This window comes from Rutidosis leptorrhynchoides, chromosome 2 (genome assembly GCF_046630445.1).
Source record: "Rutidosis leptorrhynchoides isolate AG116_Rl617_1_P2 chromosome 2, CSIRO_AGI_Rlap_v1, whole genome shotgun sequence".
In the NCBI taxonomy this organism is placed as follows: Eukaryota; Viridiplantae; Streptophyta; class Magnoliopsida; order Asterales; family Asteraceae; genus Rutidosis; species Rutidosis leptorrhynchoides.
In genome coordinates this window covers 56,360,415-56,432,503 of record NC_092334.1, presented here as the reverse complement: position 1 = coordinate 56,432,503, position 72,089 = coordinate 56,360,415, and positions in this window count along the sequence as shown.

Below are 72,089 nucleotides of genomic sequence, written 5' to 3'. Positions count from 1 at the left end.
CGTATAATTTTGTTCGTGAATCTTCAATTGTCTAGACGCATAAGCAATTACCTTCGTTCGTTGCATTAATACATAACCGAGACCTTGCTTTGATGCGTCACAATAAATCACAAAATCATCATTCCCTTCAGGCAATGACAATATAGGTGCCGTAGTTAGCTTTTTCTTCAATAACTGAAATGCTTTCTCTTGTTCATCATTCCATTCAAATTTCTTCCCTTTATGCGTTAATGCAGTCAAGGGTTTTGCTATTTTGGAAAAGTCTTGGATGAACCTTCTGTAGTAACCAGCTAGTCCTAAAAACTGGCGTATGTGTTTCGGAGTTTTCGGGGTTTCCCACTTTTCAACAGTTTCTATCTTTGCCGGATCCACCTTAATACCTTCTTTGTTCACTATGTGACCGAGGAATTGAACTTCTTCCAACCAAAATGCACATTTTGAAAACTTAGCGTACAATTCTTCCTTCCTCAATACTTCTAACACCTTTCTCAAATGTTCACCGTGTTCTTGGTCATTCTTTGAGTAAATAAGTATGTCATCAATGAAAACAATGACAAACTTGTCAAGGTATGGTCCACACACTCGGTTCATAAGGTCCATGAACACAGCTGGTGCATTAGTTAAACCAAACGGCATGACCATAAACTCGTAATGACCGTAACGTGTTCTGAAAGCAGTCTTTGGAATATCATCTTCTTTCACCCGCATTTGATAATACCCGGAACGTCAGTTAATCTTTGAATAAATAGACGAGCCTTGTAGTTGATCAAATAAGTTGTCGATTCTCGGTAGTGGGTAGCGGTTCTTGATGGTAAGTTTGTTCAACTCTCGGTAGTCGATACACAACCTGAATGTACCATCTTTCTTCTTGACAAACAAAACAGGAGCTCCCCACAGTGATGTGCTTGGTCGAATGAAACCACGCTCTAAAAGTTCTTGTAATTGGCTTTGCAGTTCTTTCATCTCCCTGGGTGCGAGTCTATAAGGAGCACGAGCTATTGGTGCAGCTCCTGGTACAAGATCTATTTGAAATTCAACGGATCGATGTGGGGGTAATCCCGGTAATTCTTTCAGAAATACATCGGGAAATTCTTTTGCAATGGGAACATCATTGATGCTCTTTTCTTCAGTTTGTACTTTCTCGACGTGTGCTAGAACAGCATAGCAACTTTTTCTTATTAGTTTTTGTGCCTTCAAATTACTAATAAGATGTAGCTTCGTGTTGCCCTTTTCTCCGTACACCATTAAGGGTTTTCCTTTTTCTCGTATAATGCGAATTGCATTTTTGTAACAAACGATCTCTGCTTTCACTTCTTTCAACCAGTCCATACCGATTATTACATCAAAACTCCCTAACTCTACTGGTATCAAATCAATCTTAAATGTTTCGCTAACCAGTTTAATTTCTCGATTCCGACAAATATTATCTGCTGAAATTAATTTACCATTTGCTAATTCGAGTAAAAATTTACTATCCAAAGGCGTCAATGGACAACTTAATTTAGCACAAAAATCTCTACTCATATAGCTTCTATCCGCACCCGAATCAAATAAAACGTAAGCAGATTTATTGTCAATAAGAAACGTACCCGTAACAAGCTCCGGGTCTTCCTGTGCCTCTGCCGCATTAATATTGAAAACTCTTCCGCGGCCTTGTCCATTCGTGTTCTCCTGGTTTGGGCAATTTCTAATAATGTGGCCCGGTTTTCCACATTTATAACAAACTACATTGGCATAACTTGCTCCGACACTACTTGCTCCGCCATTACTCGTTTCGACACCATTTGTTCCTTTCGTTCTGTTAACCCCTGGTCCGTAGACATCACACTTCGCCGCGCTATGACCATTTCTTTTACACTTGTTGCAAAATTTGGTGCAGAACCCCGAGTGATACTTTTCACACCTTTGGCATAGCTGCTTCTGATTGTTGTTGTTGTTGCATTATTATTGTTGTTAAGATGATTGTTGTGGTTGCTGTTGTTGTTGTTGTTGTTGTTGTTGGACCGTTTGTTGTAGTTGCGATTGATGTTGCGATTGTTAGGATAGTTGTTGCGATTATTGTTATAATTGCTGTTGTTGTTGTATTGGTGATTCTTATCACCGTTTTCCTCCCACTTTCTTTTGACTTGCTTCACATTGGCCTCTTCAGCAGTCTGTTCTTTAATTCTTTCTTCAATCTGGTTCACTAGTTTGTGAGCCATTCTGCATGCCTGTTGTATGGAGGCGGGCTCGTGTGAACTTATATCTTCTTGGATTCTTTCCGGTAATCCTTTCACAAACGCGTCGATCTTCTCTTCCTCATCTTCGAATGCTCCCGGACACAATAGGCACAATTCTGTGAATCGTCTTTCGTACGTGGTAATATCAAATCCTTGGGTTCGTAACCCTCTAAGTTCTGTCTTGAGCTTATTGACCTCGGTTCTGGGACGATACTTCTCGTTCATCAAGTGCTTGAATGCTGACCACGGTAGTACGTACGCATCGTCTTGTCCCACTTGCTCTAGATAGGTATTCCACCATGTTAACGCAGAACCTGTGAAGGTATGCGTAGCGTACTTCACTTTGTCCTCTTCAGTACACTTACTTATGGCAAACACCGATTCAACCTTCTCGGTCCACCATTTCAATCCGATCGGTCCTTCAGTTCCATCAAATTCCAAAGGTTTGCAGGCAGTAAATTCTTTGTAGGTGCATCCTACACGATTTCCTGTACTGCTAGATCCAAGGTTATTGTTGGTATGTAGCGCAGCCTGTACTGCGGCTATGTTTGAAGCTAGAAAAGTACGGAATTCCTCTTCATTCATATTCACGGTGTGTCGAGTAGTCGGTGCCATTTCCTTCAAAATTATCAAATGGAACAAGTTAATCATACAGAATATTAAGAGTAGTTAATATTATTTCGTAGCATAATATGAACTCATTTATAAAAGCTTTTTCTTCATATTAGCGTTTTATAAGTTTAAATTCGGGTAGTACCTACCCGTTAAGTTCATACTTAGTAGCTAATATACAATTCAACTACTACAATTCTATATGAAAAACTGATTATAATAATATTTTGCGTTCAAACTTTTATACAATATTTTACAAACTTACAATACCGCTTATTTTACATAAAGCATGAAATATAGCACACAATAACTTTGATACAAGATAGTTGTGAAGATAATTCTAGCTAGTACACAAGTCGTTCAGCAAAGGCAATAAAGACACGTAATTCATACGTCCAGAAACAAGTCATGCATTCTGGTTTTACTAGGACTACTTCCCATCCTTGGTCTTGTGGAACATAACTGTTATCGCCGTTGATAAGACAGCGTGTTGTAATGTTGTCAAAGGGACGAGGGTTACGTAATGTCCAACAGTCCCGTAACAATCTAAAAACCTCATTTCTTACCCCAATTACCGACTCCGTCACTTGTGGGAACGTTTTGTTTAATAGTTGTAGTCTGATGTTCTTGTTCTCACTTTGGTGAGAAGCGAACATTACTAATCCGTAAGCATAACATGCTTCCTTATGTTGCATGTTAGCCGCTTTTTCTAAATCACGAAGTCCAATATTCGGATATATTGAGTCAAAATAATTTCTTAACCCATTGCGTAAAATAGCATTTGGGTTCCCCGCAATATATGCGTCAAAGTAAACACATCGTAACTTATGGATTTCCCAATGTGATATCCCCCATCTTTCGAACGAAAGCCTTTTATAAACCAAGGCATTCTTGGAACGTTCTTCGAATGTCTTACAAACTGATCTCGCCTTAAATAGTTGTGCCGAGGAATTCTGACCGACTCTAGACAAGATTTCATCAATCATGTCTCCGGGTAGGTCTCTTAAAATATTGGGTTGTCTATCCATTTTGTGTTTTTATACTGTAAAATAGACAAGAGTTAGATTCATAAAAAAATACTTATTAATACAAGCAATTTTTACATATATCATAAAGCATAAGCACACTATATTACATATATTACACCACACGAATACAACTATCTTATTCCGACTCGCTCGTTTCTTCTTCTTCGGTTTTGGTTCGTTTTGTCAAGTTTCTAGGGATATATGATGTTCCCCTAATACGAGCTGTCGTTTTCCACAACGGTTTAGAAAAAACCTGGTGGTTTAGAGGTTCCTGGGTCATTGTTACAACTTAAGGGCTTCGGGGGTTGACGATACATATAAAGTTCATCGGGGTTGGAATTAGATTTCTCTATTTTTATGCCCTTTCCCTTATTATTTTCTTTTGCCTTTTTAAATTCAGTTGCGGTAATTTCTATAACATCGTCGGAATTCTCGTCGGAATCTGATTCATCGGAGAATTGGTAATCCTCCCAATATTTTGCTTCCTTGGAGGAAACACCATTGACCATAATTAACCTTGGTCGGTTGGTTGAGAATTTTCTTTTACTTAACCGTTTTATTATTTCCCCCACCGGTTCTATTTCTTCATCCAGTTCCGATTCTTCTTCCGGTTCCGATTCTTCTTCCGGTTCCGACTCTTCTTCCGGTTCCTCTTCGGGAACTTGTGAATCAGTCCACGAATCATTCCAATTTACATTTGACTCTTCATTATTATTAGGTGAGTCAATGGGACTTGTTCTAGAGGTAGACATCTATCACATAATATCCAAACGCATTAAGAGATTAATATATCACATAATATTCACATGTTAAAAATATATAGTTTCCAACAAAATTTGTTAAGCAATCATTTTTCAAGTAAACACGGTCGAAGTCCAGACTCACTAATGCATCCTAACAAACTCGATAAGACACACTAATGCAAAATTCTGGTTCTCTAAGACCAACGCTCTGATACCAACTGAAATGTCCCGTTCTTATTGATTAAAAACGTTCCATATTAATTGATTTCGTTGCGAGGTTTTGACCTCTATATGAGACGTTTTTCAAAGACTGCATTCATTTTAAAACAAACCATAACCTTTATTTCATCAATAAAGGTTTAAAAAGCTTTACGTAGATTATCAAATAATGATAATCTAAAATATCCTGTTTACACACGACCATTACATAATGGTTTACAATACAAATATGTTACAACAAAATAAGTTTCTTGAATGCAGGTTTTACACAATATCATACAAGCATGGACTCCAAATCTCGTCCTTATTTAAGTATGCGACAGCGGAAGCTCTTAATAATCACCTGAGAATAAACATGCTTAAAACGTCAACAAAAATGTTGGTAAGTTATAGGTTTAACCTATATATATCAAATCGTAACAATAGACCACAAGATTTCATATTTCAATACACATCCCATACATAGAGATAAAAATCATTCATATGGTGAACACCTGGTAACCGACATTAACAAGATGCATATATAAGAATATCCCCATCATTCTGGGACACCCTTCGGATATGATATAAATTTCAAAGTACTAAAGCATCCGGTACTTTGGATGGGGTTTGTTAGGCCCAATAGATCTATCTTTAGGATTCGCGTCAATTAGGGTGTCTGTTCCCTAATTCTTAGATCACCAGACTTAATAAAAAGGGGCATATTCGATTTCGATAATTCAACCATAGAATGTAGTTTCACGTACTTGTGTCTATTTTGTAAATCATTTATAAAACCTGCATGTATTCTCATCCCAAAAATATTAGATTTTAAAAGTGGGACTATAACTCACTTTCACAGATTTTTACTTCGTCGAGAAGTAAGACTTGGCCACTGGTTGATTCACGAACCTATAACAATATATACATATATATCAAAGTATGTTCAAAATATATTTACAACACTTTTAATATATTTTGATGTTTTAAGTTTATTAAGTCAGCTGTCCTCGTTAGTAACCTACAACTAGTTGTCCACAGTTAGATGTACAGAAATAAATCGATAAATATTATCTTGAATCAATCCACGACCCAGTGTATATGTATCTCAGTATTGATCACAACTCAAACTATATATATTTTGGAATCAACCTCAACCCTGTATAGCTAACTCCAACATTCACATATAGAGTGTCTATGGTTGTTCCGAAATATATATAGATGTGTCGACATGATAGGTCGAAACATTGTATACGTGTCTATGGTATCTCAAGATTACATAATATACAATACAAGTTGATTAAGTTATGGTTGGAATAGATTTGTTACCAATTTTCACGTAGCTAAAATGAGAAAAATTATCCAATCTTGTTTTACCCATAACTTCTTCATTTTAAATCCGTTTTGAGTGAATCAAATTGCTATGGTATCATATTGAACTCTATTTTATGAATCTAAACAAAAAAGTATAGGTTTATAGTCGGAAAAATAAGTTACAAGTCATTTTTGTAAAGGTAGTCATTTCAGTCGAAAGAACGACGTCTAGATGACCATTTTAGAAACATACTTCCACTTTGAGTTTAACCATAATTTTTGGATATAGTTTCATGTTCATAATAAAAATCATTTTCTCAGAATAACAACTTTTAAATCAAAGTTTATCATAGTTTTTAATTAACTAACCCAAAACAGCCCGCGGTGTTACTACGACGGCGTAAATCCGGTTTTACGATGTTTTCGTGCTTCCAGGTTTTAAATCATTAAGTTAGCATATCATATAGATATAGAACATGTGTTTAGTTGATTTTAAAAGTCAAGTTAGAAGGATTAACTTTTGTTTGCGAACAAGTTTAGAATTAACTAAACTATGTTCTAGTGATTACAAGTTTAAACCTTCGAATAAGATAGCTTTATATGTATGAATCGAATGATGTTATGAACATCATTACTACCTTAAGTTCCTTGGATAAACCTACTGGAAAAGATAAAAATGGATCTAGCTTCAACGGATCCTTGGATGGCTCGAAGTTCTTGAAGCAGAATCATGACACGAAAACAAGTTCAAGTAAGATCATCACTTGAAATAAGATTGTTATAGTTATAGAAATTGAACCAAAGTTTGAATATGATTATTACCTTGTATTAGAATGATAACCTACTGTAAGAAACAAAGATTTCTTGAGGTTGGATGATCACCTTACAAGATTGGAAGTGAGCTAGCAAACTTGAAAGTATTCTTGATTTTATGTAACTAGAACTTGTAGAATTTATGAAGAACACTTAGAACTTGAAGATAGAACTTGAGAGAGATCAATTAGATGAAGAAAATTGAAGAATGAAAGTGTTTGTAGGTGTTTTTGGTCGTTGGTGTATGGATTAGATATAAAGGATATGTAATTTTGTTTTCATGTAAATAAGTCATGAATGATTACTCATATTTTTGTAATTTTATGAGATATTTCATGCTAGTTGCCAAATGATGGTTCCCACATGTGTTACGTGACTCACATGGGTTGCTAAGAGCTGATCATTGGAGTGTATATACCAATAGTACATACATCTAAAAGCTGTGTATTGTACGAGTACGAATACGGGTGCATACGAGTAGAATTGTTGATGAAACTGAACGAGGATGTAATTGTAAGCATTTTTGTTAAGTAGAAGTATTTTGATAAGTGTATTGAAGTCTTTCAAAAGTGTATAAATACATATTAAAACACTACATGTATATACATTTTAACTGAGTCGTTAAGTCATCGTTAGTCGTTACATGTAAGTGTTGTTTTGAAACCTTTAAGTTAACGATCTTGTTAAATGTTGTTAACCCAATGTTTATAATATCAAATGAGATTTTAAATTATTATATTATCATGATATTATCATGTATGAATATCTCTTAATATGATATATATACATTAAATGTCTTTACAACGATAATCGTTACATATATGTCTCGTTTAAAAATCATTAAGTTAGTAGTCTTGTTTTTACATATGTAGTTCATTGTTAATATACTTAATGATATGTTTACTTATCATAGTATCATGTTAACTATATATATATATCCATATATATGTCATCATATAGTTTTTACAAGTTTTAACGTTCGTGAATCACCGGTCAACTTGGGTGGTCAATTGTCTATATGAAACATATTTCAATTAATCAAGTCTTAACAAGTTTGATTGCTTAACATGTTGGAAACATTTAATCATGTAAATATCAATCTCAATTAATATATATAAACATGGAAAAGTTCGGGTCACTACACATAAGGTCCATGAACACTGCTGGTGCGTTAGTTAACCCAAACAGCATAACCATAAACTCATAATGACCATATCGTGTTATAAAAGCAGTCTTCGGAATATCATCTTCCTTCACCCGCATTTGATGATACCCAGTGTGACGACCCGGAAATTTCCGACCAAATTAAAACTTAATCTTTATATGTTCCAACACAATAAGCAAAGCCTGTAATGTTGAGTCTCGAAATGTTTGAACTATTTATATAGATTCATTTAACCTGTGACTATTTCCGACGATTCACGAACAATTGTGTGTAAATAAATATGTAAATATATATACATGTATAAATATAAGAGTGCATATTAAGTTGTATTAATAAAATACAAAATAATCATTTGAATTGAAAATGTAAAATAATGTACAAGATAATTAAGATTAAAATTTATTTATGATTTAAACGAATTCTTATTTTTATTTATTATCATTTTTATGATATTATTTAGTTATTTTATTAGAATTATTATTAATATTATTAGGGTGTTTACTATTAATATTTATTAAAAATAAAAATAGGGAATCCCATTATGTTAGAAGTAACTATCAATTTTTTTTCTTTTTCTTCACATGAAAATAATTTACGTACTTCATGTCTCCAGTTTGTTACAAGTCTACTTCACAAATCAATTGGAAATCAATTTAACTGTTAAATCATGTACCTAATCACTCTATATAAGTTACAAACTGCAATTTGAGTTGAAAACAAAGAAAACCCAGAAAATAAGCTCGACACTCTGTACATTCATCTTTTTCACCATATTTTGATTTAGAACAAATTTTCAAAATGTAATAATGCAGTCATGTTAGGAATCGTCTATCTAAACTATCTGTAAGTTTTCAATCCTCAATTCTTTCTATTAATTTCTAATTTGAGAGTCAACGTTTTGGTTTTCAAAGTCAACTAAGTGTTCTTGAATCAAATTCGAGTTTGTTTTGATATCTCCAGTTAATTTGATGATCCATAAAGATTATAGGAATGATTTACAACACAATTCATGTTGTAATCATAACCTATAACACTCTTAATCTAAAAATCAATTTTTGAGTTCTTGAGTTCTTCACAGTGATATACACTAACGTGAATTCGAAACAAATTTCAAAAACTAAAAATGTAGAGTTGTTAGGAATCATTTACTTAAACTTCCTGCAAAATCTCAAGTTCCAATTCTTGATAACGAATTCGAATTTGCGAGTCAATGTTAAATTGTCAAAAGTCAACTGTTTTGTTCTTGGAGAAATTAGAGCTTGTTTTGATGTTTTAAGTTCAATTGACGATTTCAATAGTTTTTAGGAATGATTTGAAACATGTTTCATGTTGTAAAGATTGTCCAAAACGAACTCAAAATTGAAAACAAATTTTTTTTTTCTTGGCTACTAGCAAGCAGTAGGATTTTTTTGTTTTTTTTCTCATTTTTTTTATATCATGAACACATTTTTATTTTTTGTTTCATGTTTGTTTAGAAGTCCTAAAACCATTTTGATGATTGACTATTAAGAATGAAGTTGTTTGATTATTTAGATTTTGGTAAAGAAGATGAAGTGGGTTGAAACATATAATAGATAAGTATTTGAGTTTGTATTATAAATCAGAAAAACTGAAATGGAGGAATGGTTAAGGGTGTTGATGAGTGAACGAGAGGTCTCGGGTTCGAGCCCGGCTTGGTGCAATTTTTTTAAAACTGACTCCTAAGGTAGTTTTATAATTTTAAAAATTATTATTATTATTAATATTATTATTATTATCCTTAGGTATTTCTACAATTATTAATTTTACAAAGCAAAAGATATATATGTAAATATATTATTACATAAAATATACTAATATTACATAAAATTTTGTTTCAACTAATATTATTGATATAACATTAATTAAATATCAAATAAGTATCATAATATATTATAAGAATAATTAATACATAACAAATATATAAACTTGATTGATTTATACTATAATGTGTTAATACTTGATATAGGTTCTTGAATCCGAGGCCAACCCTGCATTGTTCAATGTCGTCATATGTATTTTTACTACAAAATACAGTATTGTGAGTTTCATTTGTTCCCTTTTTACTCATTACATTTTTGGGCTGAGAATACATGCAAATGCTTTATTAACTGTTTTACAATATTTATATGCGTGAGTTTCATTTGTTCCCTTTTTACTCATTACATTTTTGGGCTGAGAATACATGCAAATGCTTTATTAACTGTTTTACAATATTTATATGCGTGAGTTTCATTTACCTTTTTACCCTTTATATTTTTGGGCTGAGAATACATGCGCAACTTTTATAACTGTTTTACGAAATAGACACAAGTAATCGAAATTACGTTCTATGGTTGAATGATCGAAACTGAATATGCCCCTTTTTATTAAGTCTGGTAATCTAAGAATTAGGGAACAGACACCCTAATTGACGCGAACTCTAAAGATAGATCTATCGGGCCCAACAAGCCCCATCCAAAGTACCGGATGCTTTAGTACTTCGAAATTTATATCATGTCCGAAGGAGGATCCCGGAATGATGGGGATATTCTTATATGCATATTGTGAATGTCGTTTACCAGGTGTTCAATCCATATGAATGATATTTTTGTCTCTATGCATGGGACGTATGATTATGAGAAATGGAAGTATGAAATCTTGTGGTCTATTAAAATTATGAAATGATTCTTTATGATAAACTAATGAACTCACCAACCTTTTGGTTGACACTTTAAAGCATGTTTATTCTCAGGTACGAAAGAAATCTTCCGCTGTGCATTTGCTCATATTAGAGATATTACTTGGAGTCATTCATGACATATTTCAAAAGATGTTGCATTCGAGTCGTTGAGTTCATCAAGATTATTATTAAGTCAATTATATTTGGATATATTATGAAATGCTTTACATGCCTGTCAACTGTCGATGTAACGAAAGTTTGTCTTTTAAAAACGAATGCAATGTTTGTAAAATTTATCATATAGAGGTCAATTACCTCGCGATGTAATCAACTGTTGTGAATCGTTTGTAATCGATATGGACTTCGTCCGGATGGATTAGGACGGGTCTCTACAGTTGGTATCAGAGCTGGTTTAATGCCGTTTATTAGCGGGTTAATCGTAGAGGGGGTTCTCACAGTGTTACCTGTGACGAAGCATTGGCTCTTACTCCTCGCGGTCCCTATTAGGGTTGGATGTACGTTGCCGAGAGGTGGGCCGTAAAATCAGTGTCTGAGGTACGCTCAGTGGTCACCAGGCGGTTAGTTGGGAAGGCACTGAGTGGGATGCGTCCCCAACTTACATTTGGTATCAGAGCGGTGGTCTTAGCGAACCAGGTCTTGCATTAGCGTGCCTAACTGATAGTCGTTAGGATGCATTAGTGAGTCTGGACTTTGACCGTGTCTGCATGTCAAAAGTTTTGCTTATCATTTTTATCGGAAAACATCTGCTTATCATCCTTAGAAAATTACCTACTCATTATTCTTAGTCTAGACACATTTTACTGCATTTACTCAAATAATACCCAAATGATCATAAGTAACTTGGAAATTCAGGTACATAAAATATCATGGTGTAAAATGTACCTCGAACAACCTCCAATTGCGTAATAATGAACTTCTCTGATCCAAAACCATAATCCACATAATAATCACGAATATTAACTAAAACCGTATTCGAATGGACTAAAAATGACGGATATTGCCATGATAAATATATGAGAAATGTGCAATATCAAATCACCCCACACTAGAGTCTTGCTTGTCCTCAAGCAAATCCGACTCGAAAATAATCTTCTACTAAATAATAACGTCTTCATAAGTGTAAGTAGAACCAACGAACATGAACCAAAAGAGAAACTAGCGTGGGTACGGTTTAAAGAGAACTTATCAACAAATGTGACTTCCACTTGTAATCCCAAAATCTCCAACATCCCCAAATAAAGTATCGGCACAATAATGAAAATTCGAACAAGTATACCAAATATGTAATCCAAATAAATGTAGAAGATCTCGAACCTGATAATGTCTTCAAATATATGAAATAAGGGATACAAGTGGAAGTCATGAGCTGAGAAGATGAAACCAGTGAACCGTACGGGCTACCCCGCGATTGGTCAAGCCAATGCCTCCCACAGTACCTAACATCGCGAGATGTCGGTAAGAAAATAATGTGCTTAGGAGGATACATGTTACATCCGGATATCATCAATAATCATGAGGTAATCATCTAATCCGTTAAGTCAATCATAAAGATTGAAGTTCATCAGGCTTAAAAGCTGATATCTTACCTTTCCGGAGGTTATCCACTGGGAATCTGATCAATCACTGACATTTTGTGTATCATGGTGCGCTTCCCATTTGGCTAGCAAATCTCCCTCATTGAGATAAGCTTTGACTACCAGTTTCCTTGTTTGATGTTGAGGCCTGGTATATTTCCAATCGATTTTAGCAATGACTTTTCAAGATTTTTCGTCACCCTACAACTGGTCTGGACTACAACTTCTGAAATAAATCAGCAAGTGTGTCGTTCGGGAGACTTGACTCCCTTTAGGATGGAATGGATACATCATGTGTTGTTAAATAAAGTGGTCAGGTGCAACACTGTCCTTGTTAGGAGAAACAATGAGGATCGCCATGTTAAAGTTTTCGATCTAGCGCATGGTCCGGTTTCGACCACACGCTACTATCACTGTTTATACGATTGACACCCGCCTTGGTGCAGATAACCTACGTATGAATTTTTTATGTTCATGTAGGATTTCACATTCAAAATAATGAACATGTTTTGAAAGTTCAAGACTTTCTCCTCTAACAGTACCTCATCGTGAAATGATGGGTAATGAAATGGTATCGCTTAAGAGGTATACGTACCAAGTGAAACGGTCGGAAGACTTTATTTCCTTAATGAGTGGATTTGAGTCACTCGGGAGTGCCAATCTATTTCAATTGACACTCGGTTTAAATCCCAAAAACCTTTGGGTGCCATAGCTTTTGGCTATGGGTTGTGTTGTCTAAGCAAACACAACCACGTAGCTATTGTTCCTAAAAAGGACAACACTGGTGAAGCTCTAGGCTCCTCTTCCCACAATATCACACCATTAGATGATGTAATAATAAAATGATATAGTTTTGGAAGTCTGCTATACCAAGTAACCAAAAGTTTTTGATCTGGCACGTGATTCGGTCACAATCACGCTATGCAATCACCGCTCTCTCACGGTTTACACCCGTTTGGGTACAGGTGACCTACTATTGAATTCCCCGAACTCGTAGAATTTCATGTCCAATGGTAATGAACATGTGAAACAATTTTGGCTTCTTTGAAATCATGAAATATGCCATAAAATACCAAGCCATATCATAAACAAGGGTTTTGGCCAAATTTTCAATTGGTTTTCTATATATTTTTTCTTTTTCTCTAACTTTTCTCATTTTTTTACGACCAAAACCCGTGAAACGTCAAGTCTTTTAATATCAAAACTAATATGATGATGATTTCATTAACAACCAACCCGAGAGATTTTACATCCCCACCCCACACTTGAGATCGAGTAATGTCCCCATTACTTGAGATCAAAAATAGATTAAAATCGAAAGGGTAAGAAAAAAAAAACTTATCGAGTTAACCACTGATCGTGGAATGACAGTGACAGATGGCGCTGAACTGACTGCCAGCATAAGAATATCGTCCATTCTCGATCCTTACACCAATATCATCACTCATGCGGTTTTGCTGAAATTAATGCCAGACTTGAAAATCGTTTCACCAACAAACCTAACAGACATAAAAGAAACTACATAAAATGGGACAAGGTGGCACCACCCGGTACCGAAACGCCTTGTCCCCGAATAAGTCTACAGTACATAATTAGAGTAAATAATTATCCAAGTACAGATCAAATAAAAGGAAATAGTTCAAACAAACATTACATCATGATCATCGGGCGCGCAGGCCCTCATTAATAAAAATCTCCGAAAGGCCAGTTGCCTTGCGGATTGCGCTCAAAAAACTGCCTTCTAGTCTCATTCATGGCTTCTTGTGGATTGTAAGTTGGAGCAGTAACTCGTGGCCGAATCGGGTAGCGCTAATAAACAGGCTCTTGGTGTGGCGTACTCATATAGGAATTAGGGTAATAAATACGCGCATTGTGGCGCTGCCAGTCATTACCATAGGCAATCCACTGCTAATCATGGCGGACTTCCCGCACCAACTCCAACTCTTCCTGCCAACTTTCCCACATGTTGTCTTCAAACGAACGATGTTCCTCAAAATGCTCGTGATTATCAAGTCGCATTTAACCAACCCCTGAAACCAAACCATCCCATGCCAACTGTGAGAGAGCCCAAGAAGATGTACCACTACCACTTGCACCATCGGTACAAACTGGCTCAACCGGGTTGTCAGGACCAAAACACTCATTTACCCTAGCTTGAACAAACTCATCATTCACATCAGGATCATCTCCACCACGACCTAAACCACTACCACTCGCACCATCGGTATGAACCGGCGCCTCAAATAAAACAAACTGACCCCTGACCTGAGGATCTGGCATAATGTAACCAGCTGTCCAAAAATAAACTATATCAGTCGGGCCCCCAGAAGGTGTTCGAACTGTGAAATGACTTAGGTCAATACAATAAGCTTTAGTAATCCGGGTAATCCAACTACCCCCATCATCGGTGTTTTAGGCCGAATAACCTTAGCATCCTCAACAAACATTTGAGCAATCATGCCCGGGATATCAGTCACCTCCCTATTCCTAATCTGATCAAGAACCCATAAGTCTTTTACTTGAACTTTGTTGGTACCCTCTATTCTTGAGTTGAACATTGTGGAAATAAACTTGTAGAGAATACGACACTCTCTATCTTTGAATTCAGAACCTAAACTCTGACTCGATCGAAAATGTGACACCCCCGATTTCTTATTATCTCTCCAAAACTTCTGGAAATCAAAAGTACCTTCACCCCAGATTTTTGACTGTCTCAACAAAATATTTCGCCCCATATCATCCGCCTCAAACTCAGGATACAAACCTAGAGCACTTGCTAAATTAATTTTACTCAGCCACCGTTCATGTCCTCCTAAATGAAATTGAAGGAAACTATTCTCATACGAATCTTTTGTTAGCGTGTACGTGACGGTGGACAAAAACTTAAGAGTAAGTTCCCTGTAAACCTCATCATCAATCATAAACAAATGCTCCCACGGATGAATAACCAAATTACCCCCAACCTTTTGCCATAACAAACTAGTGATCGATCTTTTAAGCCCCGGTCCCGCTTGTTCAAGAGCGGTATAATCAAGATGCGGGGTTACCCCCACGGGTCTATTGCTAAGAATTGCATACTTATCAGCATAATCTTCACTAGACGCAACCGTCTCAAGCTAAATAGCCGGATTATTTGGTGGTGGGCGAGCCTTACCCTTATTGTTTTGATTACTTCGAGTTCTCTGCATACACAACAAAACAATACCAAGCAAACAAAACAACATTAATGTTAGTGTGGGCTCACGCCACCACAAAACCTTAACAATATCATGACATGCCTTAAACGAATCATCCAAACCAAAACATTTCGAATTTTAACCTTTAAAAAGTTTGGACATGAAAACAATTTCAACCATTAAACAATTCATCAATAACTCCACCAACATAAAAACCATGGCTAAACAACTTATTAACAATCTTTAGTTCTACTCATGCCATCAAATAACAAATCAAAACCCCATGACCCGGTCATATGGACACCACCCCACACTTATCTCAAAAACAACTTCCATTATCAAATAAAAACCCTTTTTATGACCAAAAATCTCCAATAGAACTCAAATAATTCGGATTCAACAATTCAAAAACCCTAAAATCATCATCATACTATGATAACACAAATAAGACATGAACTTTAAGCATACTCATCACAATCAAACCCAATCCATACAAAGATTAGCACATAAAATCTAATTAGACAACCCCATACTAATTCAAAACTAATTCATGAAATTTACAAAATTAAGCACACAATTAGAAGAATGTAAGAAGAGGAGAAGTAAAATCGGACCTTATTCGCCATTAATTGAAGAAAAGAAGTGAAGATTAGTGAGAAAGTAGATGATAAAAACTAAGGGTTTTGAGAGAAATTGGAGTGTAAAGAACAATAATATGTAAGTGTGTTTTTTATGGCTGCAAAGTAACCCTAAAAGGGTAATAAAAACCGATCGGGTCCTATCTAAACCGGGTTTGACCCATATAATTAAAAAAAACGAGGTAGGAAAATGACCCTGCGCGGCTGCGCGGCGCGCGGAGGATGGCGCGGGGCACCGTAATACAGTTAAGTGGAGCGGGGTGCAGTTTGTCGAGCGGCGCGCCGTATAAGCGAAAATCAAATTAGAGGCAAATTCGTGCGGGGCGTAGATGATGGCGCGACACGCCGTTTTACTGTGCAAAACTCATTTTTTTCAAAGCTTCGGACTCTAAATCACTTTATATGGAGCGGGGCGCCATAAAATGGAGCGGAGCGCCGTCCCCCTGGGTAAATCTTTTTAATATTTAACTTAGCCAAATTCGTGCCACGATGATCAATTTTCACAAACCCAATTAGTAACACAAAAATATACAAAACTCTACAACATTTTAACGTAACCAAGATTATCACGCATCGTTAGAGGTAAAGATGAGTTTAACCTCATCATCCACCTCTTGCGGTCCATCGACATAGTGTTTAATTCGATGACCGTTCACCTTAAACTCTTCCCCCTTTGAATTAACCAAATCAACTGCCCTATGGGGATAAACTTTACGAACAATAAAAGGTCCCGACTACTTAGACTTTAACTTTTTGGGAAACAAACAAAAACGTGAATTGAAAAGTAGCACACGATCCCCCTCCTTAAATTCCTTAGGATCTTTTAAACGACTATCATGCCACTTCTTAGTCCTTTCCTTACTAATCAACGAGTTTTCATAAGCATCGAGCCTTAACTCTTCTAACTCATTTAATTGGCTCAAACAAAGGCGACCCGCCTCCTTAAGATCAAGATTGCTCGTTTTGAGAGCCCAAAAATCTTTGTGTTCAATCTCCACCGGGAGATGACACGCTTTACCATAAAGTAAACGAAAAGGAGTGGTTCCGGTTGGCATTTTGTACGCCGTTCTAAATGCCCATAATGCATCATCAAGCTTAAACGACCACTCCTTTGGATTAGAACCAATTATCTTTTCAAGAAATCTCTTTAAAGCTCGGTTGGTATTTTCGACTTGCCCATTCGTTTGAGGATGGTAGGATGTGGAAACTTTATGGGTCACCCCATATCGTTTCAACACATTTTCAAGTTGGGCATTACAAAAATGAGTTCCCCGATCGCTAATTAAAGCTGTTGGGGCACCAAATCGAGAAAAGAGTTGTTTAAGGAACGAAACTACAACCCGTGCATCATTAGTGGGCAAAGCTTGCACTTCGACCCATTTCGAAACATAATCGATGGCAACGAGAATGTAGAGCTTATTATTGGATTTCGGATTCGGGCCCATGAAGTCAATCCCCCATATATCAAAAACCTCGCAAACTTGGATAACATTTTGAGGCATCTCATCTCGTTGGGTGATTTGGCCCGCCCGTTGACAAGCATCGCACGATTGATAAATTCGGTGGGCATCCTTGAAGATAGTAGGCTAATAAAAATCGGCCTCAAAGACTTTTCGCCCTGTAACTTGGGGACCATAATTCCTACCCATCGGTACATTATGACGTTGGACAAGAATGCGCTCGCATTCATCTCCAGAAACACATATCATTCCATCGGAACACCGTCTAAAGAGATAAGGGTCCTCCCAAAAATAATACTTAAGGTCACTAAAGAATTTCTTACGTTTATGATGCGACCAACCTTTTTCTAAGAACCCCCCAACCAAGTAATTAGCAAAATCAACGAACCAAGGGTCTTCACACTCCTCCACCTTCATGAGATATTCATCGGGAAAATCATCATGAATAGTAGTCTCATCGAGAACCTCACGGGAGGGATTCTCAAGACGTGAAAAGTTCTCGGCACCCTTTTTATCCCGGATCTCAACATCGAATTCTTGCAAAAGCAAGATCCATCTAAGCAGTCTAGGTTTAGCATCCGGTTTAGCATCCGATTTAGCGAAAAGGTACTTTAGAGCAGAATGGTCCGTAAAGACTATAGTCTTAGATAAGACTAAGTAGGATCGGAACTTATCAAACGAAAAGACCACCGCAAAGAGCTCCTTTTCAGTGGTAGTATAATTCAATTGTGCTCCTTGCAAGGTCTTGCTTGCATAGTAAATGGGTCGGAAATGTTTCTCGACCCTTTAGCCCAGAACAGAGCCAACAGCAAAATCAGAAGCATCACACATAAACTCGAATGGAAGGGACCAATTCGGAGCAATTATGATGGGTGCATTGATTAGTTTCTCCTTAAGAAGTTCGAATGCCTTTTGGCACTCTCCGGATAAATTCCACGGTGTGTCCATTTCGAGGAGTTTGTTCATCGGGTTAGCAATTTTAGAAAAATCCTTAATGAATCACCGGTAAAAACCGGCGTGCCCGAGAAAACTCCGAACACCCTTAACATCGGTGGGAGGTGGAAGGTTCTTAATAGCTGTTACCTTCGCGGGATTCACCTCAATACCATTCTTAGAAATTTTGTGCCCGAGAACTATGCCCCCTTGAACCATGAAATGGCACTTTCCCCAATTCAGCACAAGATTAGACTTCTCACAGCTTTCCAACATCCGTTCTAAATTAAGAAGGCATGAATCAAAAGTGTCACTGAAAACCGAAAAGTCATCCATGAACACCTCCATGCAATCCTCTATCATATCAAGGAATATGGCCATCATGCACCTTTGAAAAGTGGCCAGAGCATTGCAAAGGCCAAAGGGCATGCGTCGGTATGAGAATGTGCCATACGGGCACGTGAAAGTAGTTTTCTCCTGGTCCTCGGGCGAGATAGGAATTTGGAAATAGCCCAAAAAACCATCAAGAATACAATAAAAGCTGTTTCCCGCCAACCTCTCTAGCATTTGATCCATGAAAGGTAACGGGAAGTGGTCTTTGCGTGTGGCATCGTTCAACTTCCGATAGTCAATACAAACACGCCACCCCATGACAGTTCGAGTGGAAATTAAATCGTTTTTATCATTGGCGGTAACAGTCATACCACCCTTCTTAGGTACACAGTGTACCGGGCTAATCCAAGGACTGTTAGAAATCGGGTAAATCAGACTTGCATCGAGGAGCCTAATGATCTCTTTCTTCACGACATCTTGCATGTGCGGGTTCAAACTTGGAGTTATCCTCCATTAGAATTTTATGGGTGCAATAGGAGGGACTAATACCCTTGATGTCGTGAATTTTCCACGCAATGGCCGGTTTATGGGCCTTTAGCATGGTCACAAGTTCAGTTTTCTGACCTGTAGTAAGAGAAGAAGAAATAATTACCGGGAGCTTAGATTCCTCCTGCAAATAAGCGTATTCCAAATGATCTGGAAGTGGCTTTAATTCTAACTCGGGAGGTTCTTCAATTGAAGACTTGCTTCGGTAATCCACATTACGTTCGAGTTCTTTGAACTCCTCCTCATTTGGCTCATAGCCGTTTTCCATCAAGGTGGTCAAAATATCCACCTCCTCAACCTGCAACTCTTCATCAATTTCAACCAATGAACATTCTCCTGAACCCTGTAACTCTGGGAATTCCTACAAAAACTCAGACTAGACATTCACAGTGTTAAGAAAATAACATGTATCATCAGTGTAGGCAGGGTATTTTAAAGCATGGTCGATTGAGAAAGTTGCATGCAAATCATCTATCCTAAAGGGTAAACTGTTGGCCATAAACATCAATGATACATCTAGCCGTATTTAAAAATGGTCGACCCAAAATCAGTGGAATCCTCTCATCTACTTCCATATCCAACACCACGAAATCGACCGGGAAAACCAACGACCCGGTCTTAACTAGCATATTCTCAATAATTCCACGAGGGAATTTAATGGAGCGGTCAGCTAGCTGAATGGCCATATGCGTGGGTTTCAACTCCCCGGGGTCTAGCTTTAAGTAAATAGAATAGGGCATTAAATTTATGCTAGCCCCCAAATCTGCCAACGCCCTCATACAATCCAAATTACCCAATAAACAAGGAATGGTGAAACTCCCAGGATCCTCAAGCTTTTCGGGAAGCTTGTTTGCAACTACCGCTAAGCATGCGACATTCAATCTGACTGAAGACACATTCTCCAGCTTCTTCCTGTTAGCTAGAAAGTCCTTAAGAAACCTTGCATACTTGGCATACCTGCAATCACATCAATAAAAGAAAAATTTATATTAAATTTTTTAATCAAGTCCATGAACTTGGACTTTTCTGCCTCCAGCTTCTCCAATCTCTGATTCCTTGGGAATGGGAGCGGTGGTTGATACTCTTTAACTACCGGTTTAGCAGCAATAGCTTCCGGTACCCTCACAACTTTCTCAATCACCTGTTCCGGCTCCTTTTCCCCCTCCGGTTCACTAACAACAACCGGCTCACTATCCTTAACCAACGACACTCGCAAATCATACTCATCGGGCTTCCTCGGTGGATCATATGCTAAACCACTTCGGGTGGTGATAGCATTAACGTGCCCATTCTTTGGGTTATTAGCTGTCTTGCTCGGTAACTCCCCCGGTTTTCTCTCATTATTGTGATTAGCAAATTGACCAATTTGTTTCTCCAAATTCTGAATAGCTTCTTATTGATTTCAAAACATTTGATCATTCTTCTCATTGTTTTGAGTAACAGTAGTAACAAGCTAAGTTTGAGACATCACAAGCTTTTCGATCATAGCTTCAAGGTTGGACTTTTTCTCTTCGGCTTGAGGCTTTTGAAAATACCCGGGAGCTTGCTGTTGATATCCTCCACTAGAACCTGGCTGGAACCTCGAACCTTGATTACCTTGAGGATTATAGGGATTGTTGAAATTCCTATTAAACTGTGCACGTCCCTGAAATTGATTGTTGTTCTGTTGACTAATATAAGCGATCTCTTCTTTCTGGTTCATAGTCAAACCCGCATCACAATCTTTTCCTAGGTGTAATCCCCCGCAATACTCACAACCAACCTTAATACCATGCATGTCCTTCTCCAACTTCTCCAAGTGTCTACCAAATTTGTCCAACTTAGCATTAATAGACCCATAATCATCATACGTACCAGTGGTTTTGGTTCTCTTAACTGACGCTGAATGAGTTGACTCATGATCTTGATGCCATTCGTGAGTGTAAGCAGCTTGCTTTTCAATAATCTCTAGTGCCTCTTCTTCGGTTTAATCCATTAAAGTTCCACCTGCTGCTTGATCAATACTTTGCCAAGTCGGTATGTCACACCCCTTATAGAAAATATGGACCTTTTGTAAATCATTCAACCCGTGTTGCGGACACGAGCATAACATATTAGAATAACGGTCCAAAGCATCAAACAATGTGTCACTGCTCTTTTGTCTGAATTGCGAAATATCTGCTTGAATTCTAGCAGCTCGAGACGCAGGGAAAATTTTTGATAAGAACTTATCTACCAACGTATCCCAAGAGGTAATCGCCCCTTCTGGTTGCTTATCTAACCATCTCTTAGCTTCTCCCTTAAGAGTCCATGGAAAAAGTCTAGTCTTGATCGAAGTATCGGCAACCTCATACAGTTTGAACAAGTTGCAAACATCATTGAAAATACGAAGACGCTCGTTAGCATCCTCACTATCCTTGCCATGAAATTGGCAGTAAGAAGAAATCAAACTCAGAATCGGACCTGTAATTTGAAAAGGCTGAGTGATGTTCGGTTGAGTAATCGAATTGCCTTGGCCCCCTCAGGTGGCCTTCAACTTTTCCGCCATAGTCTGAGGACGATTTGGTTGATCAGCTTGGTCAGCCATATCTTCAGTCTCGAAAAGATCTAATGAAACGTAAGATTCTTCTTCTTCTCTGATTTCAGGTGGTGTATCGGGCACCACAGTCTCAGAACTACTACCCAAATTAATTATATTAGCACTCGAAGAAAAAGATGAATCCACTGTAGACTGTTGCTCTTGACTTAACGCTCTGAATAACTCTATTTTGGGTTCTGCAAATGGTAGAAGAATCGGAGAATTAGAAGAACGCGTATGTGGCATGCACTACCTGTTACCTGCAAAATCACAACTAACAACTGATTAAATGCACCGATTCAACTGAGAATAAATGAAAAGAAATAATAAACTATAACTAAAACTAAAACTAAACTAAGAACAATTAGATAACAAATCTTAATTTTCGACACAACTGTCCCCGGCAGCTGCGCCAAAAACTTGATGTGTAAAATCTAGTATATAATTTATCTTGGAAAATGCTGGTTTAAAGATTACTACACACTAACAGGCAGTGTACCCGATCGTGCAATAGTATAAAATTGGTAATTCCGAAATCGTTCCAAGAACAGTTTAGACGTGAAAATTAAGATTACAACCAATAAAAATAAACTAAATTAATCTACGAAAGTCGAAAGTACGAGATAATTTGTTTTGTGGCTATTTAACGATTAGCCAAATCAAGATTTGATTAAAAGTAAAAAAACAATATTTTTGTGTTTTTAAGTTTAAACTTTAAAGCAAACAGACAAGTAAAAATAAGATAGTTGAAATCAAATAGGAGAACGAATGTTTGTCTAGACCTTTTACACCTAGTATTGGATGCATTTAGATTAAGCCCCAGTTATTATCTAACTAATGTGAATTATCTAATCGGTTCACCTGGAATTCCCCAGTGCAAACACTTCAATTAAGATTACACGACACGGAATTCCCCGTAGCCTAAGACCTCCTAAATATGACCAAGTATTCCAACTGAGATGAAGACTCGAATCTCAATCACACCAACTCTCGTTGCGTATAATTCACCCCTATTTCGTCTAGCCTTTTGAATCCAATTTACTCTCGTCTTCGAGTAAGCAAACAATCAATTAAGACAAACCAATTGTAAATTTATGTATTAAATTAATGAACTCTCGTCCTATCAAACAAATACACAACTAATTGAATCGAAAAGTCTAGCTTTAATAAGAATCGTTCTTTAATTCAAACATCAAATCATCATAAATTTAATGAATAACTGATAAGTAACATCCAATACATAGGTTTATAAGTCTAGACAAACATTAAATAACTTAGCCAATAACCATGGCAACAATAGAAATCAAAGTAATAAACAATAGAGAAAACATTGTTTGATAAGTAAGAATCAACCTAACACAATGAATCTTGATTAGTGCTTGAATTGATCCTTGATAGCGGAATGATTGGAGCCTTAGAATAGCCTTGGAATTCCCCAAAAATACCCAAAAATCGCCCTAAATGCTGAAGAAAACGGCTGCCAAAAAGTTATATCAATTAGGGTTGAAAATTAGCTTTTATACCCAAAAAGTCACCAGGTCGCGGGCCTCGGCGCGGTGCTCCATAACAAAGGAAAGATTTTTTATTTTATTTTTCTCTCGGCTTGGAAATGCTTTTATACGGAGCGGAGCGTCGATTTTTGGAGCGGAGCGCCAACTTGCGGAGCGGGGCGCCATAAAATGGAGCGGAGTGCCGAATTGCTGTCTCTTTGATTTTCACTTTCCTTTCAACTTGAACGCATCAAAACTCAAATAATACCCAAATGATCATAAGTAACTTGGAAATTCAGGTACATAATATATCATGGTGTAAAATGTACCTCGAACAACCTCCAACTGCGTAATAATGAACTTCTCGGCTCCAAAAACATAATCCACATAATAATCATGAATATTAACTAAAACCGTATCCGAATGGACTAAAAATGACGGATATTGCCATGATAAATATATGAGAAATGTTCAATATCAGGTTTGCAGGAAGTGAATTCTTTGTAGGTACATCCTACACGATTTCCTGTACTGCTAGATCCAAGGTTATTGTTGGTATGCAGCGCAGCCTGTACTGCGGCTATATTCGCAGCTAGAAAAGTACGGAATTCCTCTTCACTCATATTCATGGTTTGGCGAGTAGTCGGTGCCATTTCCTACAAAATAACCAAATTAATCAAATTAATCATACAGAATATTAAGAGTAGTCAATTGTATTTTGTAGCATAATATGAACTCATTTATAAAATCTTTTTCTTCATATTAGCATTTTATAAGTTTTACTTCGGGTACTACCTACCCGTTACGTTCATACTTAGCAGCTAATATATAATTCAACTACCACAATTCTATATGAAAAACTGATCATAATAATATTTCACATTCAAATATTCTTCAAACTTACAATTTCGATATTTTACATATAACAAGAAATATAGCACACAATAACTTTGATACAAGACAGTTTTGAAGATAATTCTAGTTAGTACGCAAGTCGTTCAGCAAAAGCAATAAAGACACGTAATTCGTACGTCCAGAAACAAGTCATGCATTCTGGTTTTATTAGTACAATCTCCCACCCCTGGTCTTGTGGAACGTAACCATTATGGCCGTTGACAAGACAACATGTTGTAATGTTTTCAAAAGGACGGGGGTTACGTAATGCCCAGCAGCCCCGTAATAATCTAAAAACCTTGTTTTTCACCTCAACTACTGAGTCCGTCACTTGTGGGAATGCTTTATTTAACAGTTGTAATCCGATGTTCTTTTTCTCACTTTGGTGAGAAGCGAACATTGCTAACCCGTAAGCATAACATGCTTCCTTATGTTGCATGTTAGAAGCTCTTTCTAATGCACGAAGTCCTATGTTGGGATATGTTGAGTCAAAATAGGTTCTCAACCCGTAGCATAAAATTACATCTGGGTTCCCCGCATTCAATGCCTTAAAGAAGACACGGCGTAACTTAAAGTCTCCCCAATGTGATATTCCCCATCTATCAAAGGAAAGCCTTTTATAAACTAAGGCATTCCTGGAAAGTATTTCAAATGGTTGACAAGTTAATTTCGCCATAACTAATTGTGCTGATGAATTCTGACCCACTCTAGACAAAATTTCCTCAATCATATCCTCTGATAGGTCTTCTAAAATATTCGGTTGTCTACCCTTAACGTCCATTTTGTGTTTTTATACTGTAAAATAGACAAGGATTAGATTCGTAAAAAAAAATAATTAACAAATAATACAAGAAATTTTTACATAGAACATAAAAGTACAAGCACATTTCAATACATATATTACACAACATGATTACAACCCTCTAATTTGGTTCGTTTTTCTAATTTTCTAGGGATATATGGTGCTCCCCTAATACGAACCGTCATTTTCCACAATGGTTTAGAAAAACCTGGTGGTTTAGAGGTTCCCGGGTTATTGTTACAACTTAGGAAATACGGATGTTGCCGATACATATAAAGTTCATCGGAGTTGGAATCAGGTTTCTCTATTTTTATACCTTTTCCCTTATTATTTTCTTTTTCTTTATTAATTTGGGTCGAGGTAACTTCTATAACATCATCGGAATCCTCATCGGGATCCGATTCATCAGAAAATTGGTAATCTTCCCAATATTTTGCTTCCTCGGCGGAAGCACCATTGACCATTATTAACTTTGGTCCATTGGTTGAGGATTTTCTTTTATTTTTCTGTTTTTCTGTGGTTCCTAATATTTCCCCCTCCGGAACCTCTTCTTCCGGTTCTTCAGGAACTTGTAAATCTTCTCAATATATATTCGACTCTTCATTATTATTTGGTGAGTAGATGGGATTTGTACTAGTGGTAGACATCTATCACACAATATCAAATACGTTAAGAAATTAATATATCACATAATATTATATGTAAAAATATATAGTTTCCAACTAAAAATGTTAAGCAATCATTTTTAAAGAAAACACGGTCGAAGTCCAGATTCACTAATGCATCCTAACAAACTCGGTTAGACACACACTAATGCAAATTTCTGGTTCTCTAAGACCAACGCTCGGATACCAACTGAAATGTCCCGTTCATATTGATTATAAACGTTCCATATTAATTGATTTCGTTGCGAGGTTTTGACCTCTATATGAGACGTTTTTCAAAGACTGCATTCGATTTTAAAAGCAAACCATAACGTAGATTATCAAGTAATGATAATCTAAAAGATAACGTTTTACACACGACCATTACATAATGGTTTACAATACTATTACACATCGATATAAATCTCTGAATGCAGTTTTTAAACAAATATCATACAAGCATGGACTCCAAATCTTATCCTTAATTTAGTATACGACAGCGGAAGCTTCTTAATAATCACCTGAGAATAAACATGCTTTAAACGTCAACAAAAATGTTGGTGAGTTATAGGTTTAACCTATATATATCAAATCGTAATAATAGACCACAAGATTTCATATTTCAATACACATCCCATACATAGAGATAAAAATCATTCATATGGTGAATACCTGGTAACCGACATTAAAAAGATGCATATAAGAATATCCCCATCATTCTGGGACACCCTTCGGACATGATAATAACGAATTCGAAGTACTAAAGCATCCGGTACTTTGAATGGGGTTTGTTAGGCCCAATAAATCTATCTTTAGGATTCGCGTCAATTAGTAGATCGGTTTACTAATTCTTAGGCTACCAAGCAAAAAGGGGCATATTCGGCTTCGATCATTCAACCATAGAAAGTAGTTTCATATACTTGTGTCTATTTTGTAAAACATTTATAAAACTGCATGTATTCTCATCCCAAAAATATTAGATTTTAAAAGTGGGACTATAACTCACTTTTACAGATTTTTCCCTTCGTCGGAAATAAGACTTGGCCACGGGTCGATTCATGAACCTATACAAATATATACATATATATCAAAGTATGATCAAAATATATTTACAACATTTTTTATTACGTTTTAATGATTTGAGTTTGTTAAGTCAGCAGTCCTTGTTAGTAACCTACAGCTAGTTGTCCACAGTTAGATGTACAAAAATAAATAAATATAAATTATCTTGGATCAATCCACGACCCAGTGTATACAAGCCTCATGCTAGATCACAACTCAAACTATATATATTATTTTAGAATCAACCTCAACCCTGTATAGCTAACTCCAGCATTACTGCATATAGAGTGTCTATGGCTGTTCCAAAATATATTATATAGATGGGTCGATATGATATGTTTTAACATTGTATACGTGTCTATGGTATCCCAATATTACATAATATATATTAGAATACATGTATAATACAATATAAGTTGGTTAAGTTATGATTTGTATAAGTTTGTTACAAGTTTCACGTTGCTACAACAAGCAAAAATTATCCAATCTTGTTTTACCCATAACTTCTTCGTTTTAAATTCGTTTTGAGTGGTTCAAATTGCTATGGTTTCATATTAAACTCTAGTTTATGAAACTGAACATAAAAAGTATAGGTTTATACTCAGAATTACAGGTTACAAATCATTTTTGTAGAGGTAGTCATTTCAATCGAAAGAACGACGTCTTGATGACCATTTTGAAAAAATTACTTCCACTTTGAGTTTAACCATGATTTTTGGATATAGTTTCATGTTCATAAGAAAAATTATTTTCCCAAAAGTATAGTTTTTAAATCAAAGTTTATCATGGGTTTTAATTATCCAAACCAAAACAGCCCCCGGTTTTACTACAACGGCGTATGTCCGGTTTTAAGGTGTTCTTCGTGTTTCCAGGTTTTAAATCATTAAGTTAGCATGTCATATAAATATAGAACATGTGTTTAACTGATTTTAAAAGTTAATTTAGAAGGATTAACTTTATTTGCGAACAAGTTTAGAATTAACTAAACTATGTTCTAGTGATTACAAGTTTAAATCTTCGAATAAGATGGTTATATATATATATGAATCAAATGATGTTATGAACATTATTACTACCTCAAATATAGTAGGTAAACCTACTGGAAATGACAAGAAATAATCTTGAGCTTGAATGGATCTTTGATGGCTTGGAAGTTCTTGAAGTAGAATCATGACACAAAAATAAGTTCAAGTAAGATTTCTACTCGAATTAAGATAGTTAAAGTTATGGAAATCGAATCAAAGTTTGGATATGAATATTACCTTGAATTAGAATGATAACCTACTGTAAATAATAAAGATTTCTTAAGGTTGGATGATCACTTGAAATGGATTTGCAAGAATAAAAGTAAACTAGCAAACTTGAAAGGATTTTCGAAGTGTTCTTGAAGTGTTCTTCCTATGATGATTATAGCTTGATTCTTGAAGTAATTTTTGATGAAGATGATGATTAGTTACTGAAGAAATTCGTTCATAAGTGTGTGTGTGTGTGTATGTGTTGAGAGAGAATTAGAAAGAGAATTGAAAATGAAATGAAGTGAATGGTGAGTGGTGAGTGGTGAGTGGGGTTAAAAGGAGTTCTTGTTTTTGTTTCCTTACTCATAAGTCATGCTAGTTGCCAAATGATGGCTCTCACATGGTTAGGTGACTCACAAGGGCTGCTAAGAGCCGATCATTGGAGTGTATATACCAATAGTAAATACATCTAGAAGCTGTGTATTGTACAAGTACGAATACAGGTGCATACGAGTAGAATTGTTGATGAAAATGAACGAGGACGTAATTGTAAGCATTTTTGTTAAGTAGAAGTACTTTGATATATGTTCTTAAGGCTTTCAAAAGTGTACTAATACATCTTAAAACACTACATGTATATACATTTTAACAAAGTCGTTAAGTCATCGATAGTCGTTACATGTAAGTGTTTGTTTTGGAACCTTTAATTTAACGATCTCATTTAATGTAGTTAACCCATTGTTTATTATACCTAATGAGATGTTAAATTATTACATTATCATAATATTATGATATTTGAATATCTCTTAATATGATATATATACATTAAAATATCGTTACAACGATAATCGTTACATATATGTCTTGTTTCGAAATCCTTAAGTTAGTAGTCTTGTTTTTACATATGTAGGTCATTTTTAACACACTTAATGATATACTTATTTATCATTTTATCATGTTAAACATAATGTAACAATATCTTAATACGGTACATATGTATTTAGTAAGACGTTGTTATAACGATAATCGTTATCTATATCGTTTCACGTTTTCTTAATTCACTACTTTCATTTTATGTATATAACTCATTGTTAATGTACTTGGTGAGATACTTACTCATCATAATATCATGTTATATATATATATATATATATATATATATATATATATATATATATATATATATATATATATATACATCTCTATATATATATCATGTCGATTTTTACAAGTTTTAACGTTCATGAATCGTCAGACAATTTGGGTGACCAATTGACTACATAACACATTTCAATAAATCAATGTTTTAACAAGTTTGATTGCCTAACATGTTGGAAACATTTAAATCACACAAATATAGTTTTCATTTAATATATAAACATGGAAAAGTTCAGGTCACTACATTAGGGTGTTTCAGAAACTTCACATTCACAGTATGTATGTCCAGAAGATAGACGTTATATGTGTAACTATTGACGTCAACATGCTGTGAGATTTCAAAATACTGATTGCTGATTCCCAGTAATTGGCATCAAAATCCTTGTTACAAGATGCGGATAAGTACATGATGGGGTTTCGATAAATATAATGATTTTTAGGAAAGCCAAAGATCAGTGAAGTTGTTGGTATGTTTATTGCTAATATGGTGGAATATGAAAGGTTCCCCAGTAACGATGGCGAGAGAGCAATGTATCTATCGAGGTTATAATAAGACTAGTCTGACTAAAAAGTCGAAGTTGACTTGTTGAAGCTGTGACAAAAATGTCTATTTTGAAACAGGATTGAAAAGTTATTTTAGCTAGTAAATGCCAAAAGGTCTTACACAGATACGCGCCGAACTATGACTTTGGTTTCGAGAGCTGTTCAAGTACATAACTGTGGGTAATATGTGGTTGGATCGTCATCTCGATTGCTCATTATTTGAAGTGTCTTCAGGAATTTCGAAGGGTTTGAACACAGATTGTAATCGTTAATATACATATGATGTTCTAACACAGTTTTGAAGTCAAAGTATAGCTTTGAAAGATGTAAGAATCTAAGAGTGATAATTTTTGGTTATATCTCGGGTTGAATTCTGAGATTTCAAAATCAGAATATGTATTTAGATTTTGAATGAGTACGGTTGTTTTCAAAAAAAAAAAAATGTATGGTGAGTATAGTTGATGATTGCTGAATTAGATTCGAAGAATGTAACATATTAATTGTGAATTTATATATCTCTCGGGTATTACCTACCCGTTAAAAAAATATTCACAATTAATATTTTGTACAAAAGAATTTTTATTACAGTCTTTATGAAAATATATATGTGTATATTTTCTTTAGATGTAACATAGATTTAATGAGTTACTATTAAATTAAACTCATTTGATTTACGGTTGCAACTAGAATTGAATAATCCCTAAATCTTAGAAAAATTTCATAACTTTTACGGAGTATTGCTTCAATGAAATTGGATCAATACTTCGTTATTTGTTGATGCATGATGTTTGGTTCTTGGAATTCTTGTGAACGTCGCAAGGTACGAATGATTTTATTTGAAAAGTTTCGAGTACATCGATGATGAAAGTGTAAAATCAAACATATATTTGATTAATACACTTGTTTTATTATGAGATGAAATTCATTGAATTAAAATAGAGGTTGTAGTTAACGATGGTTAATTTGCTGACGAAGGACGTACATCATTGCACATTTGTAATATGAACTAACCGAGTAGCTAAGATTCACATACAATAGCTTAGTACGGAAAGATTTATTTTGATCACAAAATTTATATATATATATATATATATATATATATATATATATATATATATATATATATATATATATATATATAAAATATACATATAATTTCTTCAGAGGGAATGATTTAATACTTCATAACTCGTTGATACAATATACACGTTGTTGATTTGTAATGATGTCCACAGTGATTCTTGAACTACCGGAGTTTGTGATGTTATAGGTGCTGCTGATTCTGATGATACTGACGGCACTGACTGTGCTGGTGATGCTACGATACTGTTGATGCTGTTGGTAAAACAAGTCTAACTTGTAAATCACACACCATTCTTGTCAGGGTTTTTATTCTTCCTTCTATCATTTTGGTTCACTTATCTGATTTATGGTTAGGGTTAGAATAGATAATCTCTAAGACTTTTAGAAACCACATATTCTTCGCAGAATATTTCTTCAATGAAGTTATGGATCAATACTTCATCGTTTGTTGTTGTTGATATTCCTTGGTACCTACAGGGCATATGACGTTGATGCTCGTGGGACAGTTTATGTTGTGGATGCATGGAATGTGGATGTTAGTTGTGGTGGTAATGGTTCTGCTGGTGTTGATGATGGTGGTACTAGTTATGCTGCTGGTGCTGCTGCTGGTGTTTGTAACCTTTGCACCATATTCTCCAAAGCTACTACCCGAGCGCGAAGCTCGTTGACTTCTTCTATTACACCGGGGTGATTGTCGGTTCGGACGAGTGGATAAATAAAATCTAGAATTAGATGTAGTATATAATCGTGACGAGATACCCTGGAAATGAGAGAGAAAATGGTGTTTCGGATTGGTTCACCAGTAAGTGCTTCAGGTTCTTCGCCAAGAGGGCAATGTGGTGGATGGAAAGGATCACCTTCTTCTTGTCTCCAATGATTGAGGAGGCTACGAACCCATCCCCAATTCTTCCAGAATAGATGATGGCTGATTGGTTGATCCATTCCGGTCACACTGCTTTCGGAGCTTGAGTGGGATTCCATTTCCTAATTCGAGGGACTTGAACTAATGACGAATTCCATTTCGTACGGTTGAATAAGGGATTTTTTGATATGAAATGAGTTTCTGGCTATAGGATGGTATTCTAATTACATAGCATATCTATATATATATATATATATAGCAAAAGATTTCGTAGATTACGGAGGAATTTACGGGATATGTCAGGCAAAGTTTACAGTAACGGATACGCTAAGATATGAATTAACAGATACGCTAAGATATGAATTTTTTCTATACACTATTCATGCAATCAATGCAGCAAGACGTATCTAGACTAAAAATGATAAGCTGGTAATTTCCTAAGGATGATAAGTAGGTAATTTTCGACACAAAATGATAAGCAAAACTTTTGACATGCAGACACAGTCGAAGTCCAGACTCACTAATGCATCCTAACGACTTTTCAGTTAGACACACTAATGCAGACCTGGTTCGCTAAGACTATCGCTCTGATACCACATGAGACGACCCGTCCTAATCCATAAGAACGAATACAATAACATATAATTACATCGCCAGGTATTTGACCTCTATATGATACATTTTATAAATATTGCATTCGTTTTTAAAAGACAACCTTTTATTACATCGAAAGTTGACAGACATGCATATCATTTCATAATATCCAACTTATAAATGACCTAATCTGTCATTTACTTAATAATAATCTCTATTGAACTCAACGACTTGAATGCAACATCTTTTGAAAATATGTCATGAATGACTCCAAGTATTATCTTTAAAATGTGCAAATGCACAGCGGAAGATTTCTTTAATACCGGAGAATAAACATGCTTAAAAGTGTCAACCAAAAGGTTGGTGAGTTCATTAGTTTATCATCAATATTCATTTTCATCATTTTTATAGATCACAAGATTTTCATTTCCATTTCTCATAAATAAACATCCCATACATAGAGATAAAAATCATTCATATGGATTGAACTCCTGGTAACCGACCTTAACAAGATGCATATAGAATATCCCCATCATTCCGGGACATCCTTCGGACATGATAAGTTCGAAGTACTAAAGCATCCGGTACTTTGGATGGGGCTCGTTGGGCCCGATAGATCTATCTTTAGGATTCGCGTCAATTAGGGGCCATTTCCGTTACCTAATTCTTAGGCTACCAAGCTAAAAAGGGGCATATTCGATTTGATAATCCAACCATAGAATGTAGTTTCGATTACTTGTGTCTATTTTGTAAGACATTTATAAAAGTAGCGCATGTATTCTCAGTCTCAAAAATATATTGCAAAAGCATTTAAAAATGGAGCAAATAAAACTCACCATAATGTATTTCATAGTAAAAATACATGTAACGTCATTGAACAAGTGCAAGGTTGGCCTCAGATTCACGAACCTAAATTAATTATATATATTTATATGTTGGTCAATATTTGTCTATCAAATTAGGTCAAGTCATAGTGTACCACAATCCTAATGCTCGAGACTAATATGCAAAAGTCAACAAAAGTCAATTTGACTCAATAATGATTTTCAAAATTTATACATGATTATTATATAGTTTAAATATCGTCGTTTTATATTTTTAAATATTTTTTAAAAGGTTTATTAGAGTAAATAATATAATTCATTTTTTTATAAATTAAAATTTTATATTAAAATATACTCTTATATATCTTAAGTAATAAAATTTATAAAGTTCATTTAATATCATAAAAATAATATGATAGGTATTATTAATGTAATTATATTACACATAGTAAAATATGTTTGTATCACATATTTATTTGATAAGATAATATCTATAATAATAGTAAGTAAAAGTTGTATTATTTTGTAATAATAATTATTATTATTCTACTAATAATAACAACAATATTTATTTTTACTAAAAATGATATTATGATAAAATGATAATTTTTTTTATTAATAATAATACTAAAATGATATTGATATTTTATATTAACATTGATATTCCTATAAATAATATTTTTTGTAAAAATGATAGTTTTAATATTAATAATACTTTTAATAATAATGATGATAAAAATAATGAAAATGATATTTTTATCTAAATCTATATCTTACCATATTTTTATTTCATCATAATACTCATACTCATTATTTCCTAATCAATTTGTTAATAGCTTTTAATCGTCTTTTATATCGCGTTCATATTAATGATAATAATAGTAATCAAAATAATTAGGTGTTACTAATATTAGTTTTAATTATAATAATACTAATAATAATAAATATTATGATAATATTAATGATAATACTAATAACTATTTTAATGATAATAATAGTGATAAGACTAATTATAACTTTAACGATAGTAACGATAGTAATAATAATAAAAATAACAATTTTTAATGATAATATCTTTTATTGGCAATGATAATAATAATAATAATAATAATAATAATAATAATAATAATAATAATAATAATAATAATAATAATAATAATAATAATAATAATAATAATAATAATAATAATAATAATAATTAGATAAAAACTATAACGACGATAATAATAATCATTTTTAATAATAATACAAAAATTCAATTGACTATAACTTTTAATCCGTTCATCGAAACCATTCGATATCTAAATGAAAAGTTCTTAATTTTCGCTAGCTTTCCAACGACATGCATATCTTATACCTTATCTCAACCGCATATGTAACTAATTCAGGATTCAACATAACCTATCTAATGACAATATCAAAAATACAAGCATGCATAATCCTATATACTCGAGCACTAGTCAGGGATACACTATTAATATGTAAAAATTAAATTATGAGTGCTTACGTATCAATATTGAGATTCAATATTGCAGGAAAGGTACGTAGACGCAACGGAGATGATAAACACTAGTTTGACCTCACGAGCATACCCTCGAACATTACCCATAACCTCCATAGCTATAACCCATAATTTCCTTAGCTCTATCTCGCTCATAAAAACCCGTTTTGCTATAGCTCGCTCATGACCCCGTCGTAGTATTTTATGCATAATACTAATAATAGTAAGATTTTATACTAATAATAATAATAATAATAATAATAATAATAATAATAATAATAATAATAATAATAATAATAATAATAATAATAATAATAATAATCATAATAATAATAATAATCATAATAATAATAATAATAATCATAATAATAATAATAATAATAATAATAATAAATTTAATATAAATATTACGGAGTATGATATATGTGTGTGTGCAGAGGTGAATTCGATCGAGTTTTATAAACCCGTTTGGTGGACCTCAGCTCCGCGATTGCGGAGCCCTCAGTTACAGCTCATTCCCACTTCATTTTTCTGCCGACGATTTATATAATAAAATTATATATATATATATATATATATATATATATATATATATATATATATATATATATATATATATATATATATATATATATTAAATCTTTATAATTAATTAAATATTATATTATATTTACATGCATAGTTAACTTGTAATCTTTGAAATATATATATATATATATATATATATATATATATATATATATATATATATATATATATATATATATATATATATATATATATATATATATATATATATATATTAAATCCTTATAATTAATTAAATATTATATTATATTTACATGCATAGTTAACTTGTAATTTTAGTTTCAAAGACTCGTACATTGACACACGACTATAGTCTCGATTTCCGTTTCTCGAACGCGTCTTCGTACTCTTAGAAAACTAGTACTTTATGTTTTGTGTAACGTACCTTTATATATAACAAGACTCAAATCAATGAAAAACAATCCCACTCAAAGTGTAACTTATTCATTTGAGTGTTTTGGTCATTTGCTTCTTTAAATCAATGGCTCGTTTTTTATTACAATATATTATTTTAAATCAAACGTTTTATGATTAGTCAATATTATACTTTAACACTTTGTAAAATATATATATTTATATATTCATTTAAAAATATACATATTGTATGTAATTGAAATATTTATTTAATCATATAATATTTAGTTTTTCAAAACTAATTATATTTTATATTTTAACATGTAACGTTTACACTTTAAAACCTAATCTGATATTATTCATTTTTATGTTAATATTTATTTGAAAACATTTCTAAATATCAATTGAATCAAATAACCAATGTTACTATCATTTACTTAACTAATTCGAAATCATATACATAATCATGTTTTAACACACGTTGCAAGTCATTTATATAATTAGTTCTAATCAATAACATTCCAACTTATGTATATATTCAAATTCATTCTTTAAAAGGTTTCTTTTATATCAATAAACGATTTCAATATTATGAAAACTAAATAATTATCTTATCAAAAGACACGAGGCAATTATTGCTTTATAAGTTAAGCAAAAATCTCCACTAACCTTTGTCCAGTTATCATTAATTGACACATTTGTCCTCACATGTAAATTACTTTACCATTTATTCTGAATACCGTTAAAAAGGAATAGATTTCACAAATCATAGTGGTCCTCATAACAGAGACCTGTAATCATAATTCAATGTATCTGATAATTCAATCATTTGATATTATCTTCTAATTCCCTCGATAAACATGTTGAAACAAATACGTTCATGTAAAGTATTATACGTTTAATACTTTGTTAATATTTTCAAATTTATAATATATACATGTATATATATATATATATATATATATATATATATATATATATATATATATATATATATATATAATCATATCCATTTATATACTGGTTCGTGAATCGTCGAAACTTGGTCGAGATTAAATGAATGTATGAACATAATTTAAAATTCTTGAGATTTAACTTAACAACTTTGCTTATCGTGTCAGAATAATATAAAAATTAAAGTTTAAATTTGGTCGGATATTTTTGGGTCGTCACACATTTGAATATAATAATAATAATTATTATTATTATATTTTTATGGGGTGTTTTGTAAAACATTGTACTATTTGTTTTAAAGTTTATACATATGGTTATGCATGTGTTTTATCATAAGATTGTACATAATGTCTCAAATATTGTACATATGATAATGAGATGTTTTATCATAAAGTTGTACATTATGCTTCATATATTATACAATTAACATGTTAATTTTTTTATTAAATATAATTATTTATTTTTATGACATTATCATGGGGGTTTAAAAAAAAATTTATTTTAGAATTTTGTTTAAGCTTAAATAAGATTTATTTATGACATTATCACTTTAAAGATATAAATTAAATGTACAACACATGACCTACCAAACTTTTGATAAATATTCTTATATGAAAATTTAAAGGACAGTTGTTAAATATAGCTAAAAATCAATGATTTAATAGCACTTGCACTAAAAATACAAAATCATAGTACACAATGGTAAGCTTCTTTTAATATTTCAAAACAAAATTAGTATGTTTTTTTAAGCTTATGGAGTGTAAGTCTCCTTTTAAAATTAAATTTTAATATCTTAAGAAAAAATGATAGATTTTTTTTTTCAATTATGTTAATAATTACTTCCTTTATTTATTTATTTATTTAAATTATTAAAATATTAATGACATCACCATGATTGTTTTGAAGATGACATGTGTCAAATAATAGATTAAAATATAGTTAGGATTACATTATTATTTTAGCAATTTAATAGAAAGTATAGACTAGTTTTAAGGGATGGGCCAAGGCCCGATTGAAGTGTGATAGGCCCAGGGGAAATCCTGTGAAACGACAGAAGTATGGGACAAACGGGTGCTTGTGTTGTTATTAATAATAGAATGTATAGATAGATACGCACACTTTTTTCTTATATTTCTTTCTTCTAAATAGGTTCATCAATATTTTACATCGGTTTAAAAATTTTGAAAGGTTTGCTCTGACTTGAAAAATGTGCCAACCTTTCTTTCCTTTTTTGAATCCTCCTCCGTCAACTGCTTTCTTTTCCGATCTAATCTTGATTTAATTTCTTCTTCTTTAATTCTGGTAGCAACACTATGTATTTGTGTACAATCTTAACTATAATCAAACGTCAGCTGTTTCCCAAAAAAACCCCAAAACAGTTAAAAAACCCTGATCTACTTTTATCCAAATTCCGGCAACCTTTTTCTTCCATCTCATCTTTATTTTCTGCCGTTTTGTAACCGTTCTTGGTCTCCGTCGCTTCCGGCCACCTGCATCTCGCCGGTGGTTCGCTTTTTTCGCTTTTATTGTGTGAATATGGTCGTTCGCCGCTGTTTCTCCGTTTTCGGCGACGGGTTTAACCAGTCGGCATCTCCGTTCTTCCTACGAATTCCAGCATTTTTTCTCGGGATCTGGGTTTAGTTTGGGATTAGGATTGCCGTTTGACAGGTTAGGGTTTCGTCGGTGTGTGTTGGGGATCGGTTTGTTGGCTGTTGTCGTCCTTTCCTTCCGTCGGTGCCGTCTGCTTCTGTTGGTGACGGTAGGCGATGAATCTCGACGGGATTCTACCTCTCTATTTGGTATGTTTTCGGCTACGATTTTAGGTTTTTGGTTGATTTTGGTTAACAGGGCAGCTATTGGATGTTTGTGTGTTGAAATCCGGTGATTCCGGCAATTTCTGGCGACCATATAGTTGCCCCGCTACCGTTCTGCTGCCTTTAGTGGATGCTGAGGTTGGTGTGGGGATTTTGGTGGTCCTGGTGCCGCCATAGTTACTGCCGATCCTCGGCGGCTACGGGTGGCGGTTTACGGAGGTAGGTGGCTATTTTAGTTGCTTGACGGTTGTTTGGCGGCTTCTAGAGACTACCGGCGGCAAGAAGGTAACTCTTGTTACTTTCCACGCTGTTGGCGGTCGTTGGAGGCTACCAGCGGCCTACGATTACCGGAATCAACGGGTTTGTAAAGGTACTCTGAAAATTCAACGATGATAGCCGGGATTCTATTGGTTTGGTGTTGTAATTTGTACTGTTCGGTTGCCGTTGCACTGTAATTTTCATGCCTCTCCCGTAGTCGAGTCTTTTCGGGTGGACTCGATGTCGTTGCCGGCGTGTTTCGACCTTGTTGACCATGGTAAATTGATGTATTTTGAAGTAGTTCTCTCGGGATCCTTTTATCCGCTCGAATGTGGGCCTCTGATTAGGAGTGTTATGGGTTCTTCGTGTACGAGGGGTTACTTTGAAGTGCAGGCCTCGGGTTAGGTGCTGCTGGAGTGCTCGACGTTCTTTTTAGTGTGCGGCTTCTTAGTAGTTGAGATTGTGACGTTAGACACGTTCCCGGTTTTATGTTGTGTTTAGATTTAGGTTTGGTTGTTACTAGTTTGTTGTATCATTTCAATTTCAACGTGCTCGCTCTCTATCAATCATTGTTCTCGTCCAATGTGTAGGACGACCAGAGCGAGCCCTTACAATTTCAATCATTGTCGTTTGTTTGTAACACCGGATCTTTACGATCTTTATATATATATATATATATATATATATATATATATATATATATATATATATATATATATATATATATATATATATATATATATATATATTTATATTTTCGCAGGAAAAAAATGGGTTCATCAATTGATTGGTCATCTCCTTGCACGTCAGCGTATATTTCCCTTCTTTCTTTTCGATGATCGGTGTGATTTACCACAACTTTGATTGACGTCTACTACAATTAACAATTCATGTCCACTATCTTCTTTAGAGAATACTCCTTCCGTCTCTAAGTTATTGTCTAGTATTTCATATTGAAATTTCTCAAATTAATTATCCACTTATATAGGTAGAAAAAAATACTCCACAATTTTAAGTTCTATGACCTTAATGAATATGGATAGCATTAAAGAAGAAAGAAAAGGTAATGATAAAACTACAAAGTGAACAATAATACAATGTGATAATTAATTTTTTTTAAGTGTATATTTTTTACTTAGTATTACGAAATTTTTACTTGGTATTACGAAATTTTTACTTTATTAAATTGGGACGTAGTGATGGAGTAATACGATCACGATTAAAACTTATCTTTTAGTTCAAGCGGTACTGACCTGACATCTAACAATGTTACCTGACATCTAACAATGTTAGAGGTCAGAAGTTCAACTCTAGGGGACTACAACATTGCACACAAGGTTGTTTATTTCCTAACCTTGAAATCCACTCAAGGTTGCCTTTCGCATATTGCGTTACGGGGACAACATGGAGGGGGTTTCTGGTCATGCCCTCATATTGAAATGAGTTTCTTTCAGGGCATTAATTGGGACGGATTATGTAACTGCGAGAGATGGTCGCGTAGGTTGTTTAGTCCATGAGTAATCCCAAACTGTTATTAAAAAAAATAAGGTTATTCGCTCTCTTAGTGTTTGCAACCTAGAAACTTATATTTTTTCCTTTGTAGTGTGTCTCTATCAAAACATCGACATATGTATGAACTGTTTATTTATTATCTATTTATTACCATCCCATTTACCATTTTTATTTTCAAAATATACGGAGTAATCCTATAATTACGCCTAAAAGAGGTTCTTCGAAATCTTTGACTCGAATTCAACTTTTCACATACACGTATAATTTAATTTAATTGGTAACCAACTCAACTGAATAAACAGATAAAAACGAATATGAGTACGATTATGATTGATTACGATTCTTTTATTATAGCTGGTTATTGCGTTCGTATCTAGTAAATAAATAAATAAATAAATAACTATAATTAATTAGTATAATATTCTGGATAAAGCATGAATTCGGGTAAATTTTTTAGTTTTTAATTTATTTTTTTGGCGGAAAATACGAAAACTCATATAGATAACGAAGACGTTTTCCAAGAGAAAATCCTTCAACCAATAGTACAAGAATGAAACCTGTGAGGCTCGAACCTATAACACGGTATAAAACAAACTATCTATAACCATACCTCACCTAACGGAATCCAAACGAAACCGTACAAACCTGACTAGAATATCAACAAACCTAAGAACATAAAACATAAACATACACATCAACAAAATAGACCGAGACGAAAAACTAACCAACGCATGTAGCAGCTTTTTTCATTCTACCATCAATGATTTCCCGGTGAATTCTTTTGTCCGACCGATTTTCAATCTTGAAGGTAAGCGCACTTGAGGATCCACTGCCAACCAAAGTATCCGTCAAGAGAGGAGACGACCCTTGGTCGGCAGACACCACGTTCGAAGAACTTCCAAACCGAGTAACAACTTGAGCTTCCAAAAACAAATATTAAATCGCTTCACCGTAATCCAAATCGTCACCATTATCTTTAAGAGTATAGGAACACGAAGCGGCTTTATCGTTCCTCCTATTTTTCGAGTTCTTACGAACAGTTTCACTTTGATTATTTGCTTTTCTTCGATCAACCAAATCTTCATCTTCTTTCGAAGCAACCTCGTTCAACATTCAGTTCATAAGCTCCACAAAGCTTTCATATTTCATACCCAAAACTGCATCACATGGGAGGGCTGTCCATTACACTTGGAACCAATAATCCTTGAGTCCAAATCCAAACAGTTCACCTCTTCACCCACAATAACATTAACGTTGGGCATTGACCCATTAAGGGGGCTGCCAAACTAATCCAAAGAACCGAAACAGATTCCAGAACCAAAAACATTGTTGTCAACCTTCTTATCAAAAGACACCTTTTGCGTAATACTCGAAGGGCTAGTAACCGCAGGTGGTTCAGTCACTAATTCAGCCGATTCATTGAAACCCTCTATGTTATTATCAACAGTAGCAACATCGACTTTCTCATGATCAACCAAATCTTTCGGTTTAACACTTTAACCATTGCCAAACCTAGTAGAGAAGAGTAAACCGGGGCAATAGGCTCCATATTTGTAGGCTCCATAGATTTATAAAAAAACTCGTCTTCCGTCTTTGTCTCGCTTGAAACTGCAAAGCGATTGGTCGACTCAAGCAATCGTTGATCAAAAGAACGAGTTAGGTTACGGTTGAGAATAGAAACATCCGAGATTTCAGAAACTCAAACATCACATCTCGAGCATTTTTTATCCCCCAAATTAACAACAACCACATCGTGAATATGTTTCACTTTGGACGATTTAACAAATGCAAAGAATTCGGGTTAATTATATTGTAAGGCTGCCTATCATTTAATTCGTTAGTCAAAGACAGAAGTTGTACGTGCAGTAAGAAGTTTAAAGGTAAATAATGCTTACGTGAATTCTTAATTAATTGATCTTTTATATTTAATTAAGGCTAGGAGGTTTTCAGTAACATTCCATTAAAGAAGATTTGGGTTAATTTGATTTAGGAGAAACAGCTAGCTAAGATTGGTTGGTAATGGCGTCGTTAGAAGTTGTACGCATTTTCCTTCTCATTTTCGAGTAACTCATTCCTTCTCATTTTCGAGTAACTCGTTAAAGAGATGAGTCGTTATGATAAATTTGTGTACTTTCACCTACATATGATGATGAGGACCAAGAGTTTTCTAATGTAGACCTTCTACGAGAAATTTATAATGAAAATGATGATGTAAAACGAGTTTAAATATGTTTTAAATATTAAACACAAAATTACATGGGGGTTCCTGTGATGGGGGTTCATGTGGTATGTTCAAAATTACAATCGGAGTCTAAAAGAATTTTTTTGACTTGGAGGGTCACTGTGGTATGCATTTGTTTCACGGGGAGTCCATTCGGTAACATCTGTCAATTTCTTCTGTTAAACTCTGTGATGTGCGGTGCACATGAGGGTAAAATGGTCATGTCGAAAAATATTCTAGTTAAATGCATCCCAGGCCGGCAGGCCCACCTCCATCTCATTTCTTCCAAACCCTCCCCGTTCTTTTTCCTTTCCCCACTCTGAAACCCTAATCTCTGAAATCCTCTCCACCTTCATTATTTTTTATTTTTTCAACATCTGGATTACAATCTGTGAAAACCACGACGGCCACCACTGCTGCAAAGACAGCACCATCGCTGCTCTAAAACCACCAAACCACCACCACCATCGCTCTCACTCCAAAATTACCAAACCACGACCACCACGGCTGATGCAAAATTACTTAACCACCACCACCGCTGCAACAAAATTAAACAACTACAACACGTGGTGGTGACGGCAACGGTTCCAGCGTAGGTAACAAGATCTCGGGCCATTAATTGATTTGTGAAAACTCAACTTTTGTAGCATCTTTTTAAGTTGTAATGCTCTTATCTAATTGGAATGAGATTTTGATCCAAAATTTAATTTGTAAAGTTTTTTATTTAATTCTTGTTTTGAATTGCAGCAATATTCTTCATGTTATGATGAGGATCTGTATATACGGGTTTTTTTATTGTTTCATGATCATAACTTCATCATTTAAATTTGACATAATTATAAAAATGGTCACTGTGGTTTGTCAAAAATTGCATGTTTAGTCACTATGATTTTTTTTTTTTGCAAGTTTAGTCACTGTGGTTTCAAAAAATTGCAATTTACTCACTGACGTTAATTTGATCCGTTAAGTGTCAGTCACATTCCTAGCATGTGAGGGTATTTTAGTCCTTTTAAATTTTAGACCGAAACTTAAATATTTTTTCTTTTTCTTTCACCTCTCTTCCCACCTAAAATAAATAAATCCTAATTTTTATCCACCAAACATTAAAGATATTTATCATCTTCAAACATCATCAAAACAAATACTCCTATTTAAATCTGCAGCTACATCAAAACAAATACTCCTATCAAATATAAGAAGATACAGATGAAGCTACAGATCTACTTCATCACCACCACCGCTGACGTAATCCGTAATTAATTCCACCATTGGTCACAGCCGTAATTAATTCCATCACCACCACCGGTGACGGAATCCGGTTCATCGACACCTGTGACGGCCTTCAACACCTCCACCATCACCGCCATCACCGTTCACGGCCTTCAACACCTCCACCATCACCGCCATCACCGTTAACGGCCTTCAACACATCCACCATCACCGCTGCCATCGTCGTGTCTCTTGCGGAATGGTTTGCAGATCTGGGTTTTAATCCGTCAAAACTAGAAAGGTTTGATTTGAATATTTGATTAGTTTTTCGTTTTGTTTTGGAGTTTATTTGATGAAAGTGGATGATCTAGTTTAGTTTTTCTTTATGTTTAATGATACGCATAATGATCCATCTCAAAACAAACAAGCATCCCGGCAAGGATCTTACCCGGCACCGTCTGTCCCGAAATACGGACCCTTTCCCAACATCCATCCGACATCATCTCAGTAACTTTACCATGCCGGACGAATGGCTAGACCAAGAGCCCGGATGACATACACATAACCGGCATCATACAGCCAGTCATGATAACTATAATCGTGAAAAAGCACTTGGAACAAGTGGAGAGCAAAACCTTCTCGGCTAGACTGAGAGCACCGTGATGCCTTAGCCGGAACCAACATGCCGTCAGTATCGTCACGGCATCCCAACCCGACACAAGGATACTCTCCCGGGACAAGCACGACGTCCCGGAGAAAGTACATTGTCCTGGAGTAGACACTTCATCCCGGAACGAGTGCCTGACAATGAAACAAGCATGAAAACAAGTTGCATGCCACGTCAGCCCGCGAATCTAGGGAAGTTTGTTAGGATCTGTTATTCCCATGAAAAGGACAGGTGCCACGTCACCCCTCGGGATTGACAAAGTTTGTTACAACCATGAAAGGTGAAAGGACCCGTTCATATACATTATAAACGATTCTCAATAGTTGATTACATCGCGAGGTATTTGACCTCTATATGATACATTTTTCAGACATTGCATTAGTTTTTAAAAGATAAACTCTCTTTACATCGAAAATTGACAGGCATGCATACCATTTCATAAGATTCAACTATAAATGACCTAATCTGTCATTTACTTAATAATAATCTCTATTGAACTCAACGACTTGAATGCAACGTCTTTTGAAATATGCCACGAATGACTCTAAGTAATATCTTTAAAATGAGCAAATGCACAGCGGAAGATTTCTTTAACACCTGAGAATAAACATGCTTTAAAGTGTCAACCAAAAGGTTGGTGAGTTCATTAGTTTATCATAATCGATCATTTTCATCATTTTAATAGACCACAAGAACTTCATTTTCAGTTCTCATAAATATACGTCCCATGCATAGAGACAAAAATCATTCATATGGATTGAACACCTGGTAACCGACATTAACAAGATGCATATAAGAATATCCCCTATCATTCCGGGAAATCCTTCGGATATGATAAAAACGAATTCGAAGTACTAAAGCACCCGGTACTATGGATGGGGTTCGTTAGGCCCAATAGATCTATCTTTAGGATTCGCGTCAATTAGGCGTGCACTAATTCTCAAAATTAGTGATGTTCCCTAATTCTTAGGCTACCAAGCAAAAAGGGGCATATTCGGCTTCGATCATTCAACCATATAATGTAGTTTCGATTACTTGTGTCTATTTCGTAAAACATTTATAAAAATTGCGCATGTATTCTCAGCCCAAAAATATAAAGGGTAAAAAGGTAAATGAAACTTACCATACTGTATTTCGTTGTAAAAATACATATAACATCATTGAACAAGTGCAAGGTTGGCCTCGGATTCACGAACCTAAATTAATTATATATATTTATGTGTTGGTCAATATTTGTCTAACAAATTAGGTCAAGTCATAGTGTACCACAATCCTAATGCTCGAGACTAATATGCAAAAGTCAACAAAAGTCAATTTGACTCAAAATAATTTCCAAAAATCTATACATGATTAATATATAGTTTAAATATCGTCGTTTTATATTTTTAAATATTTTTAAAAGATTTATTAGAGTAAATAATATAATTCATTTATTAATAAATAAAATTTTATATTAAAATTTATATAATAAAATATACTTTTATATATATTAAGTAATAAAAATTATAGGGTTCATTTAATATAATAAAGATAATATGATAGGTATTATTAAATTAATTTATTACACGTAGTAAAATATGTTTGTATCACATATTTATTTGATAAAATAATATCTATAATGATAGTAAGTAAAAGTTGTATTATTTTGTAATAATAATTATTATTATAAAAATATCAATATTTATAATTACTAAGATGACATTATGATAAAACGATAATTCTAATTATGATAACTTTAATATTTATGATAATTTTTAATATTATCTTTAAAATAATAATTCTATTTAAAATAATAATAATAATAATAATAATGATATTTTATAGTAACAATGACATTTCTATTAAAATGATAATTTTTGTTAAAATGATAGTTTTAATACTAACGATACTTTTAATAATAATAGTAATGATAAAAATAATAAGAACGATAATTTTACCTAAATCAATATCTTATAATATTTTAATTTCATCATGATACTCTTACTCATTATTTCCTAATCGTTTCGCTTAATAGCTTTTAATCGTCTTTTATATCGTGTTCATAATAATGATAATAATAGTAATCAAAATAATTAGGTGTTACTAATATTAGTTTTAATTACAATAATACTAATAATGATAATTACTATGACATTATTAACGATAATGATAATATAATAATAATAATAACAATAACCATTTTTAAATAATGATATATATATATTAATAATGATAATAATAATAATGATGATAATAATAATAATAATAATAATAATAATAATAATTAGATAATAATAATAATACTAATTATAACTTTAATGATAATAACGATAGTAATAATAATAAAAATAACAATTTTTAATGATAAATCCTTTTATTGATAAAGATAATAATAATAATAATAATAATAATAATAATAATAATAATAATAATAATAATAATAATAATAATAATAATAATAATAATAATAAGATAAAACTAGAACGACGATAATAACGACGATAATAATAATCATTTTTAATAATTATACAAAAATTCGATGGACTATAACTTCAAATCCGTTAATCGAAATCATTCGATATCTAAATGAAAAGTTCTTAATTTTTCGCTAGCTTTCCAACGACATGCATATCTTATACCTTATCTCAGTCGCATATATAACTAATTCAGGATTCAACATAACCTAACTAAAGGCAATATCAAAAGTACAAACATGCATAATCCTATATACTCGAGCACTAGTCAGGGATACACTATTAGTATGTAAAAGTTAAATTATGAGTACTCACGTATCAATATTGAGATTCAATATTGCAGGAAAGGTACGTAGACGCAACGGAGATGATAAACACTATATTGACCTCACGAGCATACCCATGAACCATACCCAATCACCTCCATAGCTATAACCCATAATTTCCTTAATCCTATCCCACTCGAAAAATAATTTTGAAATCACTCGGACAGCACTCCGTCGTAATATTTTATGTATACTAATAATATCTTGAAATAATACGGAGTAAATATATATATGTAAATCGATTGAGAGAGTTTAGAGAAAAATATTTTCAAGTTTCTATGAAATAATAAAACCTATTAAATTCTATTTATAATAGATTTTTGAATTATTAAAGTGAATTATTAAAGTATGAATTATTAAAGTGAATTATTAAAGTATGAATTATTAAAGTGAATTATTAAAGTATGAATTATTAAAGTATGAATTATTAAAGTATGAATTATTAAAGTGAATTATTAAAGTTAAAGTAAAGTAAAAATAAAGTAAAGGTAAAGTTTAAGTATAGTAAAAGTATAAAACTATGTACGTATAATACGCGTATAAATATATATAATATTAATTTAAATCGTTATATATATTTAATAAAATAAAATATAAATATCGTTATCTTTATCATACTAGTTAAGTAATGAGTTGTCAAAAGTGGTTCTAGATATTTATAAAAGTTATATACGTTTTAATTATAAAGTTCCTTTTTCAACTGAAAACGTTTTTGTACGTTTGAAACTGTTTTCCAAAACCAAATATATTTTTAAGAATCATTTTGTTTAAAGGTTAAAATAATGGAAATCGTTATATCATAAAACGTTTTAAAAAAATAGAATCATATATATTCATAATAGGTTTCAAGTTTTTAAATTACAGTCTGTTGGTGAAGCATGGGATAAAGTTCAAAGGTTAAATAAACGTATGAAATCATCTTAATGAAAAATGTCGAGTTACTTAACTTGTCGATATCCAACATATAAGTTATTTACACTCCACGTTCTTACTTATAAATCACTTTACCATTTTTCGAATGTTGTCAAAAAGAATAGATTTCTTAAATTACAGTGGACCTCATAACGTAGACCCGTAATCATATCACAATGTATCTGATAAATCAATCATTTGATATTATCTTCTAATTCCATCGATAATCATATTGAAACAAATACGTTCATGTAAAGTATTATACGTTTAATACTTTATTAATATTTCCAAGTTATAATATATATATATATATATATATATATATATATATATATATATATATATATATATATATATATATATATATATATATATATATACATATTTATTTATATATAACGGTTCTTGAATCGTCAAAATTTGGTCGAGGTTATAATGAATGCATGAACACAATTTAAAATTCTTGAGATTTAACTTAACAAACTTTGCTTATCGTGTCGGAATAATATAAAGATAAAGTTTAAATTTGGTTGGAAATTTCCGGGTTGTCACAGTACCTACCCGTTAAAGAAATTTCGTCCCGAAATTTGAATGGGATGGTTATGGCTGACAATAAGTATGTTTTCATGAAGTATACGAGTTGGAAATTAGAGTTTTATTATCATCAAGTAATATAGATAAAGCAATTTGATTTTTGTGAAGAGTACGAGTGAAGTTATCACAAAAGAATGAAATGAGTAAATGCACATTCTTTTTAACCAGTGACATAGTCACGGTTGATTTCTGAAATTCAAGGAATTTAGAGAAAATCTTCGTAATAAGATTTGGTTAAGGAAATTAGGATCCGTTTTAAATGCGATCATCCATTTTGATTGTTCTGTCGAAGATTTTCCTATAAATCCACCTCCTTCATTTCCTTACAACTCACACCTTCTATTCTTTCTCCATCAACTCATATTTTAAAGTATTCGTCAATATGCTCCATCCAGTTCTGATTCTCGATATACTTCTAACTTTCATATCGTTCATTCTTCTTTTTCATCTACCGCCGGAAGAATCTATTTACTTCTACTATACTCTTGGGTTTATAGTGTTTCTAGTTCTCCCATGTCTTTATATTGCTATATGTATTGATATATACGGTTTATAATTTCTGGGTGGTTGTTGGGTTTTATATCGTCTCTTATATTTCGATGTCCCTGCTTCTGTCTCCCATAATCATTGTCAACTCCAGTTAATGCTTTCTTTTATTTGCTGCGATTTATACCCCAATTTCTTTTTCGGAGTTTTGTCCTTTCGTTTCTTCTTCTTGTGAGTAAGTACCGCTTATAATAGTTCATAATTCGCAGATATGAATTTCGGAATGAACATTGTTAATGTTGTAAGAAGGAAATTGTAATGGCACGATCTTGACTTGTCAAATTACCAGAATACCTCAGAAAAAGCCGAATCATCAAGAAATATTTTCTGGATATTTTAGAGGTTAAATAGAATACAAGAGTCGTATAACATGGCACATGATGATGTTATGATCTATGAATCATCACGTTCCATTTAGAAACTCAGTATGAATTACTGTAATATAATCACGTTGATCAAGTGTCATTATATTATACTAACTCATGCTTCAGTTTCCAACACTACTTCAAAAACATTCATATTTTAAACTCAAAGGTTTACAGAGTATAGGAACTAAACAGTTTTCTTTTTTATGTAATACAGATAGCGCAAAGAGATAAATGATTCCAGGTAAGAATAGTTATGGAAATATCTTCAGAAATATGGATGATATTTATAATGAAAGATACGATGATATCTTAGAATTTCTAATATCAGAGGATGATGAAGAATATTGTCTGTAAGGGTTTAGTGTCAGGAGCAAGGTATTCGTTAATGACTTCAGCAGACACTAAATCATTTGGATTCTTTGAAGGCAGGTTCAGTCTTTGTGATTTGTCCACAGCCTCCTTCATACTTTGCTCAATCCTTTTTCCAGTTCTAAAACTTCTCTTTTTCTGAGCTTTGCTAATACACTAATCTTTATCATCAAACTTTTTACTGCTAAGGTCGTTTACAGTTTTTGTTGCTTCATCAGCATTTTGAGAACTAGTTCGCGGTTCAGAGTGTTTTTCAGAAACTTCACATTCGAAGTATGTAAGCCTTGGAAATAGACGTTATGTATAACTGTTGGCGTCAACATGCTGTGAGATTTCAAAATACTGATTGCTAATTCCCAATGATTCGTATGGCAATTCTCGTTACAAGAGGCAGATGAGTAAATGATGGGCTTTTGATAAATATAATGACTTTTCAGAAAATCTCAGATCATTACGCTTGCTAATAAGTTTACTGCTAATATGGTGAGATATGAAAGGTTCCCCGGTAACAATGGCGAAAGGGCAACATATATATCAAGATTATGATAAGGCTACTCCGAATGAAAAATCGAAGTTGTCTTGCTGGAGCTGTGATAGAATTTGCTACTTTGAAAAGAAATTGCAAAGTTATTTTTGCTAATAAATGCTAAAGGATCTGACACAGATATGTGTTGAATTATGACTTTGATTTCGAGAGCTTTTTAAGTACAAAACTGTGGGTAATATGTTGTTGAATCATCATCTCGATTGCTCATTATTTGAAGTGTCTTCAGAAATTTCGAAGGGTTTTGAACAAAGATTGTAATCGTTAATATACATATGATGTTCTAACACAGTTTTGAAGTCAAAGTATAGCTTGTGAAAGATGTAAGGATCTAAAAGTGATGATTTTGGTCATATCTCGAGTTGAATTCTGAGATTTCAAAATCAGAATATGTAATTAAATTTTGAATGAGTATGGTTGTTTTGATTTATATAAAAGAATGTATATTGTTGTGAAAGTAGGTAGTATAATGGATGATTTGCTGAATCAGATTCGAAGAATATAACATATTAATTGTGAATTTATATATCTCTCGGGTATTACCTACCCGTTAAAAAAAAAAATTCACAATTAATATTTTGTACAAAAGAATTTTATTACAGTCTTTATGAATATATATATATATATATATATATATATATATATATATATATATATGTATATTTTCTTCAGATGTAACATAGATTTAATGAGTTAATGTTAAATTAAACTCATTTGATTTACGGTTGAAACTAGAATTGAATAATCCCTAAAGGCTTCAAAAATTACATAACTTTTACGGAGTATTTCTTTAATGACATTGAAATTATAAATCAATACTTCGTTATTTGTTGATGTACGATGTTCGGTTCGTGGAATTCTTGTGAATTTCGCAAAGTACGAATGATGTTATTTGAAAAGTTTCGAGTACATCGATGATGAAAGTGTAAAATCAAACATATATTTGAATAATACACTTGATTTATTATGAGATGGAAATTATTGAATTAAAACAGAGATTGTAGTTAACGATGGTTAAGTTGTTAAGGAAGGATGTACATCTTAGCATATTAGTAATATGAATTTAATCGAGTAGTGTCTACCCTTATTTAATTCATACATAATAGCTTAGTACGAAAGATTTATTTTGATCTCAAATTTTATATATATGTAATATACATATAATTTCTTCAGAGGGAATGAGTTAATACTTCATAACTCGTTGATACAATATACGCATTATTGATTCGTAATGATGTCCACGGTGATTCTTGATCTGACGGAGTTTGTGATGTTATAGGTGCTGCTGATTCTGATGACACTGACGGCACTGACTGTGATGGTGATGTGATGTTATACGAGGTGTATATGAAATAGCTTATATTTTACTATGAAAAACTATTAAATACGATACAATTTTACACAAGATATTTATTTATTTATAGAATGGATATACCTAAACCTTGCTACAACACTTATAGGCAGTGTACCTAATCGTACAGTAGTGTAGTTTTTAGTAAGTCCGGTTCGTTCCACATGGAATCTTTTAAACAAGCTTAACGCTATATTAGTTTTAACTTATAAAAATACAAATATATATATATAAGTAATATTATTATTATAAAAAGGGGGTTTTTACCGTTTAATGACCGGTTTATCGATTTTTAACCTTTAGTCGCGGTTAAAACCTAATGTAAAATATTGAAAATAAATATAACTTAATTTAAAGCGTAAAGTAAATTACGATAATGAAATTGCGATAATTAAAAAGTACGATAATTAAAAGGTGCGTTAATTAAAAGTGCAATTAAATACAATGACAATAAATAAAAGTGCTATAATTAGAAGAGCAATTAAATATGAAAATAAAGGAAGTATGCTTATTTAAACTTTCGTAGTCATGATGTTTGACGTGTTGATTTTAGTTTATTCCCATGGGTTAATTGTCCTTTGTCCTGGATTATTTAATATGTCTGTCTAGTTTTTGTCCATAACAGTCCATCAGTCATAAATATAAAGTACGAGTGTCCTCGTCAAATTATCATTATATCCGAAGTCAAATATTCCAACTAATTGGGGACTTAAACTGTAACAAGGTCTTAATACTTTGTTTAATAATTACACCAGGATATCGACTGCGTGTAACCCAAGGTTTTAATAATTTGTTAACAATTACGCCAAGTGTCCTTGTACATAATTTCACCCCTGTTTTAATAATTCCATAGACTATTAATCCATTCCCGTGTTAGGTTAAATGAACGATTATTCGTACATATAAATATCCCGCCCATCGTGTCCGATCGAGTGTATATGGTTATTTATAGGTACGTCCAATTGTAAATCTTTATATTAAAATTAACAAACTATCATTTAGTTAAACAAATATAAAGCCCATTAATAGCCCATAGTCTAATTTCCACAAGTGTCGTTCTTTTGTCCAAACCCCAATTATGGTACAAAACCCAATTACCCAATTTTAATTATTTTAGCCCAACATCATGATTACTTCGTCTTAAATAAGCATAATAATAACTTAGCTACGAGACATTAATGTAAAAAGGTTGAACATAACTTACAATGATTAAAAATAGCGTAGCGTTACACGGACAGAATTTCGACTTACACCCTTACAGCATTCGCTAACATACCCTTATTATTAGAATTTAAAATAAAAATTAAAATTAAAATATAATATATATATATATATATATATATATATATATATATATATATATATATATATATATATATATATATATATATATATTCTTACGTATGAGAGAAAGAAGAAAAAGATGATATATGATGATCAAAAACCGCGAATTTATAGGCATGTGGGCTGTCACCTACCTCCATGCGATCGCATGGCTTTTTGCCTTCTAGGCCATGCGATCGCATGGCCCCTTTTTTCAGCTCACAAGACTTTGGTTCCTAGCTTGCCGACGGTTTTTATATATAATATAATATATATATTAATTTAAGAATTAATTATATATTATATTATATTCATGTGCATAGATGACTCGTAATTTTTAGTCCGTTGCGTCGAGCGTTGAGAGTTGACTCTGGTCCCGGTTCCGGATTTTCGAACGTCCTTGCGTATAATTTAATATCTTGTACTTTGTGTTTCGCGTCTTGTACTCTTGTAATTTTGAGACGTTTCTTATCAGTAATTGGAACCACTTTGATTGTATTTTGTACTTTTGAGCTTTTTGGTCGTTTGCGTCTTCAATTTGTCGAATCTGTCTTTTGTCTTCACCTTTTATTATTTTAACGAATATCACTTGTAAATAGAACAATTGCAACTAAAAGCTTGTCTTTCTTGAGGGATAATCCTATGAAATATATGTTCATTTTTAGCATTATCAAATATTCTCACACTTGAGCGTTGCTTGTCCTCAAACAATATAGTCTTGAAATGCAAATTCTAGAATCACTTCTTTATTCTTCACATTTTGTACATCAGTGATTTCTATACGGCGGTATGAACAATGGTAGTAACGATATGGTTTACAGTCCCACATGACTATAAAATTTAGATCCTTTAAGGAAATTGGATCTTTATGAAAACATTTGATCTTTTGAAAATTAAATCTAGCTTTTACCCTAGATAAGTTTTCCGGGATAACCCTTCACCGGTCTTTGCAAATTGTTTTTGTGGGTTTTGTGAGTTTCAGATTTGAAAATTTTAGCTCAAAACTTGCGGTTTTGTGTCACCCACTTGCTAACCTTGTATTGAGAAAGCAACACGTCCAGTATACTTGTTCCGTATATTACATTTCGGTAAACTACCGTCCGGTTGTAAAGGAAAGCGTTGAACAAGCCACTGTTAAGGCAATGTCCCTTGACATGCTTTTGATTATGGTCTATAACGTGTCAGACGCAATTACTATCCTTGGTAGGAGCAATAGTAAAGCTCACCCTTATAATTTTTCGGTCTGGCACAAGGTCTTGTCTTTGACCATATTATGCAACCACCGTTCTTACGGTTGACACCCGATTTGGTTCAGGTGACCTAATGAATTCCAGGTGAATTCCTAGGATTTTACGTTCAATGGTAATGAACGCATTGAAAATAGGGTTTCAGAAAACAAATAGGTTTTAATTTTGATCAAAATATTTTCTCGTTCAAGCTCGAGTTTAGATATCATCGAATTCCATGAGTTTGTAATTCTCAATCTTTAAGGTCAATCTCTAGGATTGAGTAATATCAGTCTTAAAAGCTGATTTTTAATCTTTAAGGAGATTATCCTTTCTGGTGGTCTGATTCATTAGTCTTATCCAGCTAATTTGCACGGCGTCCTCCCCATTTTACGAGACAGACCCTCTCATGGTTAGGATAAATCTGACCACTTGGCGACCCTGTTTGATGCTGAGGTCCGTAGATTTCCTGCTGATTTTAGTGATGACTTTTCTAGATTTTTTGTCAACCTACAGCTGGTCTGGACGACAACTTCATGACCTAAATCAAGAAGCACGTTTCTTTTTCGGAAGACTTTACTTCCTTTTAATGATGGAATTGATTCATCGTGTAGATCCATCTTTCTTTCAAATATATTACAGTAAATCGGGTAAAACTGATTAAAATCGTTCAAAACAAAAGTACCTTCAGTTATTTGTTACAAAAATATGTGACCTATGTTTTAAATAACTTGGTAAATTTTCCCACACTTGGCTTTTATTTTCTTTTATTTGCCTTTTTATTGTCCTCTATTCCATTTTAAATGAATTCTAACATTTTGGTTTGTTTCTCAATTTATGTCCTTTCCGAGGTAACAATAATTTCGGTGTTAACACCTAGTTTTATCGTTCATAAATATGTATAAACATGATTTTGAGTTCATTTAATTGAAAATTTTGAAAATTTTTACCAGAATTGGGTAGTCAGTATATAAGACTAGGGCTGTTCTTTATTATCAGAGAGCACTAGATTCTAATACAACTACTGTGTTACTAGTATTTTTAATGGTAACCAAGTGTATAAGTTTAAAATTTTAAAAATCCGAAAGAATTTAATCCCTTCCCACACTTAAGATCTTGCAATGCCCTCATTTGCAAGAAATCAGTAACAATTTAAATTATTGAGGGTGATTAGCGTAGAAAAATGATTAAATTTTACCAAAGTTTCCAAACATATTGGCGTTTGTTTGTTGAATGATAAATGGTGCACATCATTTGTTTATTCCGTCTTGTTGTTACATCACATTTGTTTTCCGTTTTGTCGTCAAAAGTACTAGCTTTTGCTGAACTTAATGCCAGTCTTTGAAAATGCGCTGTTTTACCCTGTTTTTTTTCAATCGACAATATACATACAATACAAATATAAACATGCATGGCAATTTGAAATATTAGTACAACATAATAAAAATATTAAATATTACAATAAAAGTATCATAATATAATGTGTTTAAACATAAATAAAAAGATAAAAATCATAGAAATCACAAATAGGAACTAAATGAGTCTGGATAGGGGGTTCTAGTTCATGTTGTTATCCGGGTTCCATGGTTGGTGATAGGTGTACTGGTATGCCTGGTTAGGGTCGTAGAGAGTGAATGTCGGTCTCATCTCGGGCTGGTGTGGAGGATAGTAAGCAGGTCGGGTCGGAACGTAGTGATCCTGAGGTGACAGCCGGCTTATAATCTGGCGCTGATGATAGTCCCATCTATCATGCTGTCGTTGCCTGGAATGCTCGTAATCATTCCGGGCTTGCCACTGCTCCATCTGACGAAATCTCTCCGCGTTTGTCATATCTACCTCATCTATATGCTGGTAGATATCAGTCATAGCCTCCCGAATGACATCCCTAATGTCATCCGCTTCCTCCATTTCCTCGTCTGATCCTCTCTCTACCTGTGGATGACTACCTTCATAGGGTATTGCCTGGTTGCGTCTACTCTTTAATACCTTAGCACCCGCATAAACCCTCAATCCTAAAGGCTCAACCTGTTCCCTACATTCTAAAAGTGGACCCCCTTGGTCCTTATCTACACCTAAATACTCTCCAATGAGAGTAACAAAAATACCTCCTCCAATTATCCCCCCTTCCTGTATTCCTTCAACCATCTTAGATAAATAAAAACCAACACAGCAAGGGATATTAACAAAGCTTCTCGGGTTTCAAATACACTTTAGGTAAAATAAATCATGTAAGGTCATTTTCTCCTTATTGTGACCTCTCTGTGTAATCGAGTTAGCCAAAAATCTATAAATTATACGAAGCTCGGCTTTGTTAATATGTAAGTAGGAGTGTTTTCCTCCCAGTGTAAAAACATTATAGTTTGACATACGCCTCCAAACGGCGTCCGCGTCAAAATTCCTATCTACCCTTTCACCACGATAAATCAAATTCATACAATTGGGTAGTAGTAACTCACCAGGAGTATATATCTGCAAAACCCTGGCTATGTCTAGCATGGACATCCTATACATCCTACGGCCAAGGATAAATCTAAGAAAACTTCTATCATCTAACCTATCTAGATCTACATTTAACGTTATAGTACTCATCAGCTCAACACACCATTCCTTATATACAGGTCTACGAATGGTGAATAAGCGTTCCCAATCAGTAAAAGAAGAACTGCCTTACCTTTGGATCAAATGCTGTCTAACTCGGTCAGCAAGTTTGACCCTTTCCAAAGGATTCCAATCAATTACCCTAGGCACCTCTACCTCTTTTGTTACTAATTTGAATTTATTATTTTGATATGATGGGTAATCTCTCCAGCTTCTATCGAATCTCAGATTATGATGCAATGTATGTTCAGGAATCGTTGGGTATTCTACTGGCGGATGTCTCGGAAATACTATGAAGTCATCAATAGACTGTAGCGGATCATAATAAGGTACATGTTGATCAGGTTGTTGTTGTGGTTCCTGTTGTGGTACTTGTTCAGGTTCATATTGCATTTCTGGTTCTGGTTCTGGAGCAGATCGTCTAGATAATGATGATGATGAACCTCCAGTATCGGCTCTCTGCAAAACACATTAAACACAAAATTTGTGCATCCAAATATGCATTAGTGTTAGCAAAATAACAACTTGAAATAATTACAATAACATGTTAAATCAAAATTAAACTTATACACATTTTCACAATTTTTACAATTCTACACTTTTTCAAATAAGCACATATGAAAATGTATACAAAGTTCATAAGCATTTAACTCAAATAACATATCAAAATAGTCATTACTAACAATTAAACAAGTCTCAAATGGCAATTATATCAAATTAATCAAGTTCATGAATTTTGCACCTAAAAAGTCCACTTTAATCTTCAAAAATCATGTTTAGGATCAATGTTTGGATCATTTAACTACCTAAACATGTTACACTACTCAATTTAGCAATAATTCATGACAAAAATTGGCCATAACCTGTTTATATCAAAAAGTCCCAAATTGCTCAAGAACACAAACCCTAGATTTCAAAAAATTTTGAAGTTTTTGGCTTTAAATCATGTTAAATAGCATCAATCTAGGTTATACATGTATAATAAACTAACAATTTAACACTAATTATACTAGAAATTAACAAAATTAAATTAGGAAAAATATAGCTCAAGAACACTAAAAATCAAATTTAAAGAGATTTAGGGGTGAAATTGTTACCCTTTTTGATAAACTCCTTAGAAAATTCATGTTTAGAGCGGATTGTAGCGAAAAATTTGGTTGAATTTGATGAAAATTTGATGAAAATTGAGAGGGTTTTGGGAGAGTTTTCGTGTATTGTGTGTGTGGTGGTGTGAAGAACTCAGCTCTCTGAGCTTTTTATTTCTGGCCCATTTTTCAGCTCCATGCGATCGCATGGAGTTGAAGTTCAAAACTCATGCGATCGCATGGGAGTCCGGGTACAGTGATTTTGGCTTCTTTTTTTTTTATATAAAAACCTTATAACTTAATAAAACATAAAATTAACTTAAATTTTAAAAATTTGTTTCTTTTTAGGATGAGGACGTTTCGGATCGTTGTCCTAGTCCGTCCCTCGACAAAATTTTAAAATTTGTCATTTTTAAGCGTTGTTTTAAAAGTAAAGATTTTTGGGTTTTTTAAATGTTTTTGGCATACTTTAATTCAATAAGATTAAAAATAATGATCATAAAAGTTTTCGTCCCTCCCTTGGGTAGAGCAATTTCGGTTCAACGACCTAGTCTTCAACTCACGACGAATTTTAAAAATCAAATTTTTAACTTAGCGAAATAAAGTAAATTTTTGTTTTAAAATTCACACCAAACTTAAATTAAAAATGCATAAAATTAAAAATTCATATTATTAATAATTAAAAATTCACATCAAACTTATATTATATTTTTGTTTTTATGCATACAAACTTTTATTAAAAATATTAATTTTTCAAATATTTACAAACTTAAATATATTGATTTTAAAAATTTCACAATATTAATTTAATTTTTAAATATTAATTTTAAAAATATGGTAAAAATAAAATTAAAAATCTTTTTGGTCTTTTATCCCACTTTAATCAATCAAATATTATCAAAAATATACGCCTCTCTTTTCGGTAAAGTAATTTCGGTTATATTACCTAGTTTAACTCATGACGAATTTTTGAAATATTTTGGGTTGATTGATTAAAGATATTTATACCTTAAGAATAAACTGTAAATTTCGCAGTGATGTAATAAATTTTTGTATGATATCAATAATTTCGGTCGCAAGACCTAATATTATTGAATACCAATTTAATACTTTATAGCGAACAAATTAGCGTTTATTATCAAAAGGTTAAAAATAATAAAAATAAAAATAATAACTATACATACTTACCTGTGAGATAGTATTCTCAGTGATATGCTCTAGCCCACTCATAAGATAGTCGGACTAATTGGTTTTCCATAGCTACATAGGCGTAACCTCTAGCATTCAACGATTTTTCTTCTAAACATTGTTGGGATTTAACAAGTTTCATGATACTTAAAACCTTTTAAGAAACTTATCAAAGCGGAAGCATGTTAGTTACATTTTATCTTGTTAAACTTTAAACCAATTTAAAGCTAAATCCCATTTGGATCAAGTTGTGAACATATGCTTACTAATTAAAAGGAAGGGAGTGATTTAATACCTCCTCAAAACAAGTTTGAGGGTTCTTTAAAATGAGCAGAAAGTTTGAAGGAGAATGGTGATGAAATAGCCTTCAACTTGAACCTTCAAGTGTTGTAAACTCCAACCCTTTGATGCTCCAACACCACCCTTGAACTTGTTAAAGTTTAAGACCCTTAAACACTTTGTAATCAAGCTAGAAACCAAGTTGTTGTTGCTGAAAATTCGAACAGCAGGTAGTTTAATTTGATGGTGAATGCAAGCCTCAAAACAATGAGACCTCAAGGGATTATACCCCAAGCCTTTACCCAACACCTAATACAATGGTTAGGATTTAATGACACTTGAAGCTAAGCTTTCAAACAAGCTCAAGAACACTTTCTTTACCCTAAATATTTCGGCCAGACTGCCCAGCAGAAAATTGAGAGAGTCTTGTCTTTGTTTCTTGGTGTTTGAATGCTTGTATATCTTCTCTTACTTGAGTCAAAACATTGGTAGAAATGTTAAGCATGCACATGAGGAGTTGTGTACTCTTGAAAGTCCCCAACAAGCATGGGTGAGTCCATTTTTTTATGCAAAACCGTTACCCATCAAGCAATATAAAAAAAATATGTAATTTTTATATAAAACTTGTTATTTGTTTGGTTACTTTCATTTTATAAACCATTTTATAAAATATAACACAACTTAATTATTTAAAACCTATAAATAATTAAATCCTTATCATATATAAATTATCCAAATAATTTATCTCAAGTGATTATATTTTAGAAAACCGATTTTCTAAAATCCAAGTGTCGCGTATTCATTTAATGATCCATTCATTAAGATTAAATACGATTAAGGTGTCGGTAAGCTTGTTATTGGGTATGACCCGACTTGGATCATAACATATTAGCCACATTGATTAAATATGTCTCTCGGGCATACGAAATACCTTCAATCTCCCACTTGCACGAGAAACATAAGAAATTAATGCAAGTGATGGATACAGCCTAACACACCGTCCATCACCCCTAATATGTTATGACTTTGTGCCATTCAATAACATCATCCCTTTCGAGCTCCCTACTCGAACTGATATATGTAGGTGAATCTTTCATTATATCCTTTCATCCTAGATGTCATGTTAAATCCAAGAGATACAGAGTGATCACTCTCTTTTAGATTTAACTTTATCAGGCCTTAGACATCTGACTCTCAACGAATAAGAGGGACAAATTCCATCTTGACTACATACGTCCTAGATACACACTTTTGTATTATACCTGAGCTCTTCCTTATGTACTACCATATTTCAGAATAGCGAAGGAAAGAATCAAGGCATAATACTCGGTGAATATTAGGACCCAATATGTATCTCAGGTCAGAGGATACGATGATATTCGCCTTTACTCAAGATTACATGTGATCAACCACAAAAGCTCCATACAGTAAGTCTTGAGAGCGGGTCTTCCAATATTTGTATCCCACAAATATCTATGAACCTTGGTAGCAACCTTGCCCCACATTCAGTCCGTGAATGTTTACCAATCCAAGTTCATAATAGTCTAAACCTCACATTCATTCCCACAAATGTGATCGACTACGGAATTTAGAATAATTACTTATTCATGGATAAAATATGCAAAATAGGAACATGACTCAAATAAATAAACACCATAGTTATATTAATGAGTTTGAACCACTTCGTTCCGTTACAATACTTAAAACAGATCATGACCAATCACTAGAATATCGAAGCCCTAATGCACAAACATGTCCTTCATGTTTTGCTCCATATAAGGGTTTCGTGAGTGGATCCGCTATGTTACGATCTGTGTGAACTTTGCGAATACATATCTTTCCCTTTTCAACTTCATCCCTAATGTAGTTGAATCTCCGCTCAATGTGACGGGTCTTTTGGTGAGCACGAGGTTCCTTGATTTGAGCAATCGCACCTTCGTTGTCACAAAAGATCTCAAGAGGGTCTTGAATGGTAGGGACCACTCCTAAGTCGTCGATGAATTTCTTCATCCATGCAGCTTCCTGAGCTGCCAATGAGGCGGCAATGTACTCCGATTCTGTAGTGGATAATGCAACAACATCTTGTTTTGAACTCTTCCAAGAGACCGCACCTCCATTTAATGTAAAGACATAACCGGATTGTGATCGAGAATCATCTCGATCAGTTTGGAAGCTCGCATCCACGTAACCTTTTACAGCGAGTTCCTCCTCACCAGATCCGTATATAAGAAACATATCCTTAGTCCTTCTAAGGTATTTCAATATACTTTTAACAGCAATCCAATGACTATTTCCTGGGTTTTTCTGGTATCTACTTGTCAAGCTTAGAGCGCATGACACATCCGGTCTAGTACATTGCATACATGATTGACCCAATAGCTGACGCGTATGGGACATTCTGCATTCTCTCCTGTTCATCTTTTGTGGTGGGGCACTGAGATGAACTGAGAAGTGTTCTTCTTTGAATAGGCACCAAACCTTTCTTAGAGTTCTCCATCTTGAACCTTTTCAAGATCTTTTCAATGTATGCGCTTTGATTCAAACCTATCAATTTCTTGGATCTATCCCTGTAGATCCTAATCCCCAATATGTATTGTGCTTCTTCAAGATCCTTAATGGAGAAGCAACCTTTTAACCATGTTTTAGCACCTTGCATCGTCGGTATATCATTCCCAAATAATAATATATCGTCCACATATAGCATAAGGAACATGATAGTGCTCCCACTAGCCTTCTTGTATACACAAGCTTCATCACCATTTTTAATGAAACCAAATTTCTTGGCTTCCTCATTAAAACGATGATTCCACATCCTAGATGCTTGTTTCAATCCGTAGATTGACTTCTTTAACTTGCATACTTTCTTAGGATATTTCGGATCGACAAAACCTTCGGGCTGAACCATATAGACATCTTCCTCAAGATATCCATTTAGGAAAGCAGTTTTGACATCCATTTGCCATATTTCGTAATCATAATGAGCAGCAATGGCAAATAATATCCTGATAGACTTGAGCATTGCCACAGGCGAAAAGGTTTCATCATAATCAACCCCTTGAGTTTGAGTGAAGCCTTTTGCTACAAGTCTAGCTTTATAAGTATTCAAGTTTCCATGCATGTCGGTTTTAATTTTGAAAATCCATTTACAATCAACTAACTTAGAGTTATTTGGTTGTAAAACAAGTTCCCAAACTTGGTTGTCATACATGGATTGCATCTCAGCGTTCATGGCTTCAAGCCATTTATCTTTATCATCCCTTGACAAAGCATCTTGATAGTTTGTTGGTTCATCCAAATCAACCACATAGCAATCATCCATGAGAAATCCATACCTCTCAGGAGGGTTACTAATCCTACCAGATCTTCAAACGTTTTGTATACTGTGATCATCCATTTGATCATTCTCAACATTTTCATGTTGAGTGCTAGTGTCAACCAATTGTGTATTATCTACCTGATCTTGAACCTCTTCAAGATCTATCTTCCTTTCACTATTTCCTTCCATAAGGAACTTAGTTTCAAGGAATTCCGCCTTCCGTGCAACAAATACATTTTGTTCGGTTGGATCATAGAAATAGTATCCCATATCATCCTTGGGATATCCTATGAAGATACACTTCGTGGATCGAACATTCAACTTATTAGGGATGTAACGCTTAGGATAAGCTTCACATCCCCATACCTTTAAGTATGACAGAGATGGAGGTTTACCAAACCATATCTCATGAGGTGTTCGTTCCACTTTCTTGGTTGGGGCCATATTTAAAATACAAGCCGCGGAGCATAGACAATAACCCCAAAATGATAGAGGTAGCGAGCTTCTAGCCATCATAGATCGAACCATATCCATTAGGGTTCGGTTCCTCCTTTCGGACACTCCATTAAGTTGGGGTGTTCCTGGTGGAGTAAGTTGTGAGATAATCCCACAACTCCTAAGATGATTTTGTAAGTCATCGCTTAGGTATTCACCTCCTCTATCAGTACGAAGTACCTTAATTGTCTTATTGAGTTGATTTTGTACTTCGTTTTGACATTCCTTGAATGCTTCAAAAGTTTCGTCCTTGTGTCTTAATAAGTAGACATATCCGAAACGACTGAAGTCATCAATGAAAGTGACGAAGTATCTTTCACCATTCCTAGTCATGGGCTTAAAAGGTCCACATACATCTGAATGTATTAATCCTAATAAGTCTTTAGCCCTTTCATAGGTCCCTTTGAAAGGTGCTTTAGTCATTTTGCCTTGTAAACAAGATTCACATACATCAAGCGAGTCCAGTTCATTTGATTTCAAAAGGCCATTCTTTTGAAGTGTATGCATTCGATTCTTGTTTATGTGACCAAGGCGACAATGCCATAAGTAGGAATCACTCAAATCCCTTTTGAGCTTCTTGGTGCTTGCTTGGTATATTGAGCTATCGAATGATGTGTTATCATGAACCAATTCATAAATACCATTCAAAGGCGAGGCCTTAAAATAGAATACATCATTCAAAGAAACATGGATATCATCATTAATGAAATTAAGATTAAAACCACATTGTCTTAAACGGGAAACAGAAATAATGTTTCGTGTTAAATCAGGTGCATACAAAACATTTTTCAATATAAGCTCCAAACCACTTGGTAGCTTTAAAACAGAGTCTCCTTGAGCTTTTACGTACACCTTTGCACCATTTCCCATGTAGAGACTTGTTGTTCCCGCATTTAGTTTACTTCTTATGAACCCTTGCAATGAATTGCAAATATGAGTTCCACATCCTGTGTCTAATACCCATGTATTAGAAGAAGTAATATTTAGCTCAACGTATATCATGTATACATTACCTGAGGTTTGCCCTGCATCCCTCTTTGCATTCAACTCCTTTAGGTAGATCGGGCAGTTGCGTTTCCAGTGACCTATCACACCGCAACCAAAGCACGGATCTTCCTTGGGGTTTGCTTGTCTGGCACCCTTTTGCCATTTAGTTATGTTGGTTGGGGCAACCATCTTCCCTTTTCCTTTGCCCTTGTAGGTGGGTCCTATCTTCTTAGCCACCTTTGGCTTGGAAGAGGATTCATCCTTGGATCCACCTTCTTTGATCATGAGCATGGGTGAAGCCTTTTTTACCCATGCTTGATTCTTCCGTCCTTAGCATGGCATGTAATTTGCCAATGCTCTTATCCCAATCCTTCATGCTGCAATTCAACACGCATGTGTCAAACCTTTTGACAAAGAGTTGAGGATAAGGTCCGTGGTTAATTCATTAGACACGTGACTGTTGAGACGGTGCAATCGATCAATGAGGCTTTTCATCTTTAGTACATTAGATGAAACGGATTGGGAGTTATTTACCTTTTCGAGGATGGACCTCAATGATAGGTTATTAAAGTTAATAGGTGCGTTTGGAATGTTGTTGTTATTGGCGGCCATCTACAAAATTTTAACAAAGTTCGTTTAAGTATCGATTTAATTTAACATTCAATACCCTTTTAATCCAATTGATATATTAAATTTTAGAATCCAACGGTAAACCAAATTTCGGTTAGGTGACCTTTATCCCGTTATTTGATTTAGCTAGGTAGTCATTATATGACAATTGCAATCCTTTTGCAACTTCTAATGTATGGGATCATGCAATCCTTTTGCATGGCATATTTATCCCATCAACGCCTATTTGTTCCTCATGCTTCGGTGACCCTAAGTTCATGATTCCCAAATCAAGTCGTCCTACTTGTGTAAACGTGTAAACTTAACATACAAGTGGTTAGGTGACCTTTATCCCTCAAGCATGCGAAACTCACCTTAATCATATTAGTTTGTTCATGATGGTTAGGTGACCTTTATCCCATCATGAGTTCCCTAACATGCTTAAGTGTCACACAAAAGGATGGCGTTAAACTTGTTGCCTTGTTTGTAAAAGGGATTTTAAGTTTTCGTTAATTCTAGTTTGAGAAAACTTTTATGCCATACACCAACATGCATTTAGTGTATGGTACTTATGAAAAACCAATTTCATGTCTTGTAATTGAGCCAATTATTGATATAAACCATTTTATATACGTTATCCTTTTCTTGTTCTTAATAACCATTTATTAAGGTTTTTGGTTGCCTTTTTAATTTAACCATTTAAATTGCCATTTTGCATGTACTTAGTACGTCTAATTTAACCAATTAAATTGTCGTTTTGCATGTCGTTAACTTGTGTGATTAACTTGTAGCATACAAACATACAATCCACAATCATACAATACACAACCATGCATGCAAAACAAATATGTTCACAATCAAGCCATTGTGGTAGACATTTGTTTAGCCGAAAACAAATGCCACCGGATAAGGGGTAATTACACAAAGTAGGAGATTTCAAATCTCCCACTTAACCTTGCATCCAAATGCTTCTTCATGTGTTCTTCAAGTCTTCATCATTCTTCATCATTTTACAAAATATATCCTAATACATTTTGTCTAAAAAATGAAATTACAACCTAATCTATTTTACATACCAAATATAAAATAAATTACATAACCAAATGAATTATTACATGCCAAATGAATAAATATTATTACAAACCAATTGAATAAATATCAATCAACCATGCATGCAACCAAACACAAGGTCAAGGCTTAGATTGTGAACATCATCAACATAAGTGATAGGCAATACAGAATCACAAGTGATTGGAAACACAGAATCACAAGTGATCTGCAACACAGAATCACAAGTGATTGGCAATACAGAATCACAAGTGATCGGCAACACAGAATCACAAGTGATTGGCAATACAGAATCACAAGTGATCGGCAACACAGAATCACAAGTGATTGGCAGTACAGAATCACAAGTGATTGGCAGTACAGAATCACAAGTGATTGGTAGTACAGAATGCAGAATCACAAGTGATTTTGGCCAAAATGACAACCACCCAAAACCGAAAATTTTACATTCTACTTCATGCATGTTCATAGAATGCAAAATTATAGTGGTTTTAAAACGACAATTCGAAGCATATTTCAACAACTTCGGCTCTTGATACCATTGTTGGGATTTAACAAGTTTCATGATACTTAAAACCTTTTAAGAAACTTATCAAAGCGGAAGCATGTTAGTTACATTTTATCTTGTTAAACTTTAAACCAATTTAAAGCTAAATCCCATTTGGATCAAGTTGTGAACATATGCTTACTAATTAAAAGGAAGGGAGTGATTTAATACCTCCTCAAAACAAGTTTGAGGGTTCTTTAAAATGAGCAGAAAGTTTGAAGGAGAATGGTGATGAAATAGCCTTCAACTTGAACCTTCAAGTGTTGTAAACTCCAACCCTTTGATGCTCCAACACCACCCTTGAACTTGTTAAAGTTTAAGACCCTTAAACACTTTGTAATCAAGCTAGAAACCAAGTTGTTGTTGCTGAAAATTCGAACAGCAGGTAGTTTAATTTGATGGTGAATGCAAGCCTCAAAACAATGAGACCTCAAGGGATTATACCCCAAGCCTTTACCCAACACCTAATACAATGGTTAGGATTTAATGACACTTGAAGCTAAGCTTTCAAACAAGCTCAAGAACACTTTCTTTACCCTAAATATTTCGGCCAGACTGCCCAGCAGAAAATTGAGAGAGTCTTGTCTTTGTTTCTTGGTGTTTGAATGCTTGTATATCTTCTCTTACTTGAGTCAAAACATTGGTAGAAATGTTAAGCATGCACATGAGGAGTTGTGTACTCTTGAAAGTCCCCAACAAGCATGGGTGAGTCCATTTTTTTATGCAAAACCGTTACCCATCAAGCAATATAAAAAAAATATGTAATTTTTATATAAAACTTGTTATTTGTTTGGTTACTTTCATTTTATAAACCATTTTATAAAATATAACACAACTTAATTATTTAAAACCTATAAATAATTAAATCCTTATCATATATAAATTATCCAAATAATTTATCTCAAGTGATTATATTTTAGAAAACCGATTTTCTAAAATCCAAGTGTCGCGTATTCATTTAATGATCCATTCATTAAGATTAAATACGATTAAGGTGTCGGTAAGCTTGTTATTGGGTATGACCCGACTTGGATCATAACATATTAGCCACATTGATTAAATATGTCTCTCGGGCATACGAAATACCTTCAAACATATGAACGGTCCGTCTCTGCATAGAGTAACAAATTCGGTATTGGAATATGTTTGATTCGTCGAGCATTTTCCTTCGTGTGACCATTTTCCACATTTGTGACATCTTTCAAGGTGTCGTGCTCTTCTTTTCGCTGCGGATTTTGATTTTCCTTTACCAAATTGTAATTTATTATTTTCGTTTCTGGATTCTTTTCTTACTCCGTCTAATTTACCTCTGATTAATGATACCAATTCACTTGGAAGTGTGTCATTATTACGTTTAGTGATCAAAGCGTGTAGTATTAGACCATGGTTTAGTTTACAGGAAGTCTTCATCTCGTAAAAACCTAAAAAAAAAAAATTCAGAATGGGGGGAGAAGACCAGTTCTTTAGGGTCTGCTAGGGAAAGACCATTCGGGTTCCATTTTCAAGAACTACACGAAAACAGAAAATCTAACTCTAACAGAAATACATATAATCCTTTAAAAACTTGATTCTCCCCACACTTAGTTAGCTGTGGTGTTGAAATTATGATTAACTTCGTTGTCAACTTTCATTGGACTATCTATGTAGTGTTTAACTCTGTGACCATTAACCTTAAATTCAATCAAATTTGAATTTATTAATTCTACTGTTCCGTATGGGAAAACTCTTTTGACTATGAATGGTCCAGACCATCTTGATTTCAATTTTCCATGAAATAGCTTGAATCGTGAATTGAAAAGAAGAACTCTGTCTCCTTCCTTAAATTCTTTTGAACTTCTGATTCTTTTATCATGCCATTTCTTCGTTCTTTCTTTATAGATTAATGAATTTTCATATGCTTCATGTCTTAATTCTTCTAATTCATTTAATTGACTTAACCGTAGACGTTCCGCTTCATGTAAATCAAGATTACATGTCTTCAAAGCCCAAAATACTTTGTGTTCAATTTCTACTGGAAGATGACATGCTTTTCCGTAAACGAGTCTAAAAGGTGTGGTTCCAATTGGAGTTTTGTAGGCTGTTCTAAAAGCCCAGAGTGCATCCTCCAATTTAATGGACCATTCCTTCGGATTTGATCCTATGGTTTTCTCTAGAATACGTTTTAAAGCTCGGTTGGTATTTTCAACTTGTCCACTTGTCTGTGGATGATAAGCGGTGGAGATTTTATGAGTTACTCTATATCTTTTAAGAACTTTCTCAAGTTGATTATTACAGAAATGAGTACCCCGATCACTTATTAAAGCTTTCGGTGTTCCAAACCTTGCAAAAAGACGTTTTAAAAAGTTGACTACAACTCGTGCATCATTAGTTGGGAGAGCTTGTGCTTCCGCCCATTTAGATACATAATCAATGGCAACGAGAATATATAGATTATTATGAGATTTTGGAAATGGACCCATAAAGTCAATACCCCAAATGTCAAATACTTCACATACTTAAATGACATTTTGTGGCATTTCATCACGTTGACTTATTTTTCTGGCCCTTTGACAAGCATCACAGGATTTGCAAAGAAGGTGTGCGTCTTTGAAAATTATAGGCCAATAGAATCCAGCATCGTAAACTTTTCTTGCTGTGAGTTGAGGCCCATAATGCCCTCATGTTGGTCCTGTGTGACAATGGTTCAAAATTTTACTAGCTTCATCCCCGAATACACATCGGCGTATTATTCCATTGGGACAACTTTTAAACAAATGTGGATCTTCCCAGAAATAGTGTTTTATATCACTAAAGAATTTCTTTCGTTTTCGGTACGATAATCCTTTTTTAAGGAATCCACATACTAAGTAGTTTGCATAGTCTGCAAACCATGGAATTTCATTATAATCTATCTTCAATAGATATTCATCAGGAAAGTTGTCTTGTATGGCTGATTCATTTAGAACTTCTAATTCGGGATTTTCAAGACGAGAAAGATGATCAGCGGTGAGATTTTCTGCTCCCTTTTTGTCTCGGATTTCAATATCAAACTCTTGTAAGAGTAAGATCCAATGGATTAATCTTGGTTTGGCATCTTGTTTCGAAAATAGGTATCTAAGAGCAGAATGGTCGGTATAGACCACCGTTTTAGCTAGAACGAGATATGAACGAAATTTGTCAAAAGCAAAGACAATAGCAAGGAGTTCTTTTTTAGTAGTTGTGTAATTCGTTTGTGCTCCTTGTAACGTCTTACTAGCATAATAAATAGGTTGAAATCGTTTTTCAATCCTTTGTCCTAAAACGGCTCCCATTGCAAAATCATTTGCATCGCACATTAGTTCAAACGGTAGATTCCAATTTGGCGTTATCATGATCGGCGCATTAGTGAGTTTTTCTTTAAGAATATTAAAAGATTTGATGCATTCATCTGAAAAGATGAATGGAGCATCCTTTTCTAGGAGTTTATTCATAGGAGTGGCAATTTTAGAAAAATCTTTTATGAAACGTCGGTAAAAACTGGCATGCCCTAGAAAACTCCTAACTCCTCTAACATTGGTGGGATGTGGAAGTTTATCAATTAAATCTACTTTAGCTCTATCCACTTCAATTCCTTCCTTTGAGATTTTATGTCCAAGAACGATGCCTTCTTTAACCATGAAATGGCATTTCTCCCAATTAAGAACTACATTTGATTGTTCACATCTAATAAGCATTCGTTCAAGATTAACTAAACATGATTCAAAAGTATCACCGAAGACTGAAAAGTCATCCATGAAAACTTCCATGCATTCTTCTATCATGTCGTGAAAAATCACCATCATGCACCTTTGAAAGGTTGCAGGGGCGTTGCAAAGTCCAAATGGCATGCATTTGTAAGCAAAAGTACCATAAGGGCACGTGAATGTGGTTTTCTCTTGGTCTTCGGGTGCTATTGGAATTTGAAAATATCCGGAAAAACCGTCAAGAAAACAATAGTAACTATTTCCGGCTAATCTTTCCAACATTTGATCAATGAAAGGTAAGGGAAAGTGATCTTTTCTGGTGGCGTCATTTAATTTTCTATAATCTATACAAACATGCCATCCTGTTACAGTCCTAGTAGGAATAAGCTCATTTTTCTCATTTGTGATGACAGTCATGCCACCCTTCTTAGGTACGCATTGAACTGGGCTTACCCATGGACTATCAGAAATTAGATAAATTAAACCTGCATCAAGTAGTTTAATAATTTCTTTCTTAACAACATCTTGCATATTAGGATTTAGTCTTCGTTAGCGTTGCACATACGTTTTATGACCTTCTTCCATAAGGATTTTATGTGTGCAATACGAAGGACTTATTCCTTTAATATCATGAATCTTCCATGCAATAGCTGGTTTATGAGCTTTCAACATAGAAATGAGTTGAGATTTTTCATTTTCAGTAAGAGAAGACGATATTATTACAGGTAATTCAGATTCACCATGTAAATAAGCATATTCCAAATGGTTTGGAAGTGGCTTTAACTCTAATGTCGGTGGTTCTTCTATCGATGATTTATATCGATATCTGTCTTCTTCTTTTAGCATTTGAATTTCTTCTGTAGTTGGTTCATATCCATTAGCCATAAGTGTAGCTAACATTTCAGCTTCATCAATTTGTTCAGTTCCTTCTCCTAAAGAACATTCTCCTGTTCCTTGTAATTCTGGAAATTCTTCTAATAATTCTGCATGTGCATCTATAGTTTGAATATAATAACATGTATCATCTGCAGATTGTGGTTGTTGCATTGCTCTATCAACTGAAAAGGTAACACTCTCGTCCTCTATACTTAGGGTCAATTTCTTACCGAACACGTCTATCATTGCTTTAGCCGTGTTTAAGAATGGTCTTCCTAATATGAGAGGAACTTGAGAGTCTTCTTCCATGTCCAGAACAACAAAATCTACTGGAAATACTAAAGTACCAACTTTAACTAGCATGTTCTCCATTATCCCTCTAGGATATTTTATTGATCGATCGGCTAGTTGTATGCTTATTCATGTTGGTTTCAATTCTCCAAGGTCTAGTTTGACATATAGTGAATATGGCATTAAATTTATACTAGCACCTAAGTCTGCCAATGCATCTATTGAACTAAGACTACCCAGAAAACATGGAATTGTGAAACTTCCTGGATCTGATAGTTTTTCTGGTATCTTATTCAACAGCACTGCTGAACAATTAGCATTCATAGTAACAGCCGAGAGTTCTTTCATTTTCTTTCTTTTTTGTGATTAGATCTTTCAGAAATTTAGCATATCTAGGCATTCATAAAATCACATCAATGAAAGAAAGATTGACATTTATCTGTTTAAACATATCCAAAAATTTGGATTGCTCGGCTTCAAGTTTCTCTTTTCTCATTTTACTCGGGTAAGGAAGTGGTGGTTGGTATGGTTTAACATAAGGTTTAGCCTTAACTGTGTTATCTTCATTAACCTTTTCAACTACCGGTTCTTTTTCCTTATCTTGTTCAGATTGTGGTTCTTGTGGAGTAGGAATAGCTTCATCAGAAATTACAGGTATTTCAGGTGGTTTAAGTGTAATACCACTTCTTGTGGTAATGGCTTTAGCTGTTTCATTCCGTGAGTTAGCATTTGTATCACTAGGTAGACTTCCCGATTTT